General features: G+C 42.0%; 3 protein-coding genes across 4 annotated transcripts in view; 1 reads left to right on the forward strand and 2 right to left on the reverse strand.

Annotated features, from left to right (window-relative positions):
* Nucleotides 1–776: 776 nt before the first annotated feature.
* On the forward strand, nucleotides 777–12,513 carry xrcc5 (X-ray repair complementing defective repair in Chinese hamster cells 5). The gene is made up of 21 exons (XM_036541030.1): nucleotides 777–836; nucleotides 1,965–2,078; nucleotides 2,203–2,386; nucleotides 2,739–2,787; nucleotides 2,903–3,025; nucleotides 3,321–3,500; nucleotides 4,507–4,621; nucleotides 4,855–4,993; nucleotides 5,295–5,407; nucleotides 5,632–5,694; nucleotides 5,834–5,971; nucleotides 7,014–7,104; nucleotides 7,756–7,886; nucleotides 8,295–8,491; nucleotides 9,078–9,174; nucleotides 9,298–9,367; nucleotides 10,300–10,409; nucleotides 10,984–11,080; nucleotides 11,324–11,391; nucleotides 11,796–11,867; nucleotides 12,235–12,513. The coding sequence occupies exons 1-21, from the start codon at nucleotides 819–821 to the stop codon at nucleotides 12,247–12,249; spliced, it is 2,184 nt and encodes a 727-aa protein (XP_036396923.1). The 5' UTR covers nucleotides 777–818; the 3' UTR covers nucleotides 12,250–12,513.
* Nucleotides 12,514–15,223: 2,710 nt separating this feature from the next.
* Nucleotides 15,224–35,415, reverse strand: LOC118785757 (collagen alpha-2(VI) chain-like). Of its 2 annotated transcripts, none has more exons than XM_036540669.1 (28): nucleotides 35,282–35,415; nucleotides 31,820–31,929; nucleotides 30,070–30,674; nucleotides 28,588–28,608; nucleotides 28,264–28,329; nucleotides 28,111–28,164; nucleotides 27,798–27,842; nucleotides 27,668–27,694; nucleotides 27,404–27,430; nucleotides 27,243–27,287; nucleotides 27,076–27,129; nucleotides 26,756–26,818; nucleotides 26,429–26,491; nucleotides 25,982–26,035; nucleotides 25,826–25,861; nucleotides 25,637–25,699; nucleotides 25,220–25,282; nucleotides 24,829–24,891; nucleotides 24,639–24,701; nucleotides 24,467–24,517; nucleotides 24,156–24,254; nucleotides 23,550–23,612; nucleotides 23,306–23,341; nucleotides 23,155–23,200; nucleotides 22,901–23,053; nucleotides 22,329–22,784; nucleotides 21,851–21,889; nucleotides 15,224–16,707 (listed from the first exon to the last, which is right to left on the reverse strand). In XM_036540669.1, exons 2-28 carry the CDS (start codon nucleotides 31,908–31,910, stop codon nucleotides 16,097–16,099), a joined length of 3,057 nt encoding a protein of 1,018 aa, XP_036396562.1. In that variant the 5' UTR covers nucleotides 31,911–31,929; nucleotides 35,282–35,415; the 3' UTR covers nucleotides 15,224–16,096. The 2 variants fall into 2 exon arrangements, with proteins under 2 accessions (XP_036396562.1, XP_036396563.1); XM_036540670.1 differs by lacking the exon at nucleotides 15,224–16,707 and adding an exon at nucleotides 18,133–18,634.
* Nucleotides 35,416–53,504: 18,089 nt separating this feature from the next.
* Nucleotides 53,505–71,283, reverse strand: part of LOC118785952 (collagen alpha-1(VI) chain-like) — a 28,445-nt gene continuing 10,666 nt past the window's right edge. The window contains exons 20-35 of the mRNA XM_036540909.1: nucleotides 70,997–71,059; nucleotides 68,906–68,968; nucleotides 68,209–68,271; nucleotides 67,257–67,307; nucleotides 67,102–67,137; nucleotides 66,095–66,157; nucleotides 60,636–60,701; nucleotides 59,661–59,696; nucleotides 58,790–58,826; nucleotides 58,060–58,068; nucleotides 57,659–57,792; nucleotides 57,442–57,551; nucleotides 56,961–57,147; nucleotides 56,671–56,842; nucleotides 56,228–56,257; nucleotides 53,505–55,220 (exon numbers count right to left, since the gene is read on the reverse strand). Coding sequence (XP_036396802.1) covers nucleotides 54,625–55,220; nucleotides 56,228–56,257; nucleotides 56,671–56,842; nucleotides 56,961–57,147; nucleotides 57,442–57,551; nucleotides 57,659–57,792; nucleotides 58,060–58,068; nucleotides 58,790–58,826; nucleotides 59,661–59,696; nucleotides 60,636–60,701; nucleotides 66,095–66,157; nucleotides 67,102–67,137; nucleotides 67,257–67,307; nucleotides 68,209–68,271; nucleotides 68,906–68,968; nucleotides 70,997–71,059 — 1,716 coding nt within the window. The 3' untranslated portion in view covers nucleotides 53,505–54,624. The remainder of the gene's footprint in view (nucleotides 55,221–56,227; nucleotides 56,258–56,670; nucleotides 56,843–56,960; nucleotides 57,148–57,441; nucleotides 57,552–57,658; nucleotides 57,793–58,059; nucleotides 58,069–58,789; nucleotides 58,827–59,660; nucleotides 59,697–60,635; nucleotides 60,702–66,094; nucleotides 66,158–67,101; nucleotides 67,138–67,256; nucleotides 67,308–68,208; nucleotides 68,272–68,905; nucleotides 68,969–70,996; nucleotides 71,060–71,283) is intronic.

Genomic DNA, 71,283 nt, shown 5'->3' on the forward strand with positions numbered 1-71,283 from the left:
TGCCAATGACTAAATATGAACTAAACATGAAGACCATAATCAGTGTAAATGCCATTCTCTTCTCTCTCCCCACACATCTACAGGTGCTCTATCTACTTGATCACATCAGCAGACTGTCGTGAGTATTCCAAGAACTGGATGAGCTGCAGATCAAGAAGTCAACACAGATGGGCTACATTTTCAGTCTACCTCTCCATGATCTACTCAGTCTTTATTCTTTGTTAATAGCCTCTCTAAAATAGAGTACTTGCTCATGACATCACAAATGGATAGAGGGAAAAAGAACGGATTTCAACAAATGTGGTCTTTCTGTGTGGAGCCAGGCTGGCTCAGAGAGGATTGGTCTGGAAAGGAACCTACCTGTATCTGGAAAGGAACAACCCCTTTCCTCTTAAAGTTAATGCAACATTCTCTACAATGAACAAATGGGAAACAGATTTTTTAAAGCTTGGAGCCATTTATGGAGACACGTATGTCTTTGGAAATACTTACTTTATTTTTACTATGTTTATTATGTGTGTGTGTCTAAATATGCTCAACTGCATTGATATTTTGTGAACAACAAAAAAGGTTTTATTTTTACATGTAAGGTACTTCGTCATCACATCTTTACATTCTTGTATTTGAATATTCATAGATTCCACACCTGACTAGTTCAACTAAATAATCGTTAATACAAGCAGAAATAAACACAAAAGCGTGTAACATCATGATTCAGATCTGGGAAAAACGGCAGGGCCACTTTCACAAGACTCACAGTTTCCGTCCGGACTGAAAATAGAGGCACACAACTTGGAGAACAACAGAAAAGCGGGAGTATGGCACGGGCAGCAAAGGTATACCTAGATCGTTCACTAAATTAACAGCGCATCGAGACATTTAACAAGTCGGCTAGTTAGCATTATAACCACTTCAATGACAGTAGTATGTCACCATGGAAAGAAATGTCCCATCGCTAACAAGCTAGCTACATTCAATGGTAACCTACATCCTTGATAATGCTACCTAGCAATGCCACCAAGATGGCTAGTAGTTGGCTATCGTTGTGGTAGCATAATCAAGCAAGGTTAAGATTAGGCTTGTGGCTTGGTAGTTTAGTTCAGTACTTACATCAGGGGAACTGCTGCCTTGATCTCCATTTAGGTAACGTTAGCTGTAGTTAGCTCTGTTTCCTCTGTACTGTAGGATTTCATTGTTTTTAATAGTGTTTCGCTAATGACAGTCATTTGAGTCACATCGCATGCTTTGTTTGTTAGCTTGCTCGCTAACTAGCTAATTACGTTTCTCTTGATGGAGAGTTTCTGCTCTCTACCTAGACAGCGAACTGTATAATTTACTAGCTATTGAACAACTATTCCTCATTACATAAATTCTGAGAGTATAAACTCTATAAAGTCGTTTGTTTTTATGCTCCCATTATTTACTGCATAACGTAGCTTTGCTAGTTAGATGGTGAAAATGGCAGTTTGAGTTTTGAATCAGGCCTTGCTAGATACACACCTCTTGTTAGATATTTATTTTTGCAGTTTATTAAGAAGCCGCAGCAGACATGACCCAACATGTAGGTATCCCGCCCCTTTACATTGTGGTGAGGACGATCAACCTGCCACCTGGTGGAGAAAGTGAAACGCTGCATCAACTCGAGCGTACATAATGATATAGCAATTCTTGAGCGAGGAGGGGGAAACGGCAACCATTGTTTATATGGAGATGCTTTTTTAATTATCAGAAATATCCAAGTCGTTTTTCTGTGATTTTCCCGGAGGCAGCGAAAACCTACAGTAACAGCTTAGATTTTTACACTAAAGTCATAAACGTGTTCAAAGTGGCCAGTCTCCGTAACCTGACTTTTTGAACGCACCTTTCGTTGCCGCATGTCCTGATTCCTACATAACACAGCTCACACACTGTAGAAGAAAGTGAATTTTTGTGTGTGAATTAAATGCCTCTCCTGCTTCAAACAGTCAGCGTTGGTCCTCTGCATGGATGTGGGGTTTTCCATGAGCAACTCTGCCCCTGGCCAGGAGCCCCCGTTCGAACAAGCCAAGAAAGTCATCCAGAAGTTTGTACAGCGCCAGGTGAGGGCTTTGTGACGGTGCGACCCACCCTATACCTGTGTACCGATAAGCGGAGATAATCTCCTGTCCCGTGTGATCACTTTAACTCAGTTACAAAGAAAGCTGTCTGTGCTGTCCCGCATAGGTGTTTGCAGAGAACAAGGACGAGCTGGGCCTGGTACTGTTTGGCACCGATCAGACTAAGAACTCCCTGGCTAGTGACGGTCAGTACCAGAACATTTATGTGCACAGACACCTCATGATACCAGACTTTGAGCTGCTGGAGGACATCCAGAATGAGCTGCACCCTGGGAGTCAGCAAGCTGACTGTATCCTTCCCTGTGAAACCATTCCTTCTCAGAAATCCTCTGAAATTCACTGATTTAAAATAAATAAATAAAAAGCAGTGTATTTTAGAGGTTTTTTTTTTTTTTTAAATAAAAGGCTTCTGTTTTGCTGAGCAGACCTCCATTGAGATGTGGTTGATCATTCTTTATGCATTAATTTTTCATTACTGCTGAAATGGATTATTAGAATAAATTTTGATCAAACACTGTGAGGCTCTGTTATTTGTGCTGTTTCTCTGTAGCAGTATGAGGCCACAGCAACTGAATCGTGGTCTGAACTGTTTGTGATCCACTGTCAACAAGTTGCGTTCCTTGACAACGACTCCCAACCCAGGGTTGGATGCGGTGGTTGTGTGCATGGACCTCCTGCAGAAAGAAACGCTGTGAGAGATCTTCCCTCCGACTGACATGAACATGGTGTTGGTGCATATAAGCAGTGATGTGGCATTGCGCAGTGTTACTAATGTAGCTGTGTGTGGGCACTTGCTTGTTCCATAGGGGAAAGAAGTATGATCGTCTTAACATTGCCCTCCTGACTGACCTCTGCACAAAGGTCAGCGCAGACCAACTGGACACCATCATCGCCAACCTGAAAAAGGCAGGAATCACCCTGCAATTTTTGTACGTACGCTATCTCCTGTGTACTTAGAATTTGACGTCTCCTTTGGGGCACTAGTATGAGTTTTGTACTGTGAAGGTGTCATCACTCACTGCACTTGAGTTTTATACACTTACACACTTTCACTGCTTAGAGTTGTGGTGAATCTCTGCTTTGCATATGTGGATCTTACTCTGTGATTGACTCTGTTGATTTCTCTCTGTAAGGGCCCTTGTGTTGATGATGTCCTGGCAGTCTGAAATCTGTCTTAGGTGATTCTGAACAGAGAGTGATCTCTAGTCTTTGTGTTGTTTCTAGCTTGCCATTCCCATTGGATGAGGAGGAGAATGATGGAGAGGGGGGCGAAGCTGGGTCCAGGCGACCCCCCTACGGGGGCAAGGGTCTGACGGTGGAGCAGCGGGAGGGGGTGGAGGTGGTGCGGCAGGTCATGACCTCGCTGGATGAGGAGGACGGCCTGGAGGAGGTCTATACCTTCAGGTACATATTGGACTAACCCTGAGGGAGTGGACGGTGGTGGCCGTCATTCGAAGTGCTTGTCTGTTATGTTCACAGGAATGGTGATAGTGCTGTGACTGACCAGGGCGATGGTGAAGTTTCTGAGGAATTCGGTATAAATAGGAAACTCAACTAAAGGAATCTGTCATTTTTTTTGTTAAGACAGAAGTCACACCCTTGTTAAAGGGGTGTATGTCGTTGCTGCAATATGTTGGTGAGGTGGAAGCTGTTACATTATAACGACTTTTGATTTTATCCATTTATACAGCTGGATATTTCCTGAGGTAATTCTGGGTTAAGTGCCTTGCACAAGGGTACAGCAGCAGTGCCCCAGTGGGGAGGTGAACCTGCAGTCTTTCAGCTACAAGCCCTGCTCCTCTCCACTATGCTAAACTGCTGTCCAGTTTTGATCTGATTAATTTGATATTTGATCAAGTAATCAAATAATCTAGCCCTACTGTCTTCCCCAAGCACCATATTAAACTCCAGTTCTTTATACGTAAATATCCACTCACTGCAAGGAGATGAGTTTCCCTTGCAGTTCTTGGCAGGAAATTTAATAATCTCATGGTTTTTCTTATTACATTATTGGCATTTAGCAGATGGTCTTATCTAGAGAGACTTACATAGGTTACATTTTTAACGTGTTACCCATTTATACAGCTGGATATTTACTGAAGCAATTGTAGGTTAAGTACCTTGCCCAAGGGTACAGCAGCAGTGCCCCAGCGGGAAATTGAACCGGCAACCTTTCGGTTATGAGTCCTGCTCCTTACCACTATGCTACACTGCCACCCCTAATTCTCTCCTAGTTTATGCAGGATGTTTAGCCTGTCATTCATGAACATCAATGACAAAAAAATACAATTGATTTATACTTCATCTTGCGTGAACTAGTGTCCAAATACTGATTCAAGTAATTGATTTGTGATTCAGTATTCTGTCTTATCCCCAGCTGACAGTGAGGTGTGTGTCCTCTTTCCTGCAGTGACGCCATAGAGAAGCTTTCCATCTTCAAGCAGATTGAGAAGAGGCCCATGGGGTGGCCGTGTCAGCTGACCATCGGCAGCTCTCTGTCCATCCGCATCGTAGGGTACAAAGCGGTGAGTCCCATGCACTGGGCTGATTGCTTAAAGAGGACATGCTCTGTAGAACAAACTTTAATTGTGTAACATAACGTGCTGTATAAGTCCCTGTGCATTGCAGTTTGGCTCAGTGATGCACAGCTGTCTCTCACGCTGTCTCTCTCCTTTGCTGTCTGTCTCTCTCCTTTGCTGTCTCTGTCTTTCTTATGCTCCTTCTCTTCTTCTCTCCTTCCTCTCTGTCTCTCTCACAGGTAACCGAGGAGAAGATCAAGAAGACCTGGTCTGTGGTGGACGCTCAGACCAACCAGAAAGAAGACGTGAAGAGGGAGACAGTCTACTGCCTCAATGACGACAATGAGACCGAGGTGTCCAAGGACGACACCATCCAGGGTAAGGGGCCGTGGAGCAGAGGGGTTACAGGGCAGGGTGGGTGGCGGTCAGCCAGTCCTTAGAACCAGATCATAGGGACAGTCAGGGGACAGAAACCAGTCCTTAGAGCCAGAGCATGGGGACAGCCAGGTGACAGATTACCACTCATTAGGGCCTACAGGTTACATCTCAATTCAGTTTTTTAGATTTGATTGATTTGTTGTGTTGTTTTGTAGTGTTAAGAAGAAGTGCAGAATGGGTTACCCACTTCAGGGACTTAAGTAGGAAATTCCTTGCGCCATCTACGCTAACTCTTCTGCAGGGTTCCGTTACGGGAGCGACATCGTGCCCTTTTCCAAGGTGGACCAGGAGCAGATGAAGTACAAGTCTGATGGGAAAAGCTTTGCTGTGCTGGGATTTGCCAAGCAGAGCCTGGTACGGTTTCTCAGACTGTTAAACCGCTGTTAACTCGTAATATGCAGATTAAACTGTCAAAATGGACAGCTTGCTATCACTGTTTGGGAGAAAATTCTGCTGTTTTCCACAGAAGACAGAAGTGCAAAATATTTAAAGACCAGCTCTTTGGAATATCTTCTGAATTTATTTTATTCAAGAAGGTAATTGATTTGTGTTGTTAAACCCATAATTCCTTGCTGCAGATTCAGCGTCATCAGTTCATGGGTTATCAGGTCATCAAGGTGTTCGCCCCCAAGGATGATGAGGTATGATTTGAAAATTGAAAGTGTATGTTCTATAAAAATAAACATGCGTCCTGTAGAAAGTGTTTGAATTGTGAGTCACTGGGTCAGATAAAAGATGGCGTCCCTCACTCTGTCCGGTCTCGTCCTGCTCTGAGGGCAGCATGCAGGGGTGGCCCTGTCAGCTCTGATCCGGGCGCTGGACGAGCTGAAGATGGTGGCCATCGTCCGCTACGCCTACGACCGCAGGAGCAACCCTCAAGTGGGCGCGGCCTTCCCCTGCATCAAGGAGAAGTACGAGGTGAGGGGACGCCCTGGGGAGTGCGGGATCAGGGTCTCCTTTCATTTCAGCACGTTGGAGCATTGGTGCACTGGAGACTTGAGGGTCAGCCCGGATCTGACCCTCCTGGGATGCCCAAACCCGTAGCACTGTTTTGACATTTTGCCATGCCAATGAAGACAAGTTACACTTGAAAAGTACAGGAAGTCCTGTCAGGAGTGTCCTGTAATTCAGAAACACATTTCCGTGACTACCTGGGTCAGTAAAATGATAACATGTTTCGTGGTTTTATACATACAATCCATCACAAGCGTTTAATCTGATGTTTTATGTTGCTTACAAAAAGAATAATAATAATAATTTTTCTTGTCTGTACTCCTGTAAAAGCATGCTTAATGTCATGATTTAATGAACTAACTAATGCCTGACACAACATGACATTCACAGGATGTTTATCCAAGGATCAAGGCCACAAGAAATCTAATTTTAAGTTACATATTGTTAGTTAATTTAGGTTTAAGGTTGTTAAAATGAACTAAAATGTGAACATCTGTTTCTACATTGCGACATACTCAGTGGAAACAGGTGTGAACATCATTTGTGCTGGAGAGCATTGAATTTGTAGATTTTATCAGAGACAAGGATTTACGAGTTCTGCATGCAGCGTTATGCATACATGCACATTTGCACGTTCTCATGTGCAGTTACTTGGTAGCATGCCTTGTCCGTTGACACTGAGGTGCACTCTGTCGTGTTGGAGTGAAGGTGTGAGAAGGAGTGGGTGGCAGTGTAGCACGGTGGTTAAGGAGCAGGACTCGTAACCGAAAGGTTGCCGGTTCGATTCCCTGCAGGGGCGCTGCTGCCGTACTCTTGTGCAAGGTACTTTACCAACAATTGCCTCAGTAAAATATCCAGCTGTATAAATTGATAACGTGGGGGAAAAAAAACCTGTAATTGATGTAAGTCGCTCTGGGTAAGAGCGTCTGCCAAATGCCAATAATGTAACGTAATGTAATGAGTACATTCCCTTCATTCAGTCTGTATCTGCTCTATGCTCCTTCAGTGCTTGATGTATGTCCAGCTCCCCTTTATGGAGGACCTTCGACAGTTCTCCTTCCCTTCCCTGGAGAAAAACAAAAAGTTCGCCCCCTCAGGTAAGTCACAAACGCACCACTGGATCCTATGCACGGTATTTCTTTTATTCTTGTTTAAAGTTTAACAAAAACTGATGTCATGTTTGAGGCACCGTGGTATTTTCTTAGAGCTATGACATCCCATCGCTTTGGTTGTGGTGCATGAGGGCATTGTTCTACTGCCTAGGCCTTAAAAGGAATTACATAGAAATAACAGGGAAAAGCAAGCTGTTAGTAAGCCTGGGAGCTGGCCAGCCTGCTAGTTAGCTGGAATCGGGGTATGTTTTAGAGGCCTCTCAGGGTAGTTATATTTTTCCAGCTCTGAAGATAAAAAATGGAGAGGTGCTTCACTAAAAGCTTCCATGGAAGCACATTTCTCCTTCCAAGCTCTACGGAACATTCAGTGTCGCCCAAAGGAGGAGCTGCCTTTTGGCCAACCTGCATAACATTTCCCAGAAAATAGCATAATTTTCAAAACGGCAGTGAATTGGAACAGGCTTTTATAGGTGATCATTTCTATGATGTTTTGAGCACTTTTAAAGCTGACTTTTAAGAAGTGTAGGGAATACCCCTGTTCGTGTGCTAATTTCTAAAATAACGTGCAATTTAATGATAAATTATCCCAAAATCCTCTGCACAGAACGTTGTGAGAACATTACTCTGTGGTTCCAGAGGAGCAGCTGTCTGCTGTGGACTCACTCATCGACTCCATGATGCTGACTGAAAAGACAGAAGATGGAGACACGATCGACATCTTTAAGACCAACCAGATCCCCAACCCGCAGTTCCAAAGGCTGTTCCAGGTACGTGGTCAGAATGTTTTCTGCGTACGCAGTCTGTCACAGTTTTGTTCTCTGGAACCCACCTAAGAAGTACTTGTGGGGAATTGTGGGAGGTAGTAGACTTCCTCATTTCTCCTGATGCCACACTCCTTGCATTCTGTGTTTACCTCATATAGGGCTTGAATAGTGTTATGCTCACACTGACTGGTCTGAGGGTGTTGTTAGCCTGCTCTGACACTGTTGCTTATTGAACTTGAATGGATCTTCTGTTCTTATTTTGCTGGAAGTCGCTCTGGATAAGAGGGCCTGCTAAATGAATGTAATTTAATGTAATATTCCTCCTGTCCTCTTAAAATTTGTCTTTCCCTCTCACCCTTTCCTTATTTCCTGTCCCTCCTCTTGCCTTATCCTTGCCTCCCCCCGCCACAGTGCTTACATCATCGGGCGGTGAACCCTGACACCCCTCTGCCCCCCGTGGACCCCTGGCTGCGAGTGGCTCTAGAGCGCCCCCAGGCGGTGACCGCGCGCTGCCAGGCCTCTCTGCAGGAGGTGCGGAAGCTCTTCCCTCTGAAGGAGGTCGTGCGCAAGAAGGAGCTGAAGACCAGCGCGGACATTTTCGGGAATGGGTAAGCCCTGGGGGAGGGTCGTCTGTCTGGGACTTGAACTTTGACCTTTGACATTTGACCTTACACTACTGGGTGTGAGGCACTGCTGCTGCGCTGCAGTCAGAATAGCTCTCTTTAAACGTGCAGCGCTGTGTTTGTGTTTGGATAGCATGGGTGATATAGTACCGCTGATCCAGAGCTTTAGTGTTTAGAGACAGTGGGGGGGAAATTCTCTTTGGAGAACCATGCTGTTTCACCTGTACCTTTTTACTGAGGGTCTGGATTCCAGAACATGGTCTTTTTGACCCTGTCTCATAATGTGTAGCGGAACTCTACTTAACGTAGGCATACAGAGAACAAATGTATCATCCAGTTGTATCACTCCGTTTTTAAGGTCTGACTGTCTTTTTTCTATGTATTCTTATTGGCTTTATATCTGACAATACATATTACTCAGCTGGCAAGATTCGGCTGTTACCGTGAGAGGCACGGCATTGGGAAGAGGTTTGTAGGATAGCTGAGGCTGTCGTAGGCGCGCTGACAGAACGAAGGTGCCTGAGCTGTATATCCAGTTGCCTTTTTGTCCTCTTCATTCTTTTTAATGCAGTGCACAGGAAGGGGAGCAAGATGCCAAAAAGGCCAGGGAGGATCAAGATGATGAGGAGTACAACCTCGCCAAGATCTCAGCGGGCAACATCATTGCGGTGAGGGGCTGGTGATGTTTAAATCTGTGTTTGAGTTAGAACAGCGGATGGCTTGCATGTGGAACAGAGCTCGAGGGAACTGTGTGTCTGTCTCTGAGGCATCCTTGTCTGTCCCTGCTCTAGGTGGGCAGTGTGGAGCCAGCCAGGGACTTCTGTGTGTTGGTCCGGGAAAAGAACATTCCTTTCGGACAGGGTGAGAACCTGGGGTAGATGTGACCTCATCTGGGGACCCGCTGCAGGAAGCAGCACTCTGAAGCAGAACTCCAGTGTGCAGATGTCAGTGTTGAACCAAACTCTGCGATGTGATATATGATGCGCACCACTATATACGGCAGGGGTGTTACACTCCCTTGAGGGCCTGGTGTGCGGTAGATTTTTTTTCTAGCTCCTGCTAAATAGCCCAGACATGCACTCAGTTTGGCATTTCCTAATGAGGTGATTCATTACAGCCAAAAACTGCACATGTGCCCTACTCTCAGATTTTTTAAGGGTGTGCATTTTGGGAAGTGCTTGAGTGTATGGTACCAGTCAAAAATTTGCACACACCTGATGAAGAAAATAGGAAACATGCATTCAGACACATTTTGATCTAAAGACTTATGCTTAAATGCTTTAATTTTTTTTTTCTTGGGCATCAACTTGAAAATTTATATTTGTCTATGTATGAATTCCTTTCCAAAAAACTTTAATTTTAAAAAATATTTTTGGGCTACTTTGAAGAATCTAAAATATAAGATATTTTTGATTTGTTTATAACACTTTTTTTTGTCACTGCATAATTCCATTTGTGTCATATCATAGGTTTTGATGTCTTCATTCCACATTTTAGAATAGTACTACAGAAAGAAAAACCCTTCTATGAGTAGGTGTGTCCAAACTTTGACTGGTACTGTAAACATACGGAGCTAATAAACTACGTGGACCAATGCAGGGTTAAGGTTGCAACTGCACACCAACCATCCATTTTGACAATGCTGGTAGGCAAGTACACAGAAGAAAAGCACGTGGATGATTGTTGTAGGATTATTTCTTACTGAGGCTACTGAGAGTGGGGGAGGATGTCTCATCACTGAACTGATTTGTCTCATGGTGTCCTGAACGCTCATGTGTTTCTGCCCCCTGCAGTGTGTCAGCAGCTGACCCACAGAATCGAGCAGCTGCTGGGAAGCAAGAGTGTTGATCACTACCTGAAGGTTCCTGCCTGCATCCGGGCCTTCCGAGAGCACTCCATAAGGGTGAGAGCCACTCAGTCACTGAAACATGCTTTAGTTTGAGCTACAGTCATAGGTCAGTGCTGTGCAATGTGAATTACACATTATGGTGAGTAAAATAAATGTGAAGTGAAATTGGATAATGCAGTCACTGTCCTTCACCACCAGGGGGTGCAAAGCACAGTACTTGTAAAGCTATAACTGCTGCTTTTGGCGGCACCGTATTAGAAAAACGTGAAACTTAGTCATGCAGCATTATAAGAGTTTATGAGGCCTGGTGTATAATGTGTACGTGTGTGTGTGTGTGTGTGTGTGTGTGTGTGTGTGTGTGTGTTTACATCATGTGAAAGTACTGTGTGGGCAGGTTAAAAGTAAGCAATATAGTACAGTGTATTTTATAAGGCCAAATGTATATGGTGAACTGATTTACAGTGTGTGATACAGTACAATGTATAAGGCCAGGTGTGTTGTGTGCACTGATTTAGAGTGGTATTGTGTTAAAGTGTGTGATAGAGTACTGTGTATAAGGCAAGGGACAGGCCAGGTGTGTTGTGTGCACTGGCTCAGTGTGTGTAATGTGATTCTTGTGTCTGGGCAGCTTGGAAATGCAGAGCTGTATAACAGCTACCTGCAGTCCCTGAAGAGGAGTGTGGCTGACAGGGGGCTGCAGGAGTTCTGGGATCTGCTCATCCCAGGTACATTATTGGCTTGATTGTTTAATATGAGATTTGTTAGTTGTTTACAGATGCCCTGACTTGTTAGCAAACTCTGTTTGGCATTTCCTGATTTCATTTCATTAGATATTACAGCTGAAGACTGCACTTAGATCTTATATTGGATTATATTTTAGGCAATGCATTATTGTAAATGTGTTTTTAAATTGTCTAATTGGGCCAGTGAAGCCAGGGATAAGGTTGGAACTATACATGTGTTCACAGAGGGCCATACACTGATCAGCAAGGATGAGGTTGAAGGAAGTACAGTGACCAGACAAGAGGCCAAAGAGGTAAGCTTCATTTTTCTCTTCACCGCAGATCTTATGGAATCAAAGATTTAGATTTGTCATAGATAACTTCAGTGCAATGCTAATATAGCAGGATTGGTGGCAATAGCACAGGACAGGGCAGCAGTGTGGTGTAGTTGTACGGAGCAGGGCTAGTAACCGAAAGGTTGCTGGTTTCATTCCCCACTGTGGCACTGCTGTTGCACCCTTAGGCAAGATACTTAGACCACGGTTAGCTAAGTAAATATCCAGCTGTATACATGGATAAAATTGTAACCTATGTAAGTCACTCTGGACAAGACCATCTGCTAAGTAACAATAATGAAATGTAATGTAAAGTCCTCTACATTTCATTATGGGGTGTAGGGGGGTCTTTTATAGTCCTGACAGCTCTTCTTTCCCTCCAGTTCATGGCTGTTGAGGAGAAGCAGGCGGTGGAGGAGCCCGCTGCAGGTGTTGTGGACGATGTGGATGACTTGGTAGGTATGGGGGACTAACAGAGAAGGCTGTGCCTGTGAACAGGGAAGATAATCTAGTGCTAGCCTGCAAGGGACGGCAGCGTGGTGTAGTGGGAAGTAGCAGGGCTTGTAACCAAAAGGTTGCTGGTTCGATTCCCTGCCAGGGTGCTGCTGTGTACCCTTGGCCAAAGTACTTAACCTACAATTGCCTCAGTAAATATTCAGCTGTATAAATAGATCAAATTGTAACCTACTGTACGCTGAACGTCCTAGAGCGTCTGCTAAATAACAATAATGTAATCTAGCGTAATGTAATATTGTTAGTGTAGGGTGAAGGTAAATCCAAACGGTGAACTGTATCCTAATGTAGCTGTGCTCCTCCTTACAGCTGGATATGATGTGAGGTGGAGAACATTCTGGAAGTCAAAGCTAAGGCGGACCCTCTCAAAGTGGTCACTGAAGAGGAAAGGGGTAGGGCGCCACCAGTGCACGGGACCAAATTCAGTCTTCTGTCCGTCCCTAGTTCTAACTGGGAGTCTGAAAGCTTAGAAGGGCGTGCTCATTGTCTGCTGCTTGCTTGTACCAAATAGTACTTTTGTAATATAAACCTATTTCCAGTGTGTGCCATTTTGTACGGTTGAAACGGTGAACTTCGTAGAAAGAAGTGAACTTCAGGACTTTGTTGACTGAGGTGCTGGATTTTGGGTCTTTGCACAATAAAGAATTGTTTTCATTAAATAGTAGTCCTCTGCTTTATTAGGAGGATCCATATGGAAGTTGTAAAATGGATTATATGGATAATTCCTTAAAAACGCTCAGTTTGGCTGTGTGTTCATTACACACATTAATATTGCTGATAGTGTAGCATCAAGCTTTCTGTGAAATCACCTGCTTTTCTGTAATTTCAAATTCAGTGAGAATTCAGTGAAGGAAGATTAATGTCGGGGACACGCTTTATTGTGATACTTTTAAGAAGAGGTCTTTTTGAAGTACAGTAATTCCATCATTTATACATCAATGTAGAAGACAATTCCCAAGAGCATGTGGAGCCACTGCTCGACTTGAAAGGAATGGTGAATAAACAGAAAATCCAGCATTCTTATTTAGAAAAATTTGATGTTTTATTTTCATATCAAGTTTTGCAATATGCAGAAAGGGGCCTACTCCTAACGGACTTGCAGACTCTAAAAAATTCAGTTTTATATATACAGCCTTCATGAGTGAAATGGTAGTATTCTAATGGCAACATTTTATACCTAACTCTAAGGTGTCTCCACTGTGTGCCAGTTAATTATAGGGGAATTGCCAATCAGCAAACCATATTTTTTACAGAAGGAGCAATGTCAGCTTGCAGTATTCTGATCAAATTCAGAAACTTTCTCGGATGAAGCTGAAGGGTTATGATTATGCTTTTGCATTCATGTGACCAGGAAATTCTAAGGTGCCTCACCTCAAAGCATTATGATCATAAGTCATCTTGTCATCGTTTCCAAAGTTTGTTCTCCAATCAAAGGTAAGAGAAAAAAACTGTAATGTAGCAAAGTGAAGCGCTTGTGTCAAATCGGCTTCAATGTGTCTTTTTGATGTCTAATTTTAAGATTAAGGATGATGGTTAGTCTTGATTGATCAGAGCTGAGAAGGATACTTCAGCTGTCCTAGTTTACGTAGTGAATGAATGACTGAGTAATTCAAATGTTTTGCACAGAGTGTCTGGCACATAAGGGTATGCACACCATGGCTACAGAATCAAAAGCCATTTGTGGATTTTGAGTGAAGCTGGATTTAATTTAACTCGAGCTTCAGTTCAACTGTGATCCTTCTCCCCTTCCAATATCCTCTACCAGTAACACATGGCGCACACATTGGTGGTGTGTGATGCACCTGCAAATTAATTCATCTAACGCATCTGCTGTTTTTCACAGAGCTAGCTTTCTTTGACAGTGGTTCTGCACATGGACCACTAAAATGGTCCTAAAACACACTAAACAACTTTTATTTATAAGCTTTTCTCTTTGACGGAATTGCTAACTGAACATTAAGAGCTCCTTCCTACACCAACCTCTGTAGTCACAGGGCTGGAGTGAGGTGAATGCAATTCTCCCATACACTCACACAAATGGGTGTTTTTTCCACACTGCAAGTCCTGTAGTGGCAAAGAAAGACACATCAAAATATGTTAAAACAATATTGCAGTAGTTTAATTCAGAAGTGAAATGGTATGAGAATGTCTGAAATGGCCTGTAAAGTGTGTGGTTTGGGTTGCTCCGCTGAAACCTACACAAAATTAACAGTGATCAGTTGTTACCAGTTACTTAATATTATTTCCTGGAAATCACTTACCTTTATCTTCCATTCACCTCTGACATTTAAAACATTTTTTGAGTCTGTAGTCACTGGTGATGGCAGTATTGTCATGTAAGCTGCTTGTCTGCTGTGTGGAGTTATTGTCCCTGTGTTGTGCTTGTTGGCTATTCAGGCACATTGTAGTATTAACTGAAAAAGAACTTAATAATTTTGTATCATCCATTTTGCAAAAAGCATAAAATATGAGAAATATGACCTGATATTCTGCTTGTCTGAAAACACAGGTTTATGGTGGAAGTTAGCATTTCTCATAAATGCAAGCCTAAATTTTATAGCTGACTATGCCTGCCATATTTATATGCCCATTAAGGCAGCATTGAGATTGCTGATCTCAGTAAGTGATACCAGAAATACCTTTTGTCAAAAACATAAAAATATATTACTGTCTTTATTCCTGATGAATATTTAAAATGGGATATTGTATTTTTGCAGTGAAAGTTATTTGTGAACGGTCTCACAGGCCAGGATTTATCCTGTCCATGGGCATATTAGGATTGAGCTTTCTGTCTTCTGTGTGATCAGTTTGCGCATTGTACGACTGTCAGTGTGGTATATTCCCAATAATAAGATCCAACTTTCTCCCTTCAATACTTTCTCTGCATAAATAATAACTAATAATAACTCACTGAAAATAATCTGCTTGAACTCAGAATTTCTGGCTGGAGAATTAATAACATTAATGAGTAACTAACTATATGTAGGGTTTTTAGACTCGACTCTCATGTTTTTATATATACATGGAATATAAAACAGGCCTTGAACTATATCCATATGGATTTTCTTTACTTTTCCTTGTGAAGCATTCAAATATTGATCCAGTTAATCAATTAGCGATCAAATATCAAAATAATCAAACATTCAGTCTCATCCCTAGCTGTCTAAACAAAATCAGTTAATAAAATGTTGCAGTTGAAATAATTCCCGTTCAGTTTTACTTGATTTATCAGTGACTAGTAATGTAGTAATGAGACACAGCACGATGACAATGAGAAGAAAATATTTTAGTACCACAGCTCATTTTATTGATCTTACATCTGGAATCTTACGTCAACGGTTTGTTCCATGGGTGTCCAGAGGCATCAGAAAGAAAAACGCTCAAATCACAAGAAGTTGCAATTTCCATGATTATTAAATCCACATTGAAAGTGCGAGGAAAAAAAAGTGACAAATAATATCTGCCATACTGAAGCACCATTGAGTGGGCGTGCATATCCGTGTAGTTTCAGTGTAGGCATAATTACTGTGTTCACATTACTGTGCCAACACTGTGCACACCCTTTATTTGATGTTGCTTGACAGGACTCCATTACATTCTGATGTGTGTGAATATACTGCTCTGCACCAAAACAGCTCCCTTTTGATTGCAGATTAAAAACTACAGCATGACTGGTCTGTTTCAGTGCATGGATACTATGAACTATCTGATAATTCACTTGTTCTTTGCCAGGCTAATAAGAGCTTTGCCATGAGAAGTTAAGTAGAAACAACTGATCTCAGCTGAGTAATTCTGTAATGAAATAAAGTTTCAAAAACAATGGAACAATGAGATTTGTTAACCCTTGGCCAATTGAAACATATGTTATAAAAAAAAACCCCACAGGCTCCCCTTGCCAAATGAATTATGTGCAATTCACTAATGTTTCTTACAGAGATATACAGGTAAAACTCAAGAGTTCCTCTATGTTAGCATCTTGATGTAAATACTAAATTATTTGATTTTAAAGACCCCAGACAGCCCTTCTGCACAAAAAAAGAGAAAAAAAATGAAACAAAACAAAAAAAACAATACAGACAACTATTTTAAACAGACATCTGTGTAAAATTAAACGTGTAGCACGAAGCCTGCCCCCAACCCCCCCCGCTCCCAGCACCGAATCGGATCCTCTTTAACATATCCACCTGATGAAGCGCTCGAAGAAGCTGGGTCTCGAGAGGTGTGAGAAGTCTTGCCCCCTGAATATGGCCGACTGGTCCCCCAGCGCCAGCTTCCTCAAAATCTCCTCGTCCACATCGTTGCCCATGGAGATCACCGTGGGGACACCCTCCACCCGGCGCATGGCGCTGATGCCCTCCTCCAGGCTCTGGCTGCCCGTGACGCCATCCGTGATGAAGACGAAGGACAGCTCGGCGTTGCGGCGGGCCAGGCGGCCGCCCTGGTCGCCGCGGCCCATGATGACGTTGTTGACGGCGTGCATGATGGCGGTGCCCACGTTGGAGGCGGAGTCCATGTAGGCCATGCGCGCCAGGCCGTCGATGATGACGCTCAGGTTGCGGGAGAGCGGGAAGGCCACACGCTGCTCGTTCTCATTGCCATACTGGAGCAGCGCCACACGGGCGTGCATGTCGTCGCTGTCGCTCCGCGCCAGCGTCAGGCGCCGCGCCACGCTCTCCACGAACTCGCGGGCGCGCCGGAAGTTGCTCGCCCCGATCCTCTCTGAGCCGTCCAACAGGAAAATCAGATCCACGGGTCGCTGGACGCAGTTGGCCACAGCCGGTTCTGAGGGGAAACGGACGGAGTTACTCTAGTTACATCTGTAACAAACCAGTTCTTTGTCCTTCAGTCCAAACAAAGTAAAACTAGTTATGATCCATGATGGGTGCTCATCAGTAGTAGCGTTAGTATTCTACAAAATTAAACCTTTGTTAGACTTCAAACATTGTTTTCCTTCCTTGCAGATTTTTGACACCCACCAGGTTTTTGGTTTCCAAGAGCATTAAATCAAGCAAACACAAAGTTTATACAAGAAAATGGCTCAGGTTAGATAGTGCATGAATGTTTATTTCATACAATATATATATATACATCACAATTATATAACAATAATTAACAATTACATATCTGCCAGAGTAAAAAATGTTTTGCAGTCACGGACATTTAAGTTCACAAGGTTAATCTTTTGATTGTAAATACCGATTCTTTTCAAGGTTGCAGTGGGTTCCCAAAAAATTACCCATTTATGAAAAATGATATGTCAGTTAAAACCAGTTACCTTTTGGTTTTAATATATTACAACGTTCTTGAAATGAAATACAAAATGATCCTTTCGGTACCACATACAGTAAATCCAATTTAACATCACATAACTAATCATCTGACCACCTTATGACCACCTTCCGGCAGGAATTACAACATAGTTCATAATATAGTCTGATTACAGTCAACAACAGCCACAAATAACCTCCAGAAAAATTGGTGGTTAGGTGTTGTCTATCCTTTTTTCAATCAAAACTGGAGAAATGGGATAAGCATCATTAGAATTCTAACAATGCTCTTTTCCCAGCATCAAAAAGTGCATAGCTGCAGACTTTACAATGTGCAAAATGCAAAACTATCTTCTGTGGCTGTGAGCAGTCATGAACTGATGCATTAAGAAACAAGGCTACAACTTATTCAGAGAGGCTTTGATGAGTGGTCAATAGGATCCATGATATTTAGAGTGGAAACTAAAGGAAGAAAGACTGACCATTTATATATTGATATTTTATACTACCAATATACATAAAAACACAACGAATCATGAAAATCATATATTTAACTGCACGTTTTATATTTATAATTCACAGCTACAAGTTTTACTTTTTGGGTAGATGAATAGTATTTTGGGGTATAGTACGCTCCACCTTTAAAAATGTAGGAAAACCTACAAGTATTGAATTCCTTGGGTTTTAACGTGATGGAAGGTGTGAGGCTTCATGAGGCTCATAAGACGAGTGGATTTTTTTAGTTAGTGATGGGTCAAAATGACTCCATCCGTTTTGGTGTTCATGAAGCCGCACCTTTGCCATCACTGCCATTAACAATAATGCAACTATAATACTGACCGCAGTTATGTATCACATGCCACTGTACAGTATGAAAGGTCACCAAACAGGACCGTGTGCAAGAGGACGCCGATTACAATACATTTTAAATGCGTGGCTCCTTTTTTGCAATATAGATATTGCTTCATTATGCAGTTGTAAATGTTCTTTACAGGAAATGAAACATGCACACATGCATGATTGTTAATGACTGGGAACTCCCCTGATATGGTATTAACCATCTCGACAACCTGTCTCTCACTGGAGGGCTCTGATACTGGAAGGACAAACAGCTGTCTTGTTCATCTGGACCTCCTGTCTACGGGTCTAACATAACAGCGGGACCTTGCTCGGGTCTCCCACGATATCGCCGTACACCAGTTTGAAAGAGTCAACGAATAGCTCTGCCCACTGCTTCCTCTCATCTCCAATGGCAAACTTAGCTCGCTGGGCTGTGTAGGCCATGGTGGCCACAGCCTTGTCGTAGATATCGGGGGGTTGCCAGTCCTTCAGGGAGCTGAGCATGTTTGTGACGCCCACGAGAGAGCTGGGGACGGGGTTGCTGATCCCCTCCTCCGCCAGGGCTTCAAACAAGGGGTACCCATTCCAAGGGGGCGCCACATCTGAAAGTGAGCGTTAAAACAGTAGTTTAAAGTCTCCTAGCAGCTGGCTCCGCCCACAGAGCACAGTGCAGACTGACAGCGCGTCTCTTTTGTGACTTTTGACAGAAATTTGTTTTTATGTGGCCAAAACAAATACACATAGATGAGCCTCCATGAGCCAGAACAGGAGTGTGTTTTAACAGATCAAATGTAAAATTAAAGGAGAGGCCATTTGTTGGAGTATGCCTTTAACATATGTATTGTCCCCTCCTCTTTTACACTGCATTTTTGGAGTTACATTTGGAGTTAGAATACTGTTGTATCCTCCATATACAATACTATGAAGTACTTCACCAGAAGGCAAAGGCTTAGTGATATTTTACACGACTTCCAACAGTATCACTGCTCTTCATGTTAAGCATCACAGATTGTCATCTGTAAGTCAAGTCACTGGTAATCTTGCCATCCCACTTAAAACAGCACTATTTTATAACGGACGGACTTTGTATAGATTACTTTGCTGCCGGACACGGTAAGAAGAAGAAGCACTATTTTTGAAAACTACTAGCAATGCCTATATCAAAAAAAAATGGTGGCTGTAAATGTTCTCGCAAAGTGAACAACCTTGGTCTGACGTGAACCCCTTGCTTTGTCAGCATCATGCTCTATGCTTGCAGTGTCATTCTTGTGTTTGTTAGCTGTTATTTGGGGAGATTGACATTGCACAAATGGGGAAAAACGGCTTCTTTTTTGTTACATGTGGGATAAAAACCTGATACTTGTGCTAACTTAAATTTTTGCAAAAAATTCAGATTAAAGTAAATATGTTTATATAACCTTTGGCACCATTTAGCATTTAGATCCAAAAAAAATACATTGTAGCTTTTAAGTATATTTGTTAAGGTATTTTTTTATGAATGTTACTGTTTTATGAACACCATTTCCTGGTCACCCCTTTAAAATCAAATGCACCTCTTCAGAAGATTGTTACTGGTCACCAATGTTCCAATGGATGAGTGTAGACATGAATACTCATAGAGAAAAAAGAAAGCCAGAATCTTTATATCAGCAGTGATTAAGTGCATTTAAATCAAAATTGACCTGCAGAACTGACCTCACAAGCTGCATTGACTATCATCAGGTAGTTGGCAAGTTGTATTGGCCCTATAGGTCACACCTTTTAATGCAAACACAATTTCTAAGGATAGCTTGTATGGAATACCAGAACGCTGAACAGGGGGCAATAATGACAAAAGTAATAATAATTGATTTAATATGTACATGTGGCATCAATAGGGCAGCCGAAACTCACTCACGTGGAGTGACTCTCATGCTATCAGCTGCAATCTCACGCTCTCATACTCCCTTGCGAAATCTCATGCCGAAGATATTTGTTGACAGATCTTTTGTCAAAAGTAGGAATGGACTAGCAAGCAAGGTAAGAGGTTGAAAATATATTTTGCTAGCTTACTCCCTAGCTATCGCATTACTGATTTAGCTAGCTTCCTAGCTAGAATTAGTTCGCTAACTAGCTAGCAAGGTATAGTTTGGCTCTACGTACCCAGCTAGTGTCTTAGCTGGTGAAATAACCAGGTGAAAAAAAAGAATTATCTTGCTGGCTAACGAAGTAATGATGTAGGTAGTCTGCAAGCTAACAACTATTTAGCCTACTAGTCAGCAAGCTAAGAAGCTGACTGGGCCAAAACCCAACATAGTCTTGCAATCATGATCCTCACACAAAGTATAAAGTAGGATCAATAGTGTAACAACATCACAGTTTAAGTGTATACTAAGACTGATGTTCTGTATATATGGGCACATGGTTTCACTGTTAAAAGTTACATGGAATACGCATATGCTATAATGAATCAAAACCTTGGCCTCCCTTGGCAAGATTCTGTGTCACTCTTAACCTTTCACTGGTGGCTCATTCAAGCACAACTTGTGGTCGCTTATGGGCATGTCCCAAGCAACTGTGCTTCTGCTTTAAACCATGTTATATCAGGCTTGAGCAGGAAAACTTCCTAATACATTAAATTTCCCTTAACACCCACCAGGTAAAAATAAATCAAACTGCCTCTGAAAGGGAAACTTATACTAGGACCCAAGCTCTCACACTTTTAACCAGCTCTCACAGATCATATACAGAATGAAGCTCATGTACGTATATGATATATGATGCATTTTGTACCGCCTGGCTTTTGTGATTGCACCCACACAAGTCCCTAAAGGAGTCAGTTATCGATTATCTATAACAGATAGAGTTATCTATATCCAAATTAAAAACTATACTTTGTAGAAGTACCATACGCCTTTATAGCCAAGGCTGATTTTCAACACTTGGCCCCCCAGACTCATTCAGACCTAGGAGCACTTAATGTTTTCTGCACATCTCACTGTTTTTCAGTTTTTGGAATTCAAACTTACTGACTCATCCCTGACTTAACTTACGTACCCATGCATTTCTTAAAACGAGCTGGGTAAAGATGTGTCAGTGTGAATAAATGAAAATTGCCTTGGGAAACCACTCCTCCCTAACCAGAGCCTGGTGGCCGAGTTATTAGCCCTCACTGTAGAATGCAGCCACAAGACGCTCGCAACTTTAATTAAGAAAGCTGAGCAAATACTTCTGAGAAAATAAAGCAGTTGTTGAACTGAGGTAAGCTTTTTCAGTATCTCTGCATACAATGGAACAAAGTTAAAAATGTCAATATCAAACACTTGTATTTTTCAAAAGGAAAACACTGCAGTAAATTTGGATCCGCAGTAAGTTTTCTCACACAACATCCATCAGGCAGACAAATAGCAAAGCAAAAGCAATCGATAATATGGAAGCTTTTATATACATACCATCCATTTGAATGACAATGTTTGAACCTGTTGTTGAATTCTGCATATCAAACAGTAAGTTTATATTGAGAGTGGATGAATTTTACAAAGGCGTCAGTATTTTTCCCCACACGAGAACTGGTTGAAGCACTTGGACGTTGATAGAGAAGAGGTTGTCTGTGGTGTGAACTACTGTGGTTAATTAGTGTACTGTGTGCTGTCTGGCAGGATTTTTTTTTCATTTGCAACTGTAATGGTCCTGCAATGATCTTTAGTGTGGAAGGGCCTATAAAATGTATAAAATGTAAGTTTCTGTTTTGAGAACCCACTTTTACCCATTCAGTTTGATTATCAGTTTTAAAATGACTGCAAGCTGTATTTGAACTTTTATCAGATCATCGATCTTACCGGTTTTGCAGGGGAGGTCAGGACAAATTGTTACAGGGTCTAGAAAAAAAGAAAGGGCATATACATTAAAGGTCATAGATTCTACAAAGAATTGCTGTCATTGCTTAAAATTTGATTCTTAGACAAATATATATAGTGAAGTTGATGCCGATGTATGACTTTCTTTCAAAAAAAAAAATTTTTTTTTTTTAATTTTTGGCTACTTTGAAGAATGTGTGAATATAACACTAAGATAGTTTTGATTTTCGTTAACACGTTTTTGGTCACTGCACACTTCCATTTGTGTTATTTCATAGTTTTGATGTCTTTAATTCTACTCCAAAATGAGAAAAATCAGCAAAAATAAAGAATGAAAGTTGTGCCCAAACTTTTTACTGGTATTGTATATACACTACGCTATTATCAATGATAGCTTATGCATAAGCGCACTGTATGTTTGAAGGCATGCTGATTGCAGTTTCATTGGCTGACGGCTCACCTGGGCAGAGAACGTCCTCGATCCTGTCGATGAACTCCTCGGCCACCAGGTCGGCGAAGCGCCGCATGCCCATGACGCGGTTGCTCTTATCGCAGGTGATGGACTTCAGGTTCTCATCCTCCTCCGGCTGGGAGAACATGTCCCCGATGCCGATGGCGTTGACGTCCACGCTGTTGTCGTTGCAGAGGTACCGGAGCAAGGTGTCGTCGTCGCGGGGGTCGAAGCGGCCGTCTGTGATCACCACCACGTTGACTTTGGCGTTGGCGCGCCGGCTGTACCGGATCAGCTGGTCGTAGGCAAACTTGAGGGCGGACGGCGTCCAGGTGCCCCCCGCGATCCACTCCAGCCTCTTGACCGCATCTTTGAATGCAGCCAGAGAGTCGATCTTCGAGTCGTTGAGTTGGATGGCCTGGAAGGTGCCGTTGTGACTGTACTGCACCACACCCACACGAGTCCCTAAAAGAGACAATGGAGGAGGCAGAACACGACAGCATCTGTGTGTCAATCCATCTTAAACACAGATTTACATGTGTATGTTATGTTTTTGTAATGTATAAGCACAAGGGTCTAACCTGTCTCAGAAGTGGGGTCCTTGGCGATGGCGCCCAGTCTGTTGATGGTGTTGATGACAAAGTTCTTCTCTAGAGTGAAGTTGGTGAGCCCCACGCTCTCCGAACTGTCAATCACAAAGACGATGTCCAGAGCTCCGCAGCGCTTCTCACAGTCTGGTTGGAGACAGCAACACAGACAGCTGTTTAGACAGAGCAACAGCATAAAACCTTGGAAGAGTCAATTCTTTTTTCCAGCTACTGAATGAAACACTCACCACAGCAGCCGCAGGTTTCTCTGATATAGTTCATGACATCACAATCCTAGGACACAGGACGTATGGACTTCAGACACAAGACATGTGTTGCACAGTATGCGACCATTTGTTTTCCAAACAACAGCTTGGAAAATTCAACAAATGTACTTACAGTAAGTCCGGGGTCACCCTCTGGTCCAGGGTCACCCTGAAAAATAACACAAGCTGAAACTGAGAGAAACATCTGCTGGGGAACCCGCTTTACAGCGTACACCAAATCCACTGCACAGAAACACTATGAGCCCATGGTGGGGAGGGGTAAGCTATCCACATGTGTAGGCACATGTGTAGAAATGCTGAGAATATTATCAACAAAGAAGTTTTTTCACTTCCTGTTTGATGTAAGTGGCACTTACATCTATTCCGGGGTCTCCTCTGGGCCCTCTTGGACCAGGTTCACCAAAAGGCCCTGGTTCTCCCTGAAAGACAGCAAATGTTTTTGAGTTATTTTACCTCTTTATCAGACTATGTTTGGAACTGACTGTACATCAGTCTTGTCTCACCATGACAACCTCTAAATTCATGCAGGAACACTATTTTTCACACTGCAAGTCCTACTGTGCACCATAGTGAAGTGGGTGCCAATTGGAGGATAGGCACCACTCTACTGAAAAATCCGAGTGTGCCCTAAAATTGTGAGACAAGAAGACCCCCACCTAATGTACCCACCCCTTATCCCTGATGGAACAAAGCCAATTTGTTCTGCTGCTGTGATCTCCCAGTCATGAAGACACAGCAAGGATTGAACTCAGGTTGCAGGAGACAGCTGGTACTCAAGATGAGTGCCTTGCTGACTGAGCCACTTGGTCCCCAATTATTTTTTTATACAGAGAAACCATAATAAACGTACAGAAGAGTGTGGCTCTCCTCCCTATTGTCATACTTAATTTCACACCAATCCTAACATTAGTCTTCCGACATCATGCAAGACCAGGTTTACCCTCAGATCTGGGGTCACTCACCGATTCACCTGGAGTTCCTTTCTGGCCAGGCTCTCCTTTCTGCCCACAGTCGCCTCTGCTCCCTCGAGGTCCAGGGTTTCCTTTGTCACCCCGATCACCCTGTTGGGAGGGACCAGTGACTCTTATGTACAAAGAAAATGTGGACTTTCTCTTCAGCGAATCACAAGACTGAAGCCAGACTGCCAGTGGGGTGGACTCTATCTCCAAGTTCAAGTGAAACACATTCTGCTGACTATGTACTGATGGTTTGCATCACCTGCACACAATCATCATTTCTCCTTTAAAACAAACTGTGGAGCAAATGACTATACCGTTGGTCCTCTTGGTCCAGGATAACTGAATCCAGGTCTTCCTGGGTCACCCTAAAGGCAAAAGAAACTGATCTCAAAATCTCCATGACGCAGCACACAGACAAACGTCTACTTTAATCACAGACGGACAAGATTATACAGCGTTTGATTTAGCTCAGACATTTCCCTTTACCTTGGGTCCAGCAGGGCCTGGATCTCCCCTTGGTCCAACATCACCAGGGTCTCCCTGTGTGCCCTGTAACAGAGAATGTCAAATTAATCAACATTTATTGATTTGGATAAAATAGTGCATAAAATTGGCATCCCTTTAAATAAAAATGACTCAACAACAAGTGGAAAACGTAAGGGGAACTTTGGCTTACGTTTCTCCCTGGTGCTCCAGGATCTCCCGGGGGGCCACGCGGCCCAGGCAAACCATTGTCTCCCTTTAAACAGACAGTCGCAAAGAGGAGAGTTAAACACACTCATTTGAATGTTGACTCTATGGATTCAGCAGCAACCGGTAAACTACATTTAAATGATCCAACAGTCCTGATTTTGTATGGTAACAGAGTGATTAATCACCCAATCAGTGACATATTTAAGAGGCGTAAGTGTGGCTTCTTCTTTGTTCTTGTCTTTGTTACACTTGGCCAGTGTCCTCTGGTCAGCAGCCAAGTCATTCAGGAAAGAATCTTTACAATCAGATAGTACTCACTACTGTTTTTGTGCCACCAACTAAACATAGCTGCTTTCAACAGGCGCGCCCCTCACCTTGGCTCCTTTGCTTCCGACTTCTCCAGGAAGCCCCCTCTGTCCCTCGGGCCCAGGTTCACCCTGTAAAAGATGGTGTAGATGATCAGTGTGTGTCAAGAGATTTTCAGAGGAACCTGACATATATCAAAGAACAGGTCCGCACAGCTGGACGGAGGGTGTCTGAGAATGGTGTAGGCTATTTTTTTTTTTTTTTATCTGTATGGATTACCTGTACAGTGTTAATCAGAGATACGTTGTAGAGTTTAACCCTCAAATTACCTAGAAGAGATGCTCTGTAGAGATCTCCTTTACAGGTTCTATCATGTACAATGTGCATTGGAGATACACCATAAAGATGTCCTGCACTGTGTGTATAGGAGATGAGCTGTGGAGATTATTCTCATATCGTGTATCTGAGATGTCCAGTAAAATCACCTTTTCTCCTTTCCCTCCAGGTGGTCCCTGTTTTCCCTTTTGTCCAAAGTCTCCCCTTCTCCCCTGACAAAGCAGAACACTTGACTTCAATCACACTGCCACCAAATCAACACGTTCTCATCACTTTTCACAGAAGAAATGATAACATTTTTACACAACAATCAAAAGTATATTTATATGCTGTCTTACAGGTTCGCCTTTTGGTCCAATTCCCCCATTTGGTCCCTGGAAGAAAACAGTGACACGTTTATTACACGTTGAACATGCGGACACAGCAGTGTAATGTTGAAAGTAATACTTTTATCGACAGCTATACAAAAATAAGGATGAAACACAGAGGGTTACCTGAGCTCCTTTTTCACCAGGCATACCAGGTGATCCTGGGCTTCCTCTTTCACCCTGCAAAGGAGAAACTTGTTTTACACAAAGTGAAGGAAGAACTGAACATACTGATGGAGAGATACACAAATGAGTGAAAAGCAAACCTATCAAAGAATGGAGGGCAGCACCTCGAGTTTGTGAGGAGGTAGAACTCAGATTTGGAACTGCACATTATAGCCACAATAGCCATATGCCATGGCCACTGTGAATCAAGCTATTAACAGATATCATATTCCAAGCTCCACTTTCAGGTTTTGTGTTAGTGTTATGTACTTATACAGTTGAATATACCCTCCCATATGTCTGCAGCTGTCTCACAAAAGCTGAATTATCAGCCACTTACAAAACAAATGGTTCATTCGCTAGAAAATATGTGATGTTCTTTTGCTGTGTTGTCATTTCCTTCTATACCTTAGGGCCAGGCTCTCCAGATGGGCCGGGGGGACCTGGTCTCCCAGGGCGGCCAGGATCTCCCTGAAAACAAACACAACTGATGTTTATTATTGAGCACACTGACATGATTACATTATTCCTGCTCATATTTCTAATTCTTAAATACATTTATAATATATTTATGCAGCTAGCTTTCTGACAGAATGAAAACTTTGAAAGGCTATTTCCATTCCACACATACAATGAAAGCTACCACTCGCAAAAATAACAAACCCAAAGTCAATGAGCATAACTACCGTATAGGTTCAGGGGCAAGACCCAAAAAGCATATATCGGGGGACAGACCTTCTCTCCATCCAATCCAGGTGGCCCGCCTTCGCCGACATCCCCAGGATAGCCATCAGGACCCTTTCACAAACAAAGCCACAGACAGGTCAATGTCATGTCACGTCATACATGTCAGCGGTAACCCTAAATTTTTCACAGCTTCATGAAAATCTGTACATCAGATTGACCATGGATGAATGTCAGGGATACAGCAACTAAAGGCATTAAAGGAATCACTCTATTTCTCTTCCTAACACAGCAAGGCAGGTTACTCCCTTTCCTGTTTTTTTATATATCATTTTCAGGCCAAACTGTTCATATTTTCATGAGCTACACACCTTGTCACCCGGGTCCCCTTTGCAGCCTGGTGCTCCAATGCGACCAATTTTTCCCTGAAAAAAAAAAAAAAAAAAAACACAAGGAAATGATAATTTAGCAATCACTTCAACTCTGATTGATAACAAGTCCTGGTCAAAGGCTTGATGACTTGTAAAGCAGGCCTCACCTTTTGACCATCAGTCCCATTCCGTCCTGAAAGACCAGCTACGCCCTGCATGGTAGACAGAATAAAGTTTCATTCTGAACTTCTTCTAAAAATTGGTTACGTGAGTAAATTGTATTTCAGCACTACATTCAGCCATCGACTTGGTAGGAAACAAGCTTTACCTTCTTGCCCTCAGATCCAATGTCACCCTATGAACACAATCAAAATGAATAGATGTTAGAGAGGTAAGAAAAACATGGCCATCATGCATCACCATTGCTTTCAAACATTTTCCCCACTTTTGATGAACTTTTGATGTGTATGCATTACATACATGCTGCAGATATACAGTATTCATATATATCTGCATATTCATATGCATCTGCCTCAATTGATTTCACTATTTTTCTGTCATTTCACAAGTGGCACTGTGAAAGACTACTTACCTTATCACCTTTGAGACCACGTTCACCCTAAAAGCACAACAAAGAAATATGTCATGTTAAAAAAAATGTTTTATAGACAGCTATCAATCATATGAAATCCCAGGGATTCATCTGAGGATAGGAGGCTTACTTTTGGACCAGGATGGCCGATAGGACCTTCAATACCAGGGTCACCCTGTAAAACAAACATAAAATACACTGACCACACAGCTGGAATTAACAGAGGTAATACGTTTTGAGTTTTGCCAACGAGGCCTTCACTGTAACTGCCTGCAACAGTCAAACTCAAAACATGCTGCTCTTGTGTCAGCTTCGCAGAGTGGCAGATTCATTAAGCGAAAATGTGAGGCATGACTTCGAAGACTGTTTCAGTGCACACAGTAAAAGAAGAATGATCCTGAGACTGACGAGTTGGTATTAGCGTTGAGTAAACTCAGCCTTACCTGTCTACCTTTTTCACCTTTTGGGCCAGGATCACCATTATCTCCTTTAGCTCCCTGAAATGATGAAAAACCACCAAAAAAATTAATATCAATACTCTCCACACGTTTAAGGTGGCATGTACATCTATCCACATCTAGTAAGTCAGGACTCACCTTATTTCCTCTGTGGCCTGGCGGTCCAGGGGGTCCAGGAGTTTCCAAACACCTTACTGAATAGCACTAGAGGGATTTTGAAAGAAAAGCTTATGTCATGTGAGAAAGTAAAACCAACTTATTTAATCATTTAGCTAGGTACTATACTCTTCATCTATGAGGCCCTGTATCATTGTGATATAGTCATGACTTTCAAATTTGGAAGACAGTATCAAAGAAAAAAAATTCAGAAATTAAGTCAACCATTTTTTTTATTCAAGTATTCAACATGCAGCCCAAGCCTCATATACACAGATCCTGTAACCCTGGAAACCACCTTCTTACCTCCTGATAGGCCTGATGTTTCTGTAGAGAGAAAGTAAAGCAAAAATGAAATGATTACTCATAAAAGTCAAAGTAATACTAAAAGGATACACAAATGTATGTAAGTGAAAACATTCATCAGTTCATAGATAAATCAAGCTGCTAATATAAATGACTATGCTTTACATAAAATTTATCATCTCAAAAAGTTGTTAGGACTTAATATTTGGACACAAGATCTAAAGCAGCAGTTCAGTTTCTGTAATTCCAGTATTAGAATGACAGTAGCAACAAGCCAATATACTGTAGAAATGTAGAGATAGTAGTTAACAGCCTAAGGGCAAACATTTTCATTTTTTAACTTCCTGTAAGAACTACTAACAATCCTAATAACAAACCACCACTGGTCAATGTATTTTGGCATTTTTACCCAAAATATACTACTGAAATTAATTAATTGAACAAATTCAAATCTAAGCTCTGAGATGTTGAACATATTGTTGCTGAAAAAGAGTGACCTGAAAATTACATTACAGTACATTATTGGCATTTAGCAGATGCTCATATCTGGAGTGACTTACATCAATTACAGGGTTTTACAATGTTATCCATTCATACAGCTGGATATTTTACTGAGGCAATTGTGGGTTAAGAACTTTTCCCTGGGGTACAGCAGCAGCACCCCCGTGGGGAATTGAACTGGCAACCTTTCAGCTCTACGTCCTTCTCCTTAACCGCTATGGCACACTGCCACCCCAGTAACTAATGCCAAAGTGGCTGTAAACTGAAGTAACTACTTGGTAACATGACTGTTGATAATTCTAAAAGTGTAATGAAAATAAATTTTAATTCTAGGATGGTTAGTCACTTGAGCAACTGTTATTATGGAAGCAGTAATCCAGTACGGATTTTTCTGATTATCGATGAACTCAAAAGATGTGAAGGCATGAAACAGTCACTTTCTGATTGGTTTATTGATTTTAATTTTCTGATTCTTTGCTTTTTAAGGCCACATTTTACATTGAACCAAATAAAAAAAAGCCTGTGGCTGTGTTTTGGACAGAAACTGCATCCTGTGTGGTCAAAAAAATAACTCTCATTTTAGAGTGTTATGACAGCCCAAAGGAGTGTGCACGTAGATGTCTGAGAATATGCTCCAACAATATTTCATTCATCTGCCATTGTGTTTAAAACTTGATTGCATTCAGAAGAAGAATAATATATTTCTGTTGTAATCCCAAACATTATCAACTATTACAACTGTGATGTAACAATGGCCTTTTTGACAGAAAAGTCTACAATCAGACCTGATTGATACATGATAATGCAAATTTTTCTAACTCAATGTCTTTTTTGGAGGATGGGGGACACTCAGTGTTGTAAATTTAAGAGCATTTTAACAGAATGCACCCAATCAGTAATTTTGAGCCATATATGAACAGCTCCTTCAAATCTGTCAACTTCAACCTTTAACCTTCAAGGTTAAAAAAAAGAGATCCTTACCATGGTTTTGATGATACGATCAATGGTTTCGGTTACAACCCGTGGAGATCCGTCGATGTCAACTGCTAAGAAAGCATTTCGGTACACTTCTGCCGGAGTGTTGGCAATCTCCCTCATCCCAGTTTCCTCCAACTTCGCGGTCGCCGCCACAGCAAATATCTTGATCCCCTCATCTCTTGCCCTCTCGGCTGTCACCTTGATCCCGCCGCAGGGGTGTCCCGTCTCGTGACCGTCAGTGATCACCACGGCGTATCGGACGGTCTTGGGTGCGGGGGTGATGTGTCGCATCTCTGCGGTCATGTTGGCGAGGGCGCAGTCGATGTAAGTGCCTTTGCCCAGGTAAATGATGCTATCCAGACCCCGTATGAAGTTGTCCTTGCTGGAGATCTGGCTGAAGACCACCTGCCGCTGGGAGAAGTGCAGTCCGCCAAAAGACCAGATGAGCTGCACCGTGCCCCTGTAATCCTCGTCATCCAGCCTCCCGACAAAGGCCTTGGTGAACTCCTTGATGCTCTCCACCAGGCTACCCGGTGGGGGTTCCTGCAGGGCGATGGTCTCCGAAGTGTCGATTACAAAATACAGCTGGATCGGACACTCAATCTTTTCTGGAAGAGTGGAGATACCAGAGGATAGCAAAGGTTCAGCCAGCCCTCCCTCTCTTACATTACATTGTTGTCGTTTAGCAGACGCTCTTATCCAAAGTGACATACAAAGGTTACAATTTTATCCATGTATACAACTAGATATTTACTAAGGCAATTTTAGGTTAAGTACCTTGCCCAAGGGTACAACAGTAGTGCCCCACTGGGGATTTGAACCAGCAACCTTTTGGTTACTGGTCCTACTCCTTACAACTACACACTGCTGCCCTGCTTTTGGCAGCAGTCGTAAATCTGTGGGTTCAGACACCACAGATCTGCTGCAATATTTGCAGAGATAAATTTATGATTTTCAATGACTGTTCCTTCTGTTGCTGCAGCAAAGTCAAATAAAACTGGACTACTCTGAAGATGGAAATGCAGATGGAAAGATTTATAATGCCACAGATATGTCTGCAAGGACAAACCTGTATGCTCGTTGATGCAGCAAATTCAAGACTTTGATGTCTTGGTAATGGGCATAGTGTAAAAGCCAACGAATTAGACAATTTGTTAATGATTTCAACACAATGGCATTGAGAGCCTTAAATAATAGATGACTACAAGCTAGTGTTTTAGCAACAGATATATTTACTATTAACTGTAAAAAAGGAAAATATATTTAAAAAAAATATGGAAATTAAATATATTTATTAATTAAGCTTATAAGCCAAATTTCCACCACTTCAAGGACATTGAGATATTTGACATCTTTCCATGACTTTCCAGAATGAAAATATTGGCAAAACTTAATTATACAGTTATACTCATTATAAATGCTTTATAGAGCATTACTACCTGCATTTGACATCATTTAAAATACACTGCTAAAACGTAGTACATTAATAACTGTTAGTTACTTACTAATATGGTTCTAAATTTAGACATCAGAACATGAGAAATGTATTAACCATGTATAATGTAGTTATTAATGCTTTATTACATCTACATCTGTATTCCCTTCAAACATATGTCTGGTATACAGTCATGAGCCATTACTTGATGTGACCTATCAATGACTTATCATGGCTTATGATGTGTACAACATTACAGTCCTGTCTTGGACTTCATACAGTTCTCAATATTTGGAGTAGCATGAAGCCAAAACTCACTGTTGCATTCTGGTGTGGGGGCAACCAGCGCTTCTCTATATTGTGCGACTGCTCCATACAGGAGGCATAGAAAAATGACCTTTGACAGCATTGTTAAGTCTCCTCCTGCCCTGGAATTGAAAAAAAAGATTAATAGGAAATGTGGAAAAAAAAAACCTTCAGAAGGATAAAGTCACATCTGCAGTGCAGCTTTGTTTTCAACTTCTTAACATTATTCTCATGAAAACAAGTATAAAGTAAAGGAATTCCATGACAAGCATCAATGAGATGATCCAATTCATTGCTATCATTATTTATCTTTTACCAAGATAGCCTCATCCAAGTCAACATGCATACAGTAGCTTACACTTTACGTGTCGTCCAATAATAAAGCTGGACATGTTTACTGCTGTAGTTATAACTGCATTGTCCCACCTGGGATTTGAACCGGTAACCCCTGGCTCCAAGCCCAGTTACTTCCCACCAAACTACACTCCCAGCAATTCTACTGCTTTTTCCCCCAATTAAACCTGCCCTATTGGGAATAACACAGTTCAAGACATCAGCACATATTTTCTTTGTCTATTTACTTGTATCAGCCATATTGTTATTTTCTGCATGGAATTTATTTCTGTATTTTCATTATCTATATACACACACTGTAAGTTCTATCACAAGGCTGTGCAGTAGGTGTATAATGTAAAATAGCCTGGTTCATATCTAGCAAATCATTCGTTTCTAACAACTTATTAATGAACAATATTTAAAAATATATCTTTGGTCTTTCTGTGGACAGGAAGATGGATACGGCCTGACTATCGTGCCTATCATGCTAATGTATCCAATGAAATTATCCAATGAAACTGTGCACATAAATGACACAGTTTACTGTAAATGACTTGAACAATGCTCCACTCATAAAAAGCTGAATAAGGGCCAGTCTACGTTCTCCCATTAGAAGCACATAGGCTCCATGAAGCAGTGTTGCCTCCTGCTATGCTGCAGTGGTAATGGTGGCCATTATATTGACAATACACACCATTTCAGTCTTTCTTTACATTATTTATCATGACTTCAAAAGACCAGTCATCTTTTAAATACATGACAGGAAACGGAACTTATATTTTGATGCAGCAGATCATCAATTGCTATCTGACTGTACAGTACCCTACATCCGGTTAACTGGAAAGCTGTTAATATTTAGCAGCAATGCTGAGGTGATGTTGATGAATTTCTTTTCATACATAACTTTGATGACATGTAAATCGGAACTGGGGCATCCTGGTTAGTGTCACAATCTTCAGCAACAAATGTCAAAGCAGCTAAGAAATATCCCAGTGGACACTTTCATTAATTGCTTAACATCTGTGTGTTTCCAGGAGGTTTAGCATCACAGTGAACCTTTGTGCATTTACATATATATCAGGCACATGAAGTCAATGGTAAAGCAGCCTAGTAATCAGTTAACTGAAACACAGCCAATCCTCAGCTCTTCTGCAGTTGTTCAGGAAATACCCAAATGGAGAAGAGGCCTGGCTCTGACGTATGCTGTGGGACCCAATAGCAGCAGCTAGATTTGTAAACTGTCAATTCCTAGACAGACCTGAAGTATATTTTTCAATCTTATAGCTAGGTACTGGTGAATAACATTTCAAACAGCATGCTACATGTCCAACTGTGTCTCCTGGTGGAAATCACAAAAACAAAACACTGTGGGGAAAAACGGCATTCTTTTACAAGAGTTTAGAGAGCACCCCTTCTCAGAATGTTTACAGGTCATGAAATAATTCAATTTCAGTCCAACTTTTGTAAGTGGTATTGCCAATAAATCATGTGTTATGCAAATCAATTGATGTTGAGCTGATCAATCACCAACTGCCAAGTGCCTGCCAGGCAATTCTGGATGGCCAAGTAGCTCAAACGGTTGCTTTTTGGAATGATTTAAACTGCACTTATTTGTACCTCTTGCACAATTGGGTTAAAAGAACAAAAATATTCCAGTAGCATTGCTTTGCTGAATCTGTTAGCGCTCTTGCCCAACCCACAGCAGGCTTAGAATCCAGGGCCAAGATTTGCTGATTTAGGCAATGGCAGTTAAAACAGGCTATACCCAAATAAAAAAAATGTTTTGAGTCAATTCCCATTACTTCTAAATACATTGCATTTTTTAAATATTACAAGTTTTGTTATTCACCTCTCACTAAAACAGACCAATCAGTTTAAGTATATATGAAGTATATTTATTTAAATATATACATTCAGTATATATATTTCTAATAGGGATGACCTATAACATCTTTTCTATGATCTCATGTATGATTTTTTATTTCATATTTATTTCAAAAATATTTTTCAAAATTAATTTTAATGCATAAGGCCTGGATCGAGTTTTTAAAAACATAGGCCAATATTAACCCTTACTTTGGAGAGCACGTGAAAACAAGTAGAAACGTCTCTGTCTTTGAAGACGGACTAAGCATATCCATTCTTTATAATATCATTTTCTTTTCTTTTTTAACGCAGTAACTTAACTTATACGGCGCTACATGCCTGAAATGTGAGTGTCTAAGTTTATAATTACTTTATGCTTGCAGTAAACCACAACAATGACTGTCCAGCTGACAGAGTTTATTTTTGTTTTCAAATACTTGGATTTGATCACTTAACACTTGGACGTGATAGCGGTGTTTCTACTTTCAATCAAGAAAAATAATCGGGATATTTTTGGCATCACTGCTTCACAAAACACTTGCTCACACTATAACATGCAAGATCTCTGCAACTGCAAGGAGTAACTGCGGACACCATGTAAATGAAAAATCGTAGAAAATTTCCATCAAATTCCACCCACTTTCCACTAAAACAAAAGTACTTCAAAGACAAATACGTAAAAAGCGTATATTTTCCACACATGTCATAAACAACAATGGGTAATGTGGACAGATTAATTGAGCTAATATGGCAATTCTGGTTATAATATGGCAAAATTATTGTATCTATGACAGCACATCATGGTATAAAAGGGTAACGGCACATTTCACAGAGTCAGATAGAATGGGAACAACCTTCATCTAATTTCAAACTCCAGCAATCTTCGCGTAAGAATACAGAAAACCGCTGTGAAGCATACCTGTTCAGACCCATTCACTACAACTGGCTGCACCAGGGGACTTAAGTCTCTAAACCGTATTTCTCGACACTAAACCTCTTTTTACATATTCAAATACACTCGAAAAAGTTCGCAAAAAGTCATAACCTAAGCAAACAGAAAAAGCAATGCATGTGTAAGAACTTTTGAGAACCAATATAAAAGATCAGTCTTTGTTCGGCTAAGGATGCATTCATACACAATTAAAACCATGCGCATAATCAGAATAACCGAACAAATATGCAGTTACTAAAGGATTACATTACTTACTGCAATTTCGTGGATGGTTCAAATAATTGTTGATCACGCTTTATAGTAACGTATCACACACTTACCTGAAACAGAAAAAGAGACAGAGTTTCTAAAAGTTAGCTGGATGCTACTTTTTCATCTGAACATCCCGAAAAAAAATCAAGTTAAAAGACTAAACTCCGGAAAACGGGAGTCAGGGAGTGGTGGAGTCGTCCTGACTATCCTCTGCGGTTCTTAGCAGGACGCAACTTCGTCTCACAGTGTGGTCCCGCCTCCTCCCAGAAACTTAAGATTTGACGATGCAACTTGGTGTACTACCCGTTCTGTCCACCGGGCGTTGCTGTGGATCCACAATGTCTGAGTATTTTTCTCCGTTACATTTTTTCTTGACTTTTATTAGCACACAGAACTTATCTGTGTTTCTTGTAAGCTTTTGTAAGCATTAAAAAAGAGTAACTCCAACAGCCAAGAGAAATGTCCAAATCAGAAACCCCGAATTTTAGGCTGGAAATATGGAATTCTGGTCGTTTGCCAAATTCTAGATTCCATTGAATTCATTCATCCAGGCAGGCAAAGGAGGAAATAAATGAGTATTACAGATGAGCTTTTTATCCATAAGTGAACACACTCGATCTGGTTCTTTCTGAAAGAATGTGAAGCGGGGAAAGGGTAAGCTGGAACGATTCACCAAAGAGGGAACGGTGCATTCTAAAAATAACACAATATCCAGTAAGCATATGATCAGACTTGACCTCAGGTTATCTGAAAATCTGCCTCAATTGTGAACTCTCCAAGAGAGACCGCCATACTGCACAGAGATACATATTAGCCATCTCATTCGGCCACTTTCTCATGCTTGCTCACACATTCCCCCACATTAAGTTCAAGACCGAAAATGATCATTCCAGAAAAGGAACAGTTATGAATACATAGAATACATCACAGTAGTTCACAAAATAAAATTTACCCCATCCTCAGCCTGACAATCCTTTTCCACACGTAGGTTCACACATCACGTTAAAATCATAGGCGACTTTTTTATTATTACTCTACATTAAATAAATATCATAGATAATATATGATAAAGTAATATTGCGTGGGATCTGATGAAGCACGAGTGTCTGGTGATTCAACCTGTATTGTAAAAGACTACCTTAAAAAAGGACTGCTATATCTCTGTTTAATTTTAAGCATACTCTTCTTTCATTACCTCAGTTTTTTTTAATTACTGATAAAGCTGTAATCTTTGTATGGCTTGAGGCTTTTTCGGTGTTCATGCAACAGAACACTGACAGAAGGCACACATTCCAGTTTAATTCCATCCACAGTAAATTCAGCAGTTAATAGGGTGGCATGGAAATAATGTTGGCTTTGACCACATCTTCTCCTCAAACAGACAGGAATAATTAAAGGATACATTCACTGAATGAATGAAAAAAGGGCTGGGCACTATCTAGAGATGAGCCGACTGTTACACGGTTGGGACGGATGCTCTATTTGTTCGTGTCTTTGTCACTTAGTCAACTGACAGCTGACGAACTCCACAGACCCGTGACATCAGCGCTGTGCTTTTGGTGACGCAGTGCATTCGACTTCCAAAATTAGAAGCCTCTCCGTTACAAATCTGTCAAGCCAATGGATCTATCCAACGTTACACCCAACTGAACTCATTAGCACAACCGAATTGCAGCGTGGAGTATACTACATTACATTACATTGTTTAGCAGATGCTCTTACCCAGAGCGACTTACATAGGTTACAGTTCTTTACAACATTATCGATTTATACAGCTGGATATTTACTGAGGCAATTGTGAGTTAAGTGCCTTGCCCAAGGGTACAGCAGCAGTGCCCCAGTGGGGAATCGAACTGGCAACTTTTCAGTTACAAGTCCTACTCCTTAACAACTATTATGTGTACTTGTTATGGAGCTGTTCTTGTACCCAGCAGTGTGCAGATTCAATTCACAGGTAGGGCACTGCTGTTCTAATTCACCTGCACTGCTTAAGCAAATATCCACGAAAATCCATGAATGGATAGTGTATACATGCAAGCTATTTAAGTCAATCAGGGTGTCTGCCGTGCAAATGAATGAAAATATATGAGTCCCAGGGCTTGTGGCTTATGAAGATCCCTCTGTACAATGAGTAGCTGCCCTGCCCCACTCAGCATTTGAATCTGAACATTCAGCAGTCAGTACCACAGACACGGGCATCACTCTGTATCCCTAACCGTGAGTCTTTGATGCTGGTGAGGTTTCATTTAGTTGATTTTGATAGCCGGGTATTTGCTGTGAAGTGCAGATCCATTGTTTGTGAGAACTGCTTTGCACTACAATGAGATAGAAATATAGCCTGCCGAATACTAACAGAGAAAGAGCGCGTCAGGGAGTCAGCGTCTCTGGGTTGGAAATTGTGTCCGTCTTTCTTGTTGACATGCCTGTGGCTTCTGCCTGTACACGTCTCCGCTGGACATTCTCGAGGGCGCGGGTAGTCACGTTTTCTGTCTAATACCACAGACACCTGCCCTGAGGTGACCTCTGCAGGATCTTTTCAGGCATGTGCTGCAACGATGCCCTCTCTGTCCTCGGCCTGCAAGCAGTTTCCCAGGACGTTTAGTTCAGAAATCATGTTTCCCATATTATCATCTCCTCTGGGGTGTTCAGGCTACGGAGAGCCAACTGGTGTGTGCTGAATGTTCAGACACCGCACTGCAAAAAAGCAGAAAGACAGAAGGTCAATAGGAGTCCGGTGTGAACACATGGTGCGCATCCTTCCAATGACCTGAGATCTGAGATGAGTGCTGAGATCATGGTACTGAGGATCACCAGACATAATCATTTCATTTGTTATTTTTTTAACTAGGTTTCTTAGTAATGTCTCAAAAAATGTGTTTCATTACCCCAAAAAAAAAAAAAGACCGTGAAACTCTTTTGCTGAATTTACAAAGAAATTCACAAAGAAATCCAAGTAGCACAGATAAGCTGCTGTTCCTGACTTGGTGAGGTTGTTGGGCTTATTTGTGAGTAGTACTGGAGAAAATACAGGACCAACTGAGCGTTAGTGTTGTATGCCAGTGTTCCAGAGAAAGTTTACATACGGCATTGGCCCACTGTTGAGTCAGAACAGGCAAGATTTTCCACATTACTGTTTCAGAGAGGGGAAAAAAGGAAACCGACATTAATGCTTAATTCATAAAATCATTCCCTCTTTCAACCACATAACAGTGTTTGTGCTTTAGTGAGAATCCGAATGCTCTGGTTATGCTTACGGTCTCCATCATCAAAAGAAAACGTTATGCCGCATAGCCGTTTCCATGGCAAAAAGGAAAACCACATCAATTATTACTGTTAGACATTCTACCAATCTGATTGTTTAAGATTTGTTTCTCACACACACACACAGACACACACACAGACACACACAGAGTTTATTTGTTCAGCGTTTGTTCCTAGTTTAGATCCATGACATGAGAGGTAGTCACACTGCAGGTCACAAATGAGTCCTAACCTGCCATTACCTCAGTTTTTAACATAATTTGTATTCATTTTTTTTTTCTGATCCTGCTCGCAATATCTACAGGTATAATTTGTCTGTGGCTAAAGTTTCGTTTGGAACAAGTGTACATTACTGCATCCACTATATCATTGGGAAAACTTTGATCATAAAAGCACTCGCCATAATTGAAACTAATTAAACAAAAGAATTTTCTTGTTGCAAAGGTGCTAGACATGCTAACTGTGGTAGGTCTTGGGGAAAATGTATATGAACACAAAATCATTGTTTTGGAGGATTATAGCATATAACCACTAAAACAAGGGTTTATTCTGTATTCTTCTCAGCATCACATAGTTCTTGATTCTCTGTGGTTCACCCCTAACTAATTTGAAGACTTTATGTACAAGGCTCTCTGCTGTAATTGCTTCCAGATATTAAGTTAATCCTGGCTGACTTGGGATCAGTCTAAACTCTCCATGTCTGTGGTGGTGCTTACTCCTGCTCCGGACGAGCTGAAGAGTGTGCCATCTTCTCTCATTTGTCAATGAATTCATGACTTGTTATAGTCTGGTACAGTACGTTTAAGGACATTAATGTGGCAGGTGCATTAAATGTCATTTATCTTTTCAGAAAAAGCCAAGAGTGTCAAAAATATGTTGGCCAGGTCTCATGTAAGGTGTTTAGTTACATGCTGTCAGTATAGTCACAGAATTCTGATGAATTTCATGAGCTACTGGCAATCTTCTGAATGACACTGTGTAAACACTGAAAAAGGCGCGACCCGGTTAATTTAGTCAATCAAAGCTAAAGACGAAGTGTATTGCTGCAAAATTTGGTATAGGTCTAAGACAGAGACCTATCTGATCCTGACCACCATCCTTAACAATTTCAGAAAGCACGACATTCAAATACCGTCCATGCTACACTCTTCCTTGGACAGAGCAGGAGATAGTACTTGGATAGACTCTCACTGAAACAATGGTGACTGAGAGAGAAGTATAACCATAAGGATGACCATAAATCATAATTTTTCCAGGGCTCTGCTGCCGTCCCACGCAAACGATGTTAAACCCATTCAGCTTTTCCGTTACATAACGTTGAAATATATGCCAGCAAAGAAGTTGTTTTTGTGGCAAGAGGAACAGTATTCCGACATGAAAGGAGCTACCTCAACTTCTCATGTTATCTACAGCAAGAACTTGAGAGTATCAAATTTCTCATGACTATAAGTAGATCATAACCTGTAACAGCAGTCATAAACTAGTGGAAAATCATTTCTTTTTTTTATTTATGTTTTCTCTTGCCTGCAAAACAGCAAACACACATGTGGGCCTTTACAGTTGGGGCACCATTTTATAGGGCTTTTAAACTAAATACAACAACCTAAACAAACACCAAACCGGGCTGAGGAATGTGGCTGGACCCTCCTCGCCGGCGCAGCTTGAGACTTCTTGGTCGTAGAGCCGTTGTTAACAAATGAGAAGTCAATTACCATAAACATCTCGAGGGCCCAGGCAGAGGGAAAAGAACCCAGCTGTGATGGCCTGCTCCCTTGTCCCCTCACCTGCAATATTTTAGTCATGCCGAGCCTGGCCACAAGACCTCAGACAATCAATGCAAGTGGACGTGTTGTGGTTGTTCTACATGTAACGTAATTGTACCTTAGGCAGCACCATTATGATGTACTTACATGTGTGAGTCATACTCCATTTACTCACATGCATGTGTGTGTATATGTATATATGGAGTAAATGGAGTAGTGGTTCCTTTTTCTTTTTTTTTTCTTTGAGTCTTTCAGTCCAACCTCCAGTTAAATGTGGGAGGATCTGGATTTTCTCAGAGACGATGACTCATTCAAAGGAGTTTATTTATATATATTTTTTTGCCTTTCCGTTCGATAAACTTTGTGTTGGATTTTGAAACCTAAGCATGGATAATTTTCTCTACTTTAGCAGCCACAAAACAGACATCTTTCGGTTTCCGCCCAGATCGAAGATGTAATAATTAAACTGTAATGGTAGCTGTTGGTGCATTCAGAAGGAGAGACATTAGTGTAGAGTGCCCTCCCAGAGCAGAAGAAGCTGTGATTGGTCAGAGACACTGATCTTCACATCATACTGTACATTACCTACTCAATTCTGACTTTCATGCTGACCTGCACATTGGTAAAATACTGGCACTATGCAAGGCAACAGACTTAACTAACAAGGCTTCTGTCAAAGTCAGGTTGGGAGCTGTCCAGAGGCGCAAGAACTGCTTATGTGTTTCTTCCATTTTTTTCCACTCTTGGCAAAGACTGAGTATATTTCCTGAAAAAAAAAAAAAATATATGGGGAGGAGGGGGGAGGCTGTGTCGGCACTCTCTGGGGCACAGAGATGACTCACGCGGTAGGAATGACCCTACTGCTTTTCTCTTTTACAGTACTATACGCTGCAGAAAGACACGGCCACTGCTACAGCCTCATTTCAATCCCGTTTCTCTTCGATACTTTTACTGAATTAAAATAATGTAATAATGTAATGTAGTACAGACAGCGAATCACATCTTATTATCTGAAGGTATATTCAGATAATAAGATTCGTAGTTTTTTGTGGCTGTGGTTTTGTATTTGTTTGCAGCGGCTCACAGTAAGAGGGTGTTGAAACAGAAAATGTTTTAGGGTTATGTGGGGCCCCCTATAACAAACGACACGGCTCCATTGTAATGCATACTGTATGTTTACAGTTATTGTCTCTAACAGTATTTGTCAGATTATTTATGAAAATACGTTGTGCCTTCGCCATAATCGCAGTTTTTAATGATGGCAACATTCCAGTGAACTGTGTAACGAAGGTTGCATTTTACTCCATGATGATTACCGCCACTTATGGAAATGTAATGTACATATCATGACCTCTGTGACTGAAAAAAAGCACTGCAGTCACTGTGATTCTCTTTATCTTTCGAAACGTGTGGCTTCTTGGCTTGGCTGAGTTTGCTGATGTGTGGAACTGTTATGGTCTGTGTTCCTTGCCACATTAAATATGACCCCCCCGCCTCCTCCCCCCACACCCCACAATAGGGTGTCCCCTTCACCTTTCAACTCAGAACCCAGTGTCTCCTCTACCACCATCCACCCCTCAAAATGAATGATGTCATTGTGTCATGGTGATCTCCCAGCAGAACAGGGTGCAGTTTAACACAGTGATGGATAGAGGTCTCTTTCAAGAGCATTTTTTTTCCTCTCTCGCTCTCCAACATGTACCAGAGGGGAGTGGGGGGTGGGGGGGGCGCTAGTAGACAGGCCCGTGAACAACTGCCTGCATTAACTCAGTGAGCAGATGGTTCCATTGAATCACTTGTGTAAATTGCCCTGAGTAAGTCTATATTTAAAAGCATTACACTTATTGCCTTGTTCTCTCCATGCCACATGGAAATCTTTGATATTGCCCCTCACTATATTTATTTTTATGTTTATTACTATTGCTGTTGCTCCTGACAACCGAGGAGGGCGTGGACTGGAAACTACAGTAGAGGGACTGGTGTTGTTCTTGTGTTTAGACAATAGCACATCTGTAAATACGGAGGTTATGTTAGGTGGGACAGCTATTAATAACAAGACTAAACTGTATATCTTTTTGAAAAGGTGTGTTTGACACATCCTTGTCAAGTGAAGTCCCATACTTTCTACCACTATCATAACCCCTTTGTCATTTAATAAAAATGCTGTGATTCTAACGCGTTCTTTCATATTCAAAATTATAACCCAAAATACAACCCGTGCTCTGTAACTGAATTCTGCAGATCCCAAGTAACTCTGCCAGTCTTGATGAGAATGCATGTGATTATGGTTGTCAGTACAATACCATCTGTTGTTCTTGTACATGATGCAGCTGGCATGAAGGGAAAATGAAAAGTCAAAATGGCGTACTGCCGTCACTGTAAGCATCTTTCTTTCTCCCTCTCTTTCTTCTTCTTCTTCCTTAAAATGCAAATCCCCGACCATCACGCGCGCTTTCCGCCCCCACTCACGGGGGGGGGAAATGGGCTCCAGATGTCAGCATTCCGGACGCAACGCCGCTCGCAGCTGGGAATCGTTATCCCGGGGTGCGCGCGCTGCCAGCAAGCTCCGCCCTGCAAGTGCCTGCCTCTTCGCTGAGGCAGACTTTCCATCCCTGGGCCTCCTCCTCCTCCTCCTCCTCCTCCTGCAGGAGGACACAGGAAAGGAGAGCTGGGAAGCCAGGCCTGGCGACGGCCGGCGGGACAGCTCCAGAGAAACTCCGAAGAAATTAGCAGGAAGCGAGACACCGACTTCTGTCCAGTTCGCGTTGCTCTGCAAAGCTCAGTTCCCGCATTCTTCTGAACTGAATGTTCCGCCAAAGGACCTCCTTTGGTTTATCAATTTAGATAACATCCACAACCCCCATTAGCCAAACCCATAATGAATGAGTGTGTTGTTTGATAAACGAAGTGATAAACAATCTCTGACAACTCCCCTTTTTAAAAAGACTGGCGTGCATTACCAAGATAACTGAACACAACACTCAACTGTTAGACTCACACTGTTACACAATAACGGGCACTTGAATCAAGTGCCTTTCTGACTTATTATTGCTCATTTATGAAGATGCTCATATTCAGAGTCAGTCAAGGTCATAATGGAAAGATATGTTACAATGTAGCTCACACACAAGAATATAGGCATCTAATAATGATCAATAAGAGCTACACTACACTGAATAATACATTAAACAGATTTCACTTAGAGGCTGGAGTGATCAGATTCTGGGTGCTAGGCCTAGAATATGTCCAAAATTTGAGAACCAAGGTGAGGTCTGAACAGATGTGTGTTAATTTGGCTTACAAACATGATTCAGCTTTGCTGAAAAACTTTAGGAATGATGATTCCATGTATAGCCTTAGCAGATGACATCTTGTATACTGTCAGCTGCATATATAGCACACATATGCTGTGGTCCATTTTTTTTTTAATATGAAAAATAAATATACTGTTCTTTGGAATCCATTTGGAACTGGCTCTTTGAATACACATCAGTACAAACAATTCTAATGTCAAGTATTCTCCATATTTTGGACAGAGGAACTTGTTTGGTCTGTTACCAATAACAGCTCAATCTGCGGGAAGCGATGAAGAAACCATTTTCCAGATAAAGCAGATCAGTGAGCAAACCATTTTCCCCTCACAGTTCGACTTCACTGTTGCATGTTAACAAAATGGAAGTCTCGGTAAGAAGTTACAAGAAGAAATTTTAATGAGATCACACTGAAAGCGTTGCTAATCTACAAATGACAACATTTCTGGCCCTCTTCTCATCTTCGATCATCTCGCTGCTCATCTTCATGCTCTGAAGCATATTGGCAATCACCTCTCTGTCAGATAGTTTTTGATACTTTTATTTATGCATTTAGCTAATTGTGCATACCAACAATCCAGCCACTGAGAGACATTAGCAATGCAATATGCACTGAGCAGTATTAAAAAAACTACTGATTATGGTGACAATTATTACCAAACAAGAACAAAATACAGATTTCTTAGGCAGAAAAAAAATCTGCTGCACACTTTGTTGGAGTGCTTTTGAAAAATAATTGACTATTATGAAATGAAAAGTGGAAAACAAAGAAGAAAAAGTTTTACATCACATGTGCATTTACTCATCTGGCAGATGCACCCATCCAGAGTGACTTTCAAAAAGTGCATTCAGTAAGGTTAGGCAAGCAGTCACATCGATACTGAATCATTGGTGCCATCCATGAAATACAGTGGCATTGTGGGAAACATCACCACAAAAGAAGCAGCACTGTCATAAGGCCCACAACCTTAAATTACTACTGACAACTTCCAGCCATACTGTGCGCATCACTGAGCTTTCCACCACTGCCTGGCATCAATTTTACCACTAAGCTTCCGCCATGATGTTAAAGGTGTGGGCGGAGTTCAGAGAGCCAGGTTTTAATAGGTGGGTTTTCGGTCTGTGCTGGATTCTGCTGTGCTGAGAGCTATGGGGAGCTCACTCCACCACCTGGGTGCCAAGGTAGAGAAGAGATATGACTGATATGAGCACCCCTTCCAGGAAGGGAATACAGGGTGACCAGAAGCAGTGGAGTAGAATGGTCTGGCAGCAGTGTACAGTGTGACAATAGATTGCAATAATAGATAATAATAACAGATAACAGATTCTTGTTGCTGATTGGTAGATTAGAATTCTAGATTAGAATTCCAGAGTTCTAGAGCCTGCAGTTCTAGAGTTCTAAATCATCTGGAGTGGAGCTCTTACCAGGAGGTCAGCCAGAAGAGACTTGGAGTGGTCCAGTTTGGAAAGAACAAGGGCCTGGACCAACAGTTGTATTAAGTGTTGTAATAAGAAACAGGTTGATTTTCAGGATGTTACATAAGGAATCTGCAGCTCTGTGTCACTGCTGCTAGATTGTCTTTAAAGGGCAGGTTAAGACCCTGCACCACTCCCAGGTTCTTGGCCGTCTGACATGCTGACATAGTCACATTATCAAGGGTGAGGGAAAGGTCACACAGTAGTGATGACTTAGCTGGCAAGTAGTGCAGTTCGGTTTTAGAGGGATTGGGTTTGAGATGTTTTTGATCATCCGATTGGATACATCACTGAGGCCTGCCTTGATCTGTGAGGCAACGTGCTTGTCGGTGGGCGGAAATGAGAGACAGTTGTGCAATATCTGCACCGGAATAGTAAGAGAGGCATGGGGGCGGAAGAGACCCAGAGATTTTGTGTGCGCGGAGTGAAGTGGAGGGGGACAAAGGACGGATCCCTGAGGGACGCTGTGGCAAGGCTTTGAGACGTCGAAAAGTCAGGCCGGAGTCCTGCCAGGTTATTTGGCAGGAACATTCAGAGAGGTAGGATGGAAACCATCTGTGGGAAGTACCTGAAATGCCCAGTTTGGCAAGGGTTGTGAAGAGGACCTCATGGTTAGCTTTATTGCAAGCAGCAGATAGATCATGGAGGATTAGGATGCAGGATGCAGAGGCAACTACCAGTTAGCAGAGCTGCATGCCTTGATAATCTTGAGTGTCCTCTGTTTGCTCCAAGAAACACTCACCCTCGACTTGTCATCAACAGTAGATCAGTGCTTATTCCTCTCCTGGTGGTCATATTCCTCTCAGCGAAAAGTGCTGCATGCAGCTATGCATGCAAGTATGTTCCGCAAGTATGTACGCAAGAGTGTTCCATGAATCCTAACAATGCTAATCCTAACAACACATTCCAGTCCAGAGGATTCCACAGCAGCTTTGCTGGGCTCACTTTGGGTGTATACGGACACCAGTCCATCACATGCACATACAGTACGTTCCAAGCAAAATGTAGCTGTGTGCTGTCATGCGTATGAGTGAGAGGATTATTTTGTGCAATGCCAAAACATTTTTGAGCAGTCAAGGGTCCATCAATAAACAATCAATAAAGTGATATCCATTAATGGTCTATTGCAGCCTATGTCACCATACCTCCACCTCCAAATTTTGGTGCCCACATCTCCCCACATCTACCATATAATGTCTGCCTACTATCATACCAGAACAGGACTGTTCACAACACATAACATTGCGGTGGATTACATTTAGCTATTCTTTTTTGGAATGACTGTGTGAACTAGGCATGATATATTGCATTTATTGAAAAGAATATACACATATCATAATGTATTGCTTATGTTAAAAGAATCATGTTATGCTTGTATCACTCACCCCATAAAATCATACCTGATGAGATTATTTTCAGAGACCCTTCACTCAGATTATGGAAAGACAATGTGAAATACTTTCACAGTCATTCAGAGGAAATCTTTCCCATGTTATGAGGCCGACAATTCTTCCACGGAAAAGATAAAAATGACCCCTCTTGTATCCAGCTGTCTGCAAGATGTTTGGCAAAGGACCTAACACGTATCAAAACTCTTAAAACTATTTTAAGTCAACATCATCTATAAGTGGCCAAAGTTGCAGGCATTCTGAAAATTCCCAGTAAACACAATAGCCCGTGTTGCTATCCTGAGGAACTCTCTTTAGTTACTGAATGAAAATGTAGCTAATTCAATGCAATACCATTAAAACAGACATACAACCAGATCTCAAAAAAGTGGTCATGACAAAGACACTAAATAACTTTAGAATTTATACTGAAGTGTTGAATTTGGCAAAAGTGGCTCGGTTTGACTATTTGACTACATATGAGATTACAGGCCTAGTTGTATTAGGAGACATCAAACTGGGTTACAGAGTGGGTTGTCTGTCCCTGTTCCAAATATTAAAAATCCTGCACATTTTAAGGATAGCTCTCCATCTACACTGTTCTACAATGTTTGCATGTCATCCATTATTACAGTTGGATATTTACAGTGGCAGTATGAGTTGAGTGTCTTGCCTGATAGTACAACAATGTTCCCCCTTGTAATGTAACCAGCAACCTCTTTGGAGGTTCTCCTGTTCTTCATCACTATGCCACACTTCTGCCCTCATCCAGTCCGTGACCCACTTGCTGTAATCCTAAAGTGTAGTCCTAGAGGAACTATCCTTCTATAGATCTGAATGTGGTTTATTGGATGACCGCCACTGTTCTGTATTAATACCAGTACGATTAATGTCAGCAACTCTGTGTCTGTACAAGTCCAAGGGAGTAGTGATTTGTCAAATACTCACTGCTTACACGATGTACGTGAACCTCTTCCTGCTTGGTATTGGGGGCTGATGTTGTTGATGAGGCTGATGTTTTTTTTTTAACGCTCTTTACCAGCAGACCTGGGGGAAAAAAGCAGTATGTTCAGTGCATGTGGAGCAGCTGACATGGTTGCCATGGTCGACAATTTTGTGGTGTCCCTGGAGCAGTGTGTTGTGTTGCAATTGGAGCGGTGCCTTGTTTTTGTGTGGTGCTGTGTTTTTGTGGGTTGGTGATCTGGACGGGAGTGAGACTGAGGCATAGCTGCAGAGTTAGTGTGAGAGCGGTGATGGGGCAAACCAGGGTGACTCAGCTGCCACTGAGTGGATGGACATGGAGCAAGAGACAGTGGCTCGATAGAGAGGCGTCAGGACAGGAGTGAGCATTACCAGGGAAACAAGAAAAATGTTTACTCTTGTGACCATGGGTGTGTGTAGCGGTCTGTGTAGCTGTGTAGCATAGTGGTAAGGAGAAGGGCTCCAAACCAAAAGATTGCTGGTGTAATTCCTCACTGGGGCGCTGCTGTACCCTTGGGCAAGGTACTCAATCCAGAATTGCCATAGTAAATGTCCAGCTGTATAAATAGATAAAATTGTGACCTACGTAAGTCGCTCTGGATAAGAGCGTTTGCTAAGTGACACTAATGTAGTATAATGTAATCAGCTGGGTCAAGTTTGGTATGGATGTCACTTACCTGTCAGTCAGTGGTGTCCCCACCGGCAGGGACAGTTGAGCAGGTGTGGCTGTGCAGTGGATCAGACGAAACTGGAAAAAGAATGAGAGACCATCAGATCATATTGGAATGGGACCTTTGATTTTTATTCATTTTGGATGGTGTTCTTCCTGTCAGATCTGTGGACCAGGAAACCATCCTTTCTTTTCAAAAGGTGCCTATTCAGTTGTAGAGTCACCGAGATTGTGATGTGACTCTGTATCACGTGAACTGTAAAAGTGTGTGCTGAGGTCAGTGTACTAGGCGCTGTAGTCACGAGGGGGCCTCTGTCAACAACAGTCTGTTAATGTACTGAACGCACAATAAAAATTGTTATTTCTGAACCCTGTCTGTGGCCTGCTAGGTGAGATCAATGGTGAGATACCTGCAAGGGCAGGCAGAGGTGGTTATGGGCCCTCTCAAAGCCTCTAACACCTCTTGTGTAGTTGGCAGGACCTGTCATTCAATAGCAGTCCCTCTGCACAGACCCGTAGGTGAGCATAATGCTATTCCCCCCTAGGTGGGTCCTCTGCTTGGGCCCATATCTAATGTGACAGCTCTCTGGTTTACGCCATCTCATTACAGTGGGACCCCTAAGGGAGGCTGCATTCCTTCTACCCTGGTGGCAAAGTGGAGGTCAAGGCGTGGCTCATGCAGGCTTCCAGTGGGGTGTGATGCCCTCGCGACCTGCCTTGAGCGAAGGGCCTCGAGCCAGACCAACAACTGAGAGCCCTGCTGCAGGGCTGGTTCAGGGTGTTTGCTGCCCACAAAGAGGACTTCAGAAGGACTGATGTGGTACTCCATGCCATCCCCACCTGAGATGTTCCTCCAAATTTACAAGCAGAAATTCCCTCCCTCTTAAGCTTCAGACCCTACTCAAAGGCTCGCTCACAAAAGGACCCATCAAAGACAATGTCAGTCCCTGGGGAACAATTACTCGTAGAGAAGCATAGGCCATGGTAGTTCTGTGTGAACTACCGCCACCTGAATGTCACTCACGGAGACAAATACCCACCGGTCTGCACTGAAAAGTTGCTCATTGGTTCAACACAGAGGGGAGGTAAGAAGCAGAGGGGCACAGACAGGTAAGAAGCCTGTGTTCACCATTCGCTTGTACTCCAACTGTTTCAAATACATGCCTTTTGGTCCATGTAACAGACAAGCCATGCTCCAGTGACACTGCCTTGGACACAAAGTCCATGAATGCTTAGTGATCTTTGTTGACAGCGCAGTCATAACTTAACTTCACACACATTTACTTAACCACAAGCATTTTCAGCATAGGTTGAAAATTCAAGGCCAGAGCTGTTTGGTGAAGATGGAGGTGCAGAATAGGGGGACTGTGAGGAAGCTTTTACTTCATCTGAGAAAGGTTATCCCTCCCTACAACAACTCCCCCATAATCTGAAGCATGTAGTGTAACATGTAATCACACTGCTACAAAGCTTTTTTAGTGTAGGGTAACTGTACTGGATCCTGTAGCTTGCGCCGCTATTGAGTCACCCAGCTGTTTTACATGAATGCAGACTTCATTGGAGTCAGTGAGCTGTGTTTAGATTAGAGGGCAGGAAACTGTTTATAAAGCTGTAAAAATGAGGCTCTTTTGAATGACACAAAGCGATCCTGGTGTGGTCCTGTCCCACTTCTGCAACACGCCCTGCTTTCTTTGAAACCCTACAGCAGCTGTGGTCAGGGATTCATCATGTTAGTAAGACACAGGGTTTAGGCACAACCTGGCTCCCAAAAAGAGCCTCCTTTTTTATCTGGTTCCAGCTACATACTGAACTCTCAAACCGAGCTATATTTCACACCCACTCAAACGAACTGTTTAAAATGAAGAGACCTCTCCCTCTTATGCACCGGTCTGGAAGGAAGGTCTGACTCACGGGCAGGGAAAGGCCTTGCCCGGAGAGAACACATTTGTAATATAACAGAGACTCCAGTCAAAGTGACTGTCTATTAGTCATCATAAGACATGCTTTAATGGAGGTGGGGCTTGACGGAAGAAAGTCCTAATGTCTAATGTGCTTCATCGTTACCGGCTTTACGCTAAGAAGGAGGTCACTCCTGTGCAAGCCTCGTTCATAAGTCTCTTTCTCTTCATTTAATGAAAAGGTTTAATTAAAAGTGACAACCATGAATACACGAAGAGAAGATTAAGTCAATTTAAAATGAGGCACTACTCATTTATTTTGTTCTTGAGTCAATACAGTTTTTCATGATCAATTTATTCTGATCAATTGTTACCTCCCAGTTCTAAAAAAAAATGGGCAGAAGTGTTTAACACATTGACATGTTAGCATTTATAATCAATCACTTTACTGCTGCAAACTCCAGGCATTTCAGGACAGGTGGAATGTTAATTTGAGCTCCAATTTAATTTACCGCTGATTGCCTTATGATCCTCTCTGGGTATGAGCTCCAATTTAATTTATCACTGATTGACTTATAATCCTCTCTGGGTATTATCATTATTCTTCATTTGGTAGATTCATTTATCCAGAATGACTGGAAGATTTTTATGACAAATAATAATACAAGTAACACATGAAATACTTTTTTCATGTGGTTCCCATGTGCCTGACGACGTGGCAAAGGTACAGGGGAAAAATGTAATTGCCGAATTTGTGCCGAATATATGTAGAAAGAAATTACAAAACATTACGGTGCTACACAGCATGCATGAATTGCAGAAAAAAAACACCATGGCACTAGATTTGTAATATACTTACAAATGCAAAATATACTGGTCACAAAAAGGCCAGAATTAAGGCACATGCAGTGGAACATTAATGCATGCAATAAACAACACTCAAGCAATAATGGATCAAATCATCGGCACACATACACTCATTACTTAGGGATAAAGTCCTCATCTACCATCCAGTGTTCTTGAGCCTGTGCCACATCATGTTTTTCTAGGAAATATTAGCTGTTTAGCATGGGTTTTTTTTTTTACGCAATTCCTTTTGTTGGAGTGCCGATTGGCAGTATTCCCATTGCGTTCCATTGTCTCTAGTTTGACTGTGGCCCAAACCTCCATCATCAGATGTGCCTCTGACCCCACAGTCTCATAACATATGCACATGAACGATTTAATCAAGACTCCCTCATCTCAGTGGTGTGATGCTGTGTGGTTTACAGGTGGTCTACCTTGGAAATTTCCCCAATGCGTCTATGCACAGAAGGAGGTGGGGACAGCTTCACAATATGTGACTCTGCCGGGGCTTGTGCATATCTCACCATTTTAGAGTGGTCACTTTTTTGTGAAAGGACAAATACAAGGGAGCATCATAATTCATCACAAGCATGAAACGCCCAGGTGTCATCTGCTTTTGGTTACTGTGGATCACAATGTCCTGCCACCACAACCAACTGCAGAAATATTGCATTTAAAAAAGGGTTATATGGTCACTTCCACTTATTTGCACATTTGTTTGTAATAAATTTGTTGATGAAATATTCCTGATGCATAGCCTTGGGCTTACAGAATTCATGGACCTTATTGATAGTCAAGATGTACGGGAAGAAACTCATTTAAATCAGGCAGCCTTGCAGCGCTGTACAACCGCAAATCCACCGAGATATCTCCAGATGGTCTTTTGTACACAACAGTGGTTGGTTAAGATAGAGTGCAGAAAGAGAAAAGAATGGACAGCTGAATTTTATTTCACCTGAAGCAGAAAGTGATGAGCTGGAATGTAAACTCGTCCAGTTCTGATTTTTGATCTAATTCTCACACTTCTCCTTCCGTACGGTGTCACTTACCCTGGATTTAAACCAGTCCTTCTAAGGCAATCTCTTTCCAAGCAGCTCGACCTTTGGTCCAAATGCACACAAGTGTAATGTAGTATAACTGACCCACTTAGGGCCCGTTAATACCTGGTATTAAAACTCGTCCACGATCGGATGTTAGGCAAGACTGGGTGTTGGTGGGCAGGCATAAACGCTCAAAATACTCCATCCGAACGCTCAGAATACAAATTTAAATTCGATCACGATTGTTAGTAGTGACGAAGTAGCCTACACCCGCCACTCCTGACTTCTAGCACGAACCCACAAACTTTTATGCACTGTTGTTTGCTTTAACTAAGGTCACAAACATAAACGCTTTATACCTGCGTCGCTGGCGTCCCCGTTGTATGTATGCAGTTAATTTCCGTTACCAGTGTCTTCCTCAAGAACTAAAACGGCATCATCCATACAGTGCCGCAGCTTCTTGTGCTCCCGACATTATTCCAACAAAATCGGAGGGCTACACCGCCATTACTACCGGAAACTGCAAAGCAGAAATGGCGCGATTTAATTGTCACTGAAAATTTTGAAATAATCGGTAGTTAAATACATGGTCCTACATCACTGATAGAAATAACAACCCTGTCAGATTTTTTCATTGCATTGTTTGTCTTTATTTTAAATAGGTTAAAATACTTTGTCAAGAGAACTACGCCCAGTGTTCCACCTATGACGCTATGATTAACATACCGCGACGGAAAAGATAAATCAAGTCATTTTGCAGACAACAGGGACGTTTGCGACGCATTCTAACACTGGATTAACGCGCCAGAGGTGTTTGGATCACCTATCCGATCAGGCTGATTGGACGCGGATGATACCAGGCGCAAACGCGCCCAATGTGCACAATCACTACACATCAATGCACATCTTGATCTTCAAGACAAAAAATTACCTGTAGAACTAAATCCCTATCTCTAATATAGAGATTCTAGATTTTGCTGTGGTTAAACTGGTTAGAGAACTATTCTTTGCATAAACAAAAGTACAAGTAATAGAAAAATACAAGTAATAGATACTTAGTTTCATGTTATCTCTCACCTACGCTGTCTGTATGCAATGTTCCCTTTAAGGGAGCTAACAGAGCACCAAATGATGACAGACCCAGCTGGACTCAGAGTAATCCAAAACACCCCTGACAGTCTGGTTCAGAACCATAACCTCCCTGGTGAAAAGGAAACTTCATGGGTGTTTGGACGGCTCTTTTTTTCTTTTGAAGGTCATCCATAGGACAGTTTGACAATTACACACATTTGTAATACTTACTTTTAATATTTAATGTGTAATATCTAAGATGGATCCCCTAGTCCCCTGGCTCCTTGTCTTGCCGAGCGTATTGCAATTGACAGCAACTTCTCAGGGCCAGCAGTGCATTTATAAAATACTGATACACTCTGATGGTTATGAGCTCTGTCTTAACAGAGAGTCGACCGCACCCCTGTCAGAGCAAAGCCTTGTTGGTTTTCTCATTAGATATCACCTCTTCCGCTGCGCTTTTGGGCACATGTGTCTTCTGCGAAAGACATCAACATGTTCTCCGGCGGTGGGAGTGTAATGGATGCACAAGGGTGTCCGGACAGTACATCACACAGGGGAGAAGAAAGACACGGCAGCTCAATGATTGGTGAAGCACCTTTTATTGAAGGAACATTCCCTTACAACAAGCTCAGGGGCTGCTTGTTTCTAAGAGGTGAATAAATCTTTACAAAAACCTAGTGGTAATGTCTGTTTGGCAGCCATAGTCTTCCTTTCCAAGACCTCCCGCTCCCGATCAAAAAACCCCCCCAAAACAGGAAGGCCTGAGAGTACTCGGTCAGTACCATGGATATATTCAAGTGACATGTAATTGAATGCATACAGCAAAATGCAAGTAAAGCATAGCTCTTTTTTGCAGTTTAGTTATTGTTAAATTTAGAGTGTAAACCATAGATAAAAGGGTGAAATATCTTTAGCAAATGAAAACTTTGTCAGAGTAGTAAGGAGACCACCTGGAAATAAGCAATGATTTTAATGTAAATTGTTTAAGAGTTTTTTATGATACAAATATTTGTTTTAGGCTTTACTTGTGTATACTTTACACAAGGTATATACTTGAACAAACAATGCAGTTGCTCAAGAAAACAAACTAAAGGTCAAATCCTAATTCAGATTCTCCTAATTTTGGTCATTTTTTGCAATTAAACAAATTCCAACACTTCCACATTTGTGATGATCACATAATATAATATAGAGTCAAAGAACCCAAATTACTGTCAACAAAAGTATTACTTCAAATAGCATATTTAATGAACAACAATCAACCCTTTCTGCATATTGAGATATGAGCCCTAGCTTAACGCCACTGTTACCTGTGTAAGTCGCTCTGGATGAGAGTGTCTGCTAAGCAACTAAATGCAATTGTAAATGTGAAAAGCAATGAACTGGAGTTAGCATGCCAGTCAGAGGCTGCTGAAGTTAAACTGTTTTTCTCGTCCATGTCACTCCTTCAGTGTCCTAAATGACATTGTGACGGGCAGATGCTGGAATTCACTTGACAAACAATCATAGTCTATCGTTAAAATAAAATGAGAATACATGACAAGCACCCAACGTGATCGAAAATTAAAATACGCCTCATAGAGAAAGCCTGTTTTGAGTTGGGCCGCAGTCCTGCTCCCTGGCCCAAGTCCTTTTTCTTCACCCCCCCACCATAACTCCCCTACTCCACTGCATGGCTGTGACTTCCCTGCTCTCCCGGCCCCTCAGTCCAGCGAAACTTTCCTGGACACAGTTTGGTAAAAGACGCCCCTGAGCAGGGAGGGGTAGTCGGCAGCCCTGAGGAGGTGACGCTGGGCATAGGAGACATCGTACGCCCGCCCCCGGCTGATCAGCAGGCGCAGGTTGGCCTCGTTCACCTGGCTGCCGATGGCCAGCACGTACACCTCCACGCCAGCTGACTGGGCCTCCCGCACCCTCTTCTCGATGACGCTCTCTGTCACCCCCTGCGAGCGCCCGTCTGAAAACACCAGCAGCTTCTTCCTGCGGTTGCCGCTGCGCTTGAACCGCTCGATGGCGAAGCTGAGGGCGCCCGTCACGTCGGTGGCGGCGTTCTGGAAGGCCACGGTGTCGATCTTGGCGCCCAGCTCTGTGTAGTTGGAGGAGAAGTCGGACTCTAGGGTGGCCTCCTTGCTATACTGTGCCAGGGCCACCCGCACGGTCACACCGGGCGCCCTCTCTGCCGCCAGGAAGCGCTCAGCCAGCATCTTTGAGAACTTCCGGGTCACCTCGAAGTTTTTGCTGCCCACGCTGGCAGAGCTGTCCATCATTACGGCTATGTCAGTGCTAGCGTTGAAGGAAACTAGCAGGAAAGACATGGGAAAAACAAAAATCACGGAATCAACAGAACATCTCAGTGTTCCATTCAATTACACACCACGCTCAAATACATCATAAACATGGACAGATTTCATGAAAAAAGAACCCTGACCTTGCAAGAAACTGAAACACCTATAAGAAATTATTTGCTAAGCCAGGCCTTGTAAAGCATTCAACTTAATGTCAGTGTATTGGCCTTGTTGCTGAATTTCTTCGGGAATTTTGATGTTTTAGAGTATGCTGCTGTTTTACTTGACCTGTCATTTTACTTCTGATAAAATCCACACTTGGAAACCTACTTTTAAAGATATGCAGAGGCCAGAAAAATCACAGCCAAGGCACCGATGCCATTCCGATGGCACCTTTCATCATTTCATAGTAATGTATTTACTATGTGAAGTGGCTTCAGGTGTGACCTCATGGCTAAGCTCATTCATAACATTCGATGATGTCATAAGACTGACGACAAGCCTCTCGGGTTTCCAGCAAACGCAGAAAGACTTAACTGTCAAAAGTCAAATGTGAAAAAGCACAGGCCCTTCTCCCATGAAACACAAAAGAGGAAGCAAGACTGAGAAATAGTGATAGCACTGTGATACAGTAACAACATGTGGCTTGCTGCAGCATCACCTGCAAGCTGAGCTCTCTAACTATTAAAATTGTTGAAATATGTAGCTAGGTACATTAATTATTCAGTGAATTAGCAATGGAAACACAGATGTTACCAGAATGATTCGGCAGTTAAGGGACACAGTGTGTAAAAAGAGGGGTACAAGTTTGAAAGCACTTCATATCCAGCTTTACATCCATATCAGTCTCCTGGCAAATGAATAAATAACAACAATCTTACTTAAAATTCAGAAACAGTTGATTCTTAAAGAAGCATCAATAAGACCCTTGAGGGACCACAAGCAACTACTTCCTGGTGAACAGGATGATTCTCATAGACAAGATGAGTGTTGTCTTGTTTGTTTGGTTTATAAAACTTACTTGGACATTTGAAATCGGGACACTTCTTGTCTACAAAAAGGGGAAAAGGAAAAAAATTATTATTTTTTTCCCATCATCACAATCAAATTGAGACTTAATATTACAATTGCAATTTTAATTTCAGTAAATAACATTTAAAATATTAACAGCAGAGATGAAAACCATCAGACATGGTTGATTTGTAGGAATACAAGAGGTGAAAAGTATTAATATTATTTTCCAACCTGTAACATATTATTTCCATATGCATTTTTTGTAGCTAAGAATTTGCTCACCTTAGTTGTTTTTCAAGTCAAAGCACTACTAAATTAGAATCTATTCTAATTTTAAATCAAATTTTATTTTAATGTGCAGTTTGTTCCTGCAACATGACATTGTCATTTCATTACTGCTGGAATTTCCAAAGTGCTTACTGTATGTACGATAACAAAAGGAATATCTACCTTCACAGATACGAGCGGTCAGATTCTGGAGGAAAGTATCGTCCAGGAGCTCCGCAAAGTTGTCCAGAACGAAGGAGAAGCCTGGTTTCGCATCGTTTGTACAAACGATGTCTTCCAGCTGCTCTTGGTTGGGCATCCTTCCAGTGTAATCCTTGACGCCCAGTCCTCCCACCTGTTAGTGAAATGGGAAATTGCTAGAGACATCTGCTTTTTGGGGGAAACAGGAAAGAAAAGCAGCTTCCGGACGAAACTGTATATTGATGCAGCCCGCTGCGGCTAAGCTCTCTTACCCTGATCCCTTTGTTGCACAGCACGTTGAGCGGCACCTTGTCCCTCAGGATGTCAGAGCGGCCATCAGTCAGAACCAGGACCACGCTGTTTTGCCCTTTGAGACGCTCGATCAGGTTCCTCAGGGAATACTGCAGGGCCTCGCCCGTGTAGGTAGCTTCAGCGATCCACCTCAGATCCTTAACAGCTCTGCAGAACCGAAAACGCTACAGTCAATGGCTTGTTTCACAGGGGGTGATCTTCCAAACCTTTTCTATAGGGCTGATGATTCGCCTGATTCTTCCAACTCTTTGAGTTGATTCTTTGGTTAAATATTCTCAGTTTGTCAACCAGGACAGAATTTAACAAGCGTATCATTGGTTATTCTGATAAATCACTCTAAGCTTGTTTTACACATTTGTACACACATGTTGAAGGGCAGACACATACAGAGCTCTTAAGTCTGGATTTCTTTCTTTTCAGTGTTGTAACAGGGTACTGTACTGTTTTAGCTCCGGGAGGGTTCTGAAGTTCGGGTCTCCGAGCCGCACCACCTCCTGCGCATTGGCACCACTGTACTGCACCACGCCCACCCGGGACTCGTTGGCACCAAACTGGCAGGCAAGAAAACACGTGCTATTGGTAACTGACATCTGCTCGCTGGCGAAACCCTGTTCCATTAATCAATGTGACACAGCTGTACTCCTGCGATTCGACTCACCCTGACTTGCTGATCCTTCATTAGCCTGTCGATGACGGTCACCACAAAGTCCTTGGCCAGGGCAAAGTTTGAAGCCCCGATGCTCTCCGAGCTGTCAATGATGAACGCTATGTCCAGTGGGCCGCACTTGCACTCTGGGGATACAGAGAGCAACAGGACCTCATCATGTAAAATCAGGCTGGCCAGCAGTGAACTGAAGACCAAAGAGCTAAATATAACAGCAAGTACAAGTTCAAGCGTATTGAGAAACAACTTTGTAAAAAAATTAATTCATGTTTTTTTTCCCCACAAAAGAGACATGATACTACTTTCCATAGTTCCAATACATTCTTACATGCAGTGTGTACTGACGGTCTCATTTGTGTTTTACAGCTACAAAGACAGCAAAGATTTATACTCACCACAGCAAGCTGTTTAAAAACAGAAATATTTGTGTATCATTAATTTGTATATCATAAAACTTCTGTTAGCCCTGCTGTTTGAGAATGTTTTTTCATGCAATCATTACACATCATTATAATACAGTCACATATTTATATTTCAAACAAAATGTAAACATTTTCTTTCAGTTTGTAATCCTTTGTTTCTCTGCAAGAAGATCTATTGCATCACTGTTATAACTTTTGCTGCCGTTTATTGCACAAGTTTAGCCCTAGCATGTTTTCTCTAGTTTGAAAATACTTGGCCATGAACTTAACAATCTTCTTTAGCTGCCTGCTGTGTTGTCTAGGGACCTCGCTTAAAGAAGGATTTGGTCCAGAATATCAAAGTGTGCTTTCAGGCATTCCAACACCAATCCACTCCAAGTTTATGGGTTAAACAGGCCCCCAAAGGCCTACTGAAAATCACACGCATTTCTCTGTGCTCCACATGTTAGGCACCCCGTAACAGGAACCTAAACTTTGCCTGATTGATTGTATTACTTTTAACAACATTCCATCTCAAGAGGGTGCATTCAATATTCTTTTGCCCCATTTCAAAGGGTAAATCCATCATTTTTTAAATAGCCGTAGTAAAAACATAATTCCAGTTGTTCCTTCAGCTCTAACTGCTGCTCTCTTGTTGTTACACATGGGTCGAGGTGGCAGGAACATGAGTTACAAAAAAAAGAGTCAAAACCAAGCTACTCACAGCACATTCTCATGATGATATCCAGAATTTCGCATTCCTACAAAGCATGATAAAAAAATAACGATATATAAACATCTTGCTTGCTTCCTTTTTTATTTTGAGTACATTTTCTGTGCCTCATAGCTCTGCAGAAAGTATTTGGATGACTTTCTTGTAGGTGTGAGGATTTCTACGTGAGCCTGTCCAAATGGTTACGGACCATTTTCAAATCTTAGTATGTTATAGGCAATTTCCAAGTCCAGTCTGTTCTATAATGCAGTAGTCGTGTTCTTGAAGAGCACCGCATTAAGGGGATAGCAGATTTCAAAAACACCAACATGGCTGACATTTTTCTTTTACAACTTGTTATAGTATTATCAACAAATCCTGTTGCACAAATGATGTCACATCTTCTTTTACTCCGTTCATACCACTTTAACATTGAGTTTTCTTCAAGCTAATAGCTGCTTTTTTCTTCACCTTGCTTCCACTAGCACCACTACTGGAACACTACATTCTTTTGCCACAATGCAGGCGAGACAAATAACATTAAGGTAAACCACTGCCTGCAGTAACACCTGAGATGTGTACGCAGGCCGAGCTAAGATGTGGGTAGCATCTCAAGGCCTCCTGCAGAATCCTGTCTTGTGTGATGCTACGGCCAGGCATCCACACACCTGATTATTCCCACTCATGCCACGTATTTCTGTTTACCCATTCATGTTTACATCCAATTTGCATGCACGCTGTTAAAAATGTGTTTCCTAATATGCTCTCTGTATTATATCCAATTTGCATAATGAAAACACATGCTATAGCAGGAGGGACTGTGTGTTTGCGCATGTCTCTCACAGTGGTGAGAATGGCTCCTTCAGGTTATCCTCATACTTACATCAGCGCCAGGTGGCCCAGGTGGCCCAGGTGGTCCCTAAAGCATAGAAGATCACAGGCAGGTTAAGGGGGTTCAGACATGGATGAGGAGTAGTGAGCAGTTATGATGATGAGACAAGCCTTATGTATTGAGAAATAAGGGCTGACTGAAAGGGTCAAAACAGTGTGCATGGAGTCTACTTTACACATTGTCTAAAGAGCAATTTAGGTGTGTTAGAAAGAATATCATGAGACAACGTAGTATCTTTGTCAATGTAGTGGTATCATTGTAGTGACTTTATCTCATGGTGTCACAAAGAGAACTAGTGTCTAAGACTAACAGTGCAGTTTTGCAAAAAAGACCAATCAAATGCGCAAACATACATTTTTCTCAAGAATTAAGAGTTTTCATCAATTTATTTTCATTTTATCTGTCCTTGGCATCAAAGTAAGCACATATTCCTTAGGACACCTATGTTGTAGAGATGTTCCTCCTCTGTGTAGGTCATCCAGAGACCGATCAGGCACAAAAGTAAATTGCAGCCCAAGTTCAAACCTCTCATCACATGCACATAACTCAGGAACTATGTTTACTGTGGAAAAGGGCTGGAGAAATATGCCTGATTCCTCTGGGAACAAAGATAACTCTTCCTTCAGAGGGAGGAAGGAAGTTGCGTCTAATTGTTTGGCCTGGAGAATACCATCTTTTTAGTGTTTGGTATGTGGCAATATGCATATTGACATCTGCACATCTAAAGACTCTGTAAATTCAGTTTGCTTGTTTTCTTAAGGAATTAATTGTCTGTGATTTAGTCTTGATTCATAAGTATGGAATGCCTGACCTTTGGCCAGAAAAAAAAAATCTGAGATCCAGTTCAGTCGCCGGTATTCTGTAACCAGCTGTCAGACTGGCTCCATGAGTGTGCTTTGATGGTTGTTTGTGTAAATGAAATCTCTCAGCTACGCCGCTGACCCCGGACACAGCAAGAACACTCACTGACTTTCCTTCTGGCCCTCGGTGGCCCTTCGCTCCTTTAGGGCCTGGATTTCCAGGCAAGTCGTTCTATGGGAAAACAAACAAAAAATGACACGCATCACAAAATACCCTTCCATCGGCATATAGGGCTGTCAACCTTTCTGAAGGTTGTCACTCAACACCACAGTCATTCAGACCCACTGACTGGAATGATTCACCCATTAATCATCTGATATACACAAAAATACAATTCTGTAACACCATGACTGGCCACCAGCAATTATAGCGTCTTTTTTGCACGCAAAATTTGACGAACCGTGAACGCGGACAGCAAGCTCGGGCTGCTGGTTTAACACAAACACAACTCAAGTCTTGGAAGCACCACACAGCTGGACTGACTGATGCTGCATTTTCAGTCATGGAAAATGTCTCTTGAGTTCTTCCTGGTTCACATAGGGCTGCAGTACATGTTCACGCTATAATGCCAACCACATGGCATCTTCAAAGTGGGGGTCTCCAGGCACTAAATCCTTGAGTTGCTTCAATTACTTGCAGGCTCCAAACTATCTTCAAAGAGACCTGATGTCATAGACAAATAAAGCTCTTCCACTTAGAAGGGGAGGGGACAGCCTGCTTGAAATGGCATCATTGTTTGGACTCAACTAACCTGATTCAGGGGTCAACCTTCTGCCAGTTATCTTTCACGGGTTTAATTAACAGATAAGCCAAGTGCCAGGGGGGGCTAAGGTGTGACCAACACAAAACAGCATTCCAGTGAAGTAAGGATGGACATTCCTGAAAACCTCCGGTACGAAAGCCATGATTTTAACAACATGTGACTGGTTAATATATCTGAGACAAAGCAAAGAATGCAACTGCGAGAAAAACGAGGGGGGGGGGGGGGGGGGGGGGGGGGGGGGGCTGGGGGGACACAGCTCTGCGGGGTGCAGTCTCGCTAGGACCAGACGCAGCAGTGAAGTCGTGACTACTCCAACACTGCAGAACATCTGGCACAGCTGGCTGCAAGGGGGTCCTGTCACAGAAGACTACCGGGGGACTGAGAAATACTTGTACGCCGCACAACTACAGAGCCTCCAATGAGCGTAAACAGGGCTCATAATAAATTACAGTGACGTTCAAAGCCTTTAAGTGCTTTGACCGCACGTTTAATCGTTGCCGTTAAATCTTTCATTAGCCCCGTTCTCCTCTCTTTTTTCTTTGCAACAAGCCTTCCATTTTATCCTCTCGCCTACAAAGTCAGAGGATCAAAGCCTGTGTGACCTGTTGCAGTGTAGAGAGAGAGAAAGAGAGAGAGAGAGAGAGAGAGAGAGAGAAATGGCAGAGTAACACTCTTATTGTTGTACTATCACAGTCAGCATTCGTATGCTTTTTTTGACTGATTGATTTCTCAGTCTATACTGTTTGCTGCTTTGGCAGCATGTACTGTACTCCATGTCATGCCAAAAAAACATCTGAATTGGACTGAGAAAAAGAGAGAGGGGAAGAGAGAGAGAAAAGAGAGAGCGAGAGAGAGAGAGAGAGAGAGACAGAGAGAGAAAGAGCATGTGTTTTTCTATTCAAATCACAGTTATAAGGCAAAGGAAGAGAGAATAGAGAACAGAATGCATACATGTGAAAATGGATTATGGGCTTTGGTTTGCAGTCGCTGACTAATTAGCTATTTAGGGAATATTTCTGCTGGAAACACTTTATTCTTCCACATAAAATAACAATGGCTGCGTACAACCTCCTTTTTACGAGATGAATTTGAAACCATTGTATTAATAACACTAATGATATGATAATAATGAACTGCTTTTATATAGCGACCCTTATAAAGTCTTCTCAAACTACTGTGCAGTGAGACAGAAGGGACAGGGGGGTGAGGTGTAACATCTATTTGGCTGATGTACGGCAGCCATTTTATGTCACAATACACAGAGCCAATTTAACCAGGAATGACTGTACTGTACGTCCAGGCTTATGATTGTCTCAGATTAGGGATAACTACACTGAGGCACTGCTTTTTTTGGGGGGAAGACTGAAACCCGCTTTGTTCCTTGGAAGTCTCCCATCCAAGTGCTGTATGAACCAGGCTTGCTTACTGTAAAGTCATCACCAGGCAAAGGAAAGGATAAAGGGGCGGCTTGCTGGCACAGCTCAAACACGATGCAACTGACTCCCCCAAGGCTGGCGAATGCCCAAAGTTTGTCATACTAAGCAATATAAGCAAAATTCAGGTCATGACAACAATAAAGAATAAGACAAGAATAAAGATAATGGGAACATAAATCTGAAGAACATTTACCTTTACTAATACTATATAAGACATTTTCAACACTGGAATATGCCAGTTCTCCCGTTAGCTGCGTGTGGACGCATTCCGAAATGGACAATCCAAGCTGTCTCCAGAATTAGATGGTTCTGTGATCAGTTATTAAAAGCAGATTGGAACAGGAATGTAAATAGCCCTGAACAATGTTTACAAAAAGAAAGACTCTGGTGTCTACAGACCAGGTCAATCATACTTCCTCTTTTCCTGGACTTCACCTTGTTTGTCTGATATCCCCTCTTTGCTGTATTTTGTTTTAAGTCAAACCAATGTCTAAACTGGCTCTGTGACTAATATTCTGACTGTCTGGGTGAAACAGGCACTTTCAAAATCCCTCCAAGAGAGTGAGGTTATGCTGCAATACCCCATATCTGCCATTATTGCCTGTGCTCCCACCAAAGCCTGCAATCCATTAGCCGCCTATGCAAGAAATGATAAGGATTGCCACATAAACGGAAACATAATGTGAGCTACATTTTCTAATTTAGCCTTTTGTTAAAGATTAACAGATCAAAGGTTTTAATCATCATCCCTCATGACCACCAGCAGAGACAAGACTATTACCCTCACTGCAATCCAAAGAGGCAAGGCTATTACCCATACTACAACCACTGCAACCCAAAGAGGCAAATCCACTATCCTAACAGCAAACTGCAGAGGCAAATCTACTAATCACACTGTAATCTGCAGATGCGAGACTACTACCCATGCTGCAACCTGCATGGGCAAAGCTACTGTCCTCCTGGCAAGCTCATAATGGCTCAGCCCTAAGAGTGTTCATGCCACTATGACATGTTACGGTTCCGCACATCTAATGTTCTGGAGTTTTGGAGAGATTTCCTTCACTGTTCTAGAAATGTGTCCTACAGCCCTTCAGGGAAAACAGTTCCTGTGCAGCTCAACTCAACCCCCTTTCTCTCTCATAACATGCTGAACACAAACACCCACAAGTAAAGGCCGAACACATATAGACACATGCACACCATAAGATAAAACATCTCTTTTCCATAAATCCTCTCCAATAAACAAATGCAGCTGCTAAACTACATTTTTGACCTTAAGATATGCACCTGCGGTAACTTCAAGTAGGCAATAACTGACTCCCCACACCTCAGATCTCACTTGATGTTTACACGCAAGATTTCATGACGCACCATGTCCTGACTGCAACTTTATTGTATCAATTTTTTTCCTCAGAACATGGGGTAGCGTTAATATAATGCAGACTTAAAATAATGCAGAGATTAAAAGGCATATAGTGAAAGCGTTTACACATATATTCTGTTTGATGATGACATCACTAAAGCTAGCTGTATAAACAACATCCTACAATGATAGTGTCTGCAGTAATTAACCGCCATGTCACTTATGATATCATTTGTAGACACTTGTCTTTCCATCCTGCAAGGCTTCATCAAATATGTTATGTTAGAGTAATGTTTTCCTCATGATTTACAACAACTTCTCTTTTAAAACACAGGAGGCCTTCTGATCTTTGAATGAAGGTATAAGAATGCGAGAGTTTGGAAAGTCATGTAAATGGATGGATGGTTCAGCCTGCGGTACAATACACAGATCCAGTACTCTGTCTGGGACCAGCAACCAGGCAAGACAAGGCTATGGCGCATTATAATGTTTCTGCCTCCGGTGTTTGATTTGGGAAACCCAAAAATCACTTTTTAATTTGAGATAAGGTGAGAAAACATTGAGAACAGCAATTACTGCCACCCAAAATATGGCCAGGAACCAGCCCATAGGTTAATGACAACAGATGATAAGTACTTTAATAAAAACTAAGAAAAGAAGAATCTTTCTCTATCACAGCTTGAAGATCATGCAATAAACTATTAGAACACTTTGACTTTCGGACGTGACCATGAACAACAAGGCCGTCTGAAGCATACCAGGAGGCATACTCTGCCCTGAATCAAAAATCGAACATAAAGCTAAGAAACCATGAAGGAAAAGCCTCTCCAAACTACGGTTTCTTCTCACGTGTTCTGTTTGATGCACTGCATGCTAAGCCGCTCTGTATTACTCAGAGATAAGTCTGTCGGATATTAAACGTATGGGAGCAATTACGGACTGTGGGCCTTGTTTCTGCAAAATAGGCCTTTCAGCTCCATGAAATAGACTTCTTGGCAAAGCTCTAGTTTCCAGCTGCATTCACTATGCCAGAGTACAGGAGGAGAAGTTCTCAAAAGAAATATCTGGTTTGTGGAAACATTAAAAAGAATCTAAACAATAGTAATAATAGGGCATTTCTTAAAGGCATCGTGTACTATTAACAGTATGTAGCAAATAAAAACAGGTTTAGTCCTAGGTTTGTTTCAAAAGCTCTCGGCTGTCCAGCAGAAGTCCCAGCAGTTACATATCCCCCTTCCTTTTCATGAACTTAGAAAGATTTATTACACATAAGTGTCAAAGTAAAAAACAAATTTGAAAGCTGAGCCACTAGTGATTAGAATTACTTTTGCAAGCAGAATCCTGGTATTTTTCTTCAGCAGCAAACTAACTGAATCTTGCTTCACTTCAGCTCAGTTCATTTCAAGTAGAATTACTGCCAGATAAACACACTTTTGTGTTGCCAAGCACAAAAACATTACAAAACTACAGCACACAAACAACTATTTTTAAAGTCAAAAAAGACATCTAGAAACGAATTTGAAAAATTGGTAGTCACATGAGTGGGTAATGAACGATAAAACTGTGAAAACTATTAATTAAGACTGATCATTTCTGTGGGTTGATTTTTCACATACATCCTGCCCAATGTCATGCTGCTCAGTCTGTACACATTGTGGGTTTTTATAGTGTGAGAAGTACCCCGACACTGCTAAAAGAAAGCCTCATAAACAAAATTCTTGCTTGCTGCATCGTTCCCATTACTCCCTCGGAAACAAATCTCCATGGCAACGAAACATACACAGCTGCACGAGCTAAAAAAAAAAAAAAACACTGCTGAACATCCCATCTTCTACAAAGGGATATAAAAGTAATGAAACAAGATGACCTGTACCTTGTTTTCGGTTCTTTAAAAGACACAGCCCCATAGGGCGTTCGGAAAAAGGGCTGCTACAGACCAACCTGGTTTTACTTGTTCAAAATGGAAGTGAGAGAGACAGAAGAACACCCTGCAATGACTCACATCTGACCCAGGATCACCGGGCTCTCCATCATCTCCTTTGGGTCCAGGGGTACCCTTTCCTCCCTGCAGGGGAAATAGGGTGCAAATAAGAGGCATTTCACTGTTTCGTCAACTCACCACCGTGGTCTTGGAGAAGTTCACAATATCTGATGCCCATCGACTCATCTTTCAAGTCTAGACTTTTTTTATGGTGTTGTAGTGCAGGCCAGCTCAGCTGCCTCCAGCAAGACATGGACACGGTTCCCACATAAATAAATTTTCCATGATTTAACTTATTTTTATGGCTTCAACTGTCCAATTCCTGTGAAACTGTGCCACTTTTGAATTATGGGAGGAAATACTTTCTGAGACACCTTATTTCTGGACACATGCTTGTGCATGTTCTTAGTGGCAATCAGAAATGACCAATTTTGCCACCAAGCTAGCCAATTTATTATTGCTAATTAAGCACAGGGTCCTAATGTCAAGGCTAATCAGATCACAATAAAGACAGATATATTTTTAGTCTGTACAATGAATTCAAATCATATTTGGGCCATTTTCTGTGACTTTCCATAGACAGTGGGATTTCTGACCACTTTTCAAAGCTCCTTCATGAATTTCCAGGATGCAAATATTTTCAAAGATTTTCAAGGTCTGTGGGAGTCCTGCCAGGAATTGCCTTCCTCTAATAACTACACTGAGCACTACATTTCAAGAATGGCACTAATAATTCAGTCTCTCAGTACTGAATTGCCTAACTCTATTGAATGCACCGTTGGAGCTGCACATGTAAATGTCAGTAACACCATCATCACTCCCGACATAAAATGCACCTTCCTCCACTATGCCACCATGAATGTACTCTATGTCTCACCATAATGTAATGCTTCACGATTAGCTGTTTCCATACATAACAGCTTTATCCTTTGCCTACTGTGTGCCCCCATTTTAATACTAATACTAATATTTATTTCGTACTAGTACTAATATTTAATTCGAGTAATGTAGCAAGCTAACATACATACCGGCTCTCCTGCATCTCCTCTAGGACCTGGATAACCCTGTGACAAAAAAGGAAGTTCTATTAATGACAGTGACATCATCAAAGTATTGCTTCACACCAAGTATTGTCGATTTTCTTCTATACATTCAGATGCGTTCATGAAAGAAAGAGGAGTACTTGGAAGCCGTGACATCCTGCAGTTCCATTTCCTGGTGCTCCGTCTTCTCCCTGGGAAAATCCAGAAAATAAAATTAGTACAAGACCTCCATGCAGCCTGCACTCTGTGCTTATCTAGTTCAAAATGGATGCAGCTCTGTGTTTCTGAAGTCAGGATACAGAGGGGATGTATTTTTCCTGGCCTGATATTGCGTCTCCACTCAATTACATTAAGCGTTCGGGGAGGAAGAGATAGCCTAGTTCTGGCACGGTGCTCAAAATATCTTATCCAGCTCAACACAAGGTTGACACGGCTTTCTGTACAGCGTGAGAAACCACAGATATTCTGTTGACTTGTTGAAAGCTCAGTGGACAATGAAACCATAACATGAAAAGTCTTGATGTCCAACCAATAAAACTGATCATTAATTTGTACCTGAGATATTGTATTGCATTACAGAACAGGGTAATGTTGAAAATGCACTAGATTATAAGAGGCAGAACATTTTGCTGTTCGATTCCCTATTATTCTAACTCTGTCCTGGTATCTTAAATGGTTCTGTCACTACTGAGTAAATGCCATGCAAGAATTGTAACTTGACTAATGCAGTGGCCATTTCAATTAGACACCAACGTAGTTTAGACCATCACTGTAATATGTGGCAGAGAAGATTTTGAGCAAGATCAAATGTTAGGTTTGACCAAGAGGCTTTCCAAAAGCAACAAACTGCGTGCTTGCAAACATTAGAGTCTTAATTTCAACTCATTCTTAACTTCCAAGATCTACATCAGTGACTTTTCTATGTCCTAGATTAGATTTTTTTTGGCGTATGTTGATCTGATTCCAGAATTCTAAGGAAATGCAGGCCCAGGAAGGGGTGAAATTCCCTGTGCTCCTCCTACGGTTCCCCCTGATCATCTGTCTAAATATGTCTGCTGCCGAGTCAGAGACCCTGTGGAAAGTGTGACTCACCCTCTCACCCATCAGCCCTCTATCGCCTGGGGAACCTTTGATTCCCCTCGGTCCTTTTGTTCCCTAGAGAAAAAGTGAAAGGAGGGATTGAGGAAGCTGAGATATGTGAGAAAGCTAACCACAAAAAAAGCATTTACAGTACATTCAACTCTGTAACAAAATGGAGGACTAAGGCTAATAGAGGGATGGCAGTGTAGCATAGTGGTAAAGTGCATGACCCGAAACCAAATAGTTGTTGATTCGATTCCCCCCCGGGGTCACTGCTGTTGTACCTCTGGGCAAGGTCCTTAACCCAGAATTGCCTCAATAAATATTCTGCTGTATAAATGAGTAACATGTAAAAAATTGTAACCTATGTAAGCCGCTTTGGATAAGATTGTCTGCTAAATGCCAATAATGTAACGTGTTGTAATGTAATATCAAGATTGCTGGGAGGATGTGAAGACCTGTGGTGGCAGGTGATGTAGCTGTAGACAATAAAGCTGAAAAGAGTGGTGTTCTGATATGTGATGATCCGAAACTGGGACACATCAGATCCCTTGGGCTTAGCCTCCATTATGCCAATTAAGAGGGTCACATGATGAAGGTGGAGACTGAGCTTCAATGACATCATAATTGACTGGAATTTCACCCAGGGTTTTTTTTTAAACTACTGTATGAAAAATATGGGAGGTCATTCCTAAATGTCATAACAAACCTCTCCTCCTGCGGGGCCCTCATCTCCTCTATATCCAGCTGCCCCAGGCCGTCCTGGTTCACCCTAGAATGAGAAGAGTTCATGGGTTGGTATAGGTTGGTATAGGTAATTTGATCAAATAAGGCCCTCTCAAGCATATAATTGTGTCACAAGAGTATTCTTTGATCAAACCATCATGTAAATACACCATTAATTATGTAAAAGAAGCACTGCAAAATAAAAGATTTCAATTGCAAAAACTAGTCACACACCAATTTTACTTCTCAAAAATTTGTCAAAATAATGCAGCTGCAGTAAAACAATATATGAGGAATAATGTAATTCATAGGGCAATTTGAACCTGAAATCCATAGTGTTGGAGGTTAGCTGAACGTCACCCTAATTTAATGAAGTTCTTTTCCAAGTCTCATTTTCAAACCATAAAGGCAGTAATTGGCAACAGAGGACCTATGCAAAGTTCCTAATGGAATCAGCACAGACTTCAGTCCAGGGCTTTCCCAAAATGTCTGTCACTGATTCAGAGTCCAAAATAACTAGCTTAGGGGGATAGTGACTCAGAAAACCTAAATATTGTTTCTTTTTTATTTGGTCAGCAGCAATGCCTTTACTTTCCCAGAGGGGGAACTCTGAAACATGGAAGAATTAAGTAAGCAAAAAAAAAAAAAAAGTTTGGGCTGGAATACGGGTTTGGTCATGAATTCATCTTAATCTCTCCTGAATTTCCACAGAAGTGGATACGCTTGGAGGAGGAATGGTTCTAACCCCTGCTCCTTCTGGAAAAAAATGTCCCTGCCAGCAAAAACAGATTTTCAGTTGGGATGCTGACTCTGTGCGCCACATTTCTCTCTGCGACTCAGAAGGAAGAGAGATTCAACTGAAAAACGGCACAGATGTTCTCCATTGCAAGGCTTAACTGGCATTCTGGTTCACGCTACCAAAAGAAATGCCCCACAATATGATTCAATCTATCCCATCCCATTTGTGACATGATCCGTTTCCGAGGTACAAAACAAAGACGACACCATGAATATGACTAACAGTAGCAGCATCTGTGGGATGAAGTAAACGCTGATTCTGTGTGGACCGAGATGGCAAAAATCCTGTAGGGAACGAGTGATGAGTGAACAGTGCCAGGGTAAATGCAAAAAGACAGAGTGGGTGGCACTGTGGTGGGGTTCATAAGTAACAGGGGTTGCAAGTTTGATTCCCAGGTGGGGCAATCCCACTTCACCCTTAAGCAGGACACATCCTGTGTAGCTTCAGTACACACCCAGGTACGCGAATGGAAAATACATAAAACTGTAATGCAGGTAAATATGTCAGCTAAGCACACCACAGAGTGATGTACATATATAGGGATGATGAGAATTTGAGTAGCTGAAGCTGTCTCCGTACTTACAGAAGAAGTGGGTGGCACAGCAATAGAGCCACATGCCAACGAGGAAGATGATGGTGATGGTAATGTTTGCTGTGACCATGCAGCTAACTGAGGCACCGGGCAAAGAAGGGTATCCTTGGAGGCAGCGGGAGTACCTTGACACGGTGTGCGACCTTACACTGGGGCCCGTGGCCTGGCCTCGGCACAGTGGCATACACCACCCAGCCAGCCAGCTCTAATGGAGGCCAACTGGCTCCTCTCTCCCCAGCCAAACAAGTCTGTAAATCCTTCCCTACTCTACTCCATCTTGTTCGTTTTGTGCTAAATCCCGCAGAGAGCGTGTCTAATTTCTTTTCAGCGGAAATGTTCATTTACTGTTTTCTGACTCTTGATTTTCCTCAGTTCTTTGACTTTTGTGAATCGAAGGATTTTTTTTTTGTCTTTTTTCCCCTCTACTGTAAATTTCATTATGTTGAGATGACTGTTGTCTTGAATTGATACATACCTACATATTTTCTGGTTTCCAAAGATTTTCTCCCACATAGTGGGGCCTTATCTATAATATGTGCCTCATAAACCTCATAAACCCCCAGCCAAGCTATCATTCATGGTACTGGAACAACATCCATTACAGCCATACATCCGCACCGTGTCACACAAGGTCAAATTTACAGCAAATCTGATCAACCAGGTTGCAGGCGGGTTAGTCTTACTGGTTCTCCGTTGGGCCCGCCAGACCCTTCCCGACCCGGTTCGCCCCGTGGACCTGGCTCGCCCTGCAGAGGAGACAGGGACGTCGGCACATGAGCAGAGGTTCATCCATCTCACAGGGGACTCTCAAACTCCTCAGCTAAATTCAATCCTTCTTTATCAAAAGCATACTGTACATGCAGCAGATACTCACAAACTGATCAAAGCAGCAATGTTTAGCCACTTTAACATTATCAAAACATTACAGCAAGCCATTCCCATTCAAATCCCTATCCGCTGCTTCAGTTAG

The sequence above is a fragment of the Megalops cyprinoides genome, chromosome 11, assembly GCF_013368585.1.
Source record: "Megalops cyprinoides isolate fMegCyp1 chromosome 11, fMegCyp1.pri, whole genome shotgun sequence".
NCBI classification, from domain to species: Eukaryota; Metazoa; Chordata; class Actinopteri; order Elopiformes; family Megalopidae; genus Megalops; species Megalops cyprinoides.

Excerpts from the sequence above, each read along its gene's own strand:
- xrcc5 (XM_036541030.1), top strand. Across the intron at positions 5,695-5,833 it reads TCGCCCCCAAGGATGATGAG|CATGCAGGGGTGGCCCTGTC; the intron begins GTATGATTTGAA and ends CTCTGAGGGCAG. Across the intron at positions 9,175-9,297 it reads CAGCGGGCAACATCATTGCG|GTGGGCAGTGTGGAGCCAGC; the intron begins GTGAGGGGCTGG and ends TCCCTGCTCTAG.
- LOC118785757 (XM_036540669.1), bottom strand. The coding sequence starts at position 31,910 with ATGCTGTCAAAGGTCATTTTTCTATGCCTCCTGTATGGAGCAGTCGCA. Across the intron at positions 30,675-31,819 it reads CCCCACACCAGAATGCAACA|AAAAGATTGAGTGTCCGATC; the intron begins GTGAGTTTTGGC and ends CCACTCTTCCAG. Across the intron at positions 25,700-25,825 it reads TTGGACCAAAAGGCGAACCT|GGGAGAAGGGGAGACTTTGG; the intron begins GTAAGACAGCAT and ends CTGCTTTGTCAG.